This window comes from Megascapheus bottae, chromosome 1 (assembly GCF_031878675.1).
Source record: "Megascapheus bottae isolate mThoBot1 chromosome 1, mThoBot2.hap1, whole genome shotgun sequence".
NCBI classification, from domain to species: Eukaryota; Metazoa; Chordata; class Mammalia; order Rodentia; family Geomyidae; genus Megascapheus; species Megascapheus bottae.
The window spans coordinates 10,488,333-10,560,421 of NC_143509.1; the positions used below are offsets into that span (position 1 = coordinate 10,488,333).

Consider the following 72,089-nt stretch of genomic DNA (forward strand, 5'->3'; position numbering starts at 1 on the left):
CTAATAAAAATTTAAATGGGTCAAAATGTTAGTTATTTTTCTCTGTGTACTTTACCAGAATAAAAATGGTTCATGGAAAGAGATGGGTGCTTTTTTCTTTATTGTGATTAATTATACACACAATCATTTCTACACGTATAAGGATCATCATTTTGATTTCCAAAGCTTGTGTTAACAAAAAGATACAAAGAGATCAAGCTCTACATAGGAAAAAAGTTTAACTCTTGAACATTAATGACAAAATTGTATCTTCTTGATTGGGTGATAGCAAGATAACTAGAAAGCCAAGAGAATGGGAAAAGATTTTACTAGCTATTCATTAGACAAGAATCTCATATCTAAAATATACTTAGAGCTAAAAATTAATCCACCCCCAAAGAAAATCTTGAAAGGGCCAGGAGTTTGGCCTAGTGATAGAGTGCTTGCCTAGCATGCACCAAGCTTGGGTTCAATTCCTTAGTACCACATACACAGAAAAAGCCAAAAAGTGGTGCTGTGGTTCAAGTGGTGGAATGCCAGCCTTGAGCAAAAGAAGCTCAGGGACAGTGGCCAGGTCCTGAGTTCTAGTCCCAGGACTGGCAACAAAATGAAAAGAAATCCTTAAAAGAACAACAACAAGCACCTGGTTAATAAGTGGGCTAAACATTTAAAGAGAGACTTCTCTGATGAACAAATAAGAAGAGGAAATAGATACACAAATAAATGTTCTCCATCTTCGGCCATAAAACATTTGTCAATACAAAGCACATTGAGATTTATCTCACTCCAGTTAGAATGGCCATTATCAAGAAAACAAATTATAACAGATATTGATGGGGATGTGGCCAAAAGGGAAACATTACTACACTGTGGGAATGTAAACTGGTTCAGCCACTTTAGAAAGCAATATGGAGATTCCGCAAAAGACTAAACATAGAACTTCCTTATGAAGTTCCTTATTCAGGAACTTCTCATTCCTGAATATTTTACCCAAATGACTATAACCATGCTGTACTAAAGCCACCAGCACAACCATGTTAAGGTTTACTATAGCCAAGATATAGAATCAATCTAGATGCCCCTCAGTGGATAAATGGATCAAGAAAATATGGTATATGTGTATATACACAATGGAATTTTATGCTTCAGTTAGAAAGGATGACATTGGCCCATTTGTAAGGAAATGGAAAGATAGGGAAAATTATATTAAACTAAGTAAGCCAGACCCAAAGAAGCATAGGCTTCATGGTTTCCTTTTCTGGGGCTTGAACTCAGCCTAGGTGCTGTCCCTGACCTCTTCAACTCAAGGCCATCACTCTATCCCTAAGCCTGGGCGTTTTCACTGAGCTCTTCAGCTCAAGGCTACCACCCTACACTTGAGCCAAGCCCCACTTCCCCTTTACTAGCGGTTAATTGGAGATAACAGTCTCTTTTCCTTTTGTGCTCAGGCTGGCTTTGAACCTTGATCTTCAGATCTCAGTCTCCTGAATAGCTAGGATTACAGGCACGAGCCACCATGCCTGGTGTTTTCCCTCATTTGTGATATCAGAATATGCCTGTAAATTTAGAAGTAAACCCAATGGATAGGAAAAAACAAAAAAATTATACATGCACATGATTAATTAAATAGGACTCTAAACATCCACACAGTGGGAAGAAATGAGGATATTCTTAGGAGAGAATCACAAGGGCTCAATATTTAGGCGCATGTAATCATATCATTTCATGTTTATCAAAATGAACTCCAAGAAACAGAACGAACTTTTTTTGCCAGTCCTGGGTCTCAGACTCAGAACCTGAGCACAGTCCTTGTGCTTTCTCAAGGCTAGCACTCTGACACTTGACCCTTGGCACCATTTTGGGTTTTTTTCTGTGTATCTGGTACTGAAGAATTGAACCTGGTTCTTTGTTCATGTTAGGCAAGCATTCTACCACTAGGCCAAACTCCTAGTCAAAATGAAGTTTTTTTAATTTTTTACTTTTTGTGGGCTTTTTCCCCCCTCCTGTTTTTCCTCTTTTCTCACTGTTTTTGATTTCTATACTTTTATCTTGATTATAAGTTTATCTCATTTGGGGAGGGAAAGAGGAAGCACAGAGATGATGGGACAAAGAGTGAACTAATTCAGTAGTGATACTTGCTAGACACAATGTTGGAAATGAACTATAAAACTTGTGGTCAGAAGGGACAAAAACAGGAGAAAATGAGGGAAGAGATGACACTGTTCAAAAAGAAATGTACTCAATGCATAACTTATATAACTCCCATGTACATTACCTCTACAGTAAAGGCAAAGTAAACCAGACCCAGAGGGAAAAATGCATACCCCAGCAAAAACATGAGACCCTACCTGCTAAAAGCCACAGGACAGAGACATGGCTTTTCATGGCAAATCACTTGCTAAATAAGTACCAGGCTCAGAGTCCAATCTCTAGTACTGCAAGAAAAGCAAACACAAACCTCAGATCACAATCTTATTTACCACTCCTGAGAATACATGCAAAGGAATGTAACTTGGCATATATATGCAGGCACACCCAAGTTTATCAGGGCCCTGTTCGCAATAGTTAAGCTGTGAATCTGTGCAGGTGCCTATCAATGGATATAAAAATTGTGGTACATATACACAATGCAGAACTACTGAGCTATAAGAAGGATACCATTATTTTGTGAATAGAACTAAAGACTATCTTGTTCAGTCAAACAAGAACAGACATCAAGATGCATTGTGTTCACCAATAAGTGTGTAAAAATGAAACAGCCTTGTATATACATGACTCGCTGATGCTAATAAGAAAGTTAACAAAGTCTGGTAGAAAGACACAGATAAAAAGAAGAAAAAAAGTATGAAGATTTGTCTACTATGGCACATGCAGATGCTATATACATGCACATCTGAATAGCATTGAAAAAAATGTAGCTATGAAAATAACACAATTGAAACCATGAATATTCTAGAAGGAAGGATAAGGGAGGAGGGAAAGAAAGAGTAATGCTGGGTGTGAATTTTATTTAAATTGGTTATATAACTGTATGGAAATATAAAACCTGTGTGTAAATACTTAGATAGGATAAAATAAAAATTTAAGAATGATACTGTGATTCATATTTAAAAAAATTGTTATTGTAAAGGTCATGTATGGAGAGGCTACAGTTAGGTAAGTCAGGTAATGAGCACCTTCCTTTTTGGACAACGTAACCCCTTCCCTTGATTTCTACCAGCCTTTTCCTTCCCACCCTCCACAAGTTGTAGAGTTCATTTTCAGCATAGTGTGTAGTGAGTATCACTGCTGAATTAGTTCATCTTTTGTCCTACTATTTTTGTGCTTCCCGCTTACCCTTTGTAAACAGGTAAACTTATAAGCAAGACAAAAGGCACAGAAAACAAAAATAGCAACAGATAGAAAACAAAGACAAAAAAAACCCTTTCGTCTCCATTTCTTGGAGTTCATGTCTATAAATATCATTTTATATGACCGTGTGCACAGAGCTATTGAGCCTTTGAGATTCTCTCCTAAGAATATCCTTCTTTGGTCTCACTGTGTGAATGTCTATAGTCCTGCAAATTTATCATGTTCAAATGTGTCTTTGTCTTTTATCATCCAGTGTTTTTACTTGTAGACTTATAGGCACATTCTAATGATTAAAATGGTGGAAACCATGCAACCCATGTTTCATTGGATCTGGCTTACTTCACTTAATATAATTTGTTACAAGCCTTTCCATTTTATTATGAATGGCACGAAGTCATTCTTTCTGACGGAAGCATAGAATGCCACTGCGTATATATAAACACCATATTTTCTTGATCCATTTCTCCATTGAAGGGCATCTGGGTTGATTGCAAATCTTGGCTATGGCAAACAATGTTGGAACCAATATGGTTGCCCTGGTATCCTTAGGGTGGATTTGTATGTGGTCAGTTAGATAGATGACCAGTAGTAGGACTGGTGGGTCATATTATTTTGAGGAACCTCCATACTGTTGTCTAGAGTGGTTTACATTCCCACCAACTGTGTATCAGAGTTTCCTTTTGGCTACATTCCCACCAGAATCTGTTATTGTTATTTCTTGATAATAACCATCTAACTAGGGTGAGGTAGAATCCCAATGTTGTCTTTATTTGCATTTCTTTTATGGCAAGAGATGTTGAACATTTCTTCATGTGTCTATTGGCCATTCTTACTTCTTCTGAGAAGTCTCTCTTTAATCCTTTATTTTTTGCCAGTCCTGGCCTTTGCCCTCAGGGCCTGAGCACTGTCTTTGGGCTTTCTCAAAGCTAGAGCTCTACCACTTGAGCCACAGCACCACTTCTGGCTTTTTTCCATGTATGTGGCACTGAGGAATCAAATCTGTGTCTTTGCGCATATTAGGCAAGCACTTTACCATTAGGTCAAACTCCTGGCCTCTTTTTAGTTCTTTACCTCCTTATTAAATGGGTACTTGTTTATTTGAACATTTTTTTGAGGGTTTAATTTTTTGAGCAGTAGGTAAATGTTAGCTATGAGACCTTTCTTGTCTGAAGCATAGCTGGTTAAAATCTCCTATTCTGTGGGCTTTCTATATATCCTGTTAGCCATGTTAGCCATGCAGAAACTCTTCAGTCTGATGCAATCTTTGGTTTCTTGTCATACTGGATCTTTTCTTAAGAAGTTTTGACCTGTGCCTAGGAACCCTAGTGCTTTCCCTACCTCTTCCTGTAATATTTTCATGGTATCTTGATTTACACTGAGAGATGCCTAGGCTGGATTCAGATAATGATCTTGAGATCTCAGCCTCCCAAGTAGCTAGAATTACAGGTGTGAGGCACAGGCGCCTAACTGAATTTTAACTCTTAGTTTTTTTTAAGCATCATTTTCTTAATGTTTGTGTGTACCTGTATTCAGCCCCTTGGCAATCTTTTTTTCCAGTCGTGGGGATTGAACTCAGGGCCTAAGCACTGTCCTTGGGCCTCTTCCTCAAGGCTAGAGCTCTACCACGTGAGCCTCAGCACCATTTCTGGCATTTTTCTATGTATGTGGTACCGAGGAATCAAACCAGAGTCTTTGTGCATGGTAGACAAGCATGCTACCACTGGGCAAAATTCCTGATCTCACCTTGGAAGTCTTTCAGATGGTTATTTTGAACTTGCTGTCAGATAAATTAGAGATCTCTATTTCTTTAAGGAAGACTTGATACTTTTTTATGTACATGTGTGAAAACGGGACAATGAAGCTTGTTGAGATTGATTTCAGAAGAGGAACAGATGAGAGAGTTCTTGTGGGGCTTATTTTGATCATGCTACATCATCTTCACATGTGGACATGTTAAATGTAACCTTCTTGTATAACTCATGGATGCTTTTTATTAAAATACGTGGGAGGAACATAAATATTTTCTCAACAATTTAATGTATTTCTTGGCTTGGTTCACATTTGCCCCCACCCTTTCATTTTGCAAGATTGTTCTTTTTTTGGTGGGTAATGTGGCTTGAACTCATCCTGGGCATTGTAACCATGAGCTCTTCAGCTCAAGGCTACCTCTCTACCCTTGAGCCAAGCCCCACTTTCCCTTTTCTAGAGGTTAATTGGAGATAAGAGTCTCTGGTTCTTTTGTGCATGGGCTGGCTTTGAACCATGATCCTCGGATTTCAGCCTCCTGAGTAGCTAGGATTACACGTGTGAGCCACCACACCTAGCTTATTTGGGTAATAATTTGTCCTAGGACTTGAACTCATGGTCTGAATGCTATCCCTGAGTTTCTTTTGTTCAAGATTAGCACTCTACCACTATACTTCCAGCCTTTTGGTGGTTAATTGTTGATCTGAGTCTCTCAGACTTTCCTGCCCAGGCTGGCTTCAAACTATGTTTTTTTTGTTGTTTTTTTCCAGATCTCAGCCTACTGAGAAGCTAGGATTAGAGGCCTGAGTTACTGGCATCCATGTTTATATCTTTTTTTAAATTGTATTTTATCGTTAGGGTGATGTATAGAGGAGTTACAGTTAGCAGGTATATTACTTCTTGAACACTGATACCCCTTTCCATTTTTTCCCAGATTCCCCCCTCCACCCCCTCCCAGTTTTCTTGATTTTCCCCCTTTCCCTTCCTATTTCAAATAAACAAATAAACATATATACAATATACCAGGTACCGAAGTCAGATACAGTAACAACATGAGATAAACCATAAAGATGGAGGGAGGGAGGGAGAGAGAAGGAGAAGAGAAATACATTCACGAGTAGGTTAAGAACAACAAACACAAAGATAAACCACTTGTTTCCATATCCTGGAATTCATTTTGCGTATCCTCATCCTGTATGGCCATATGCACATAGCTTTTGAGCTATTTTGATCCTCTGCTAGGAGAATCCTGGATGTGTACTAGTTCTTGCAAATGAGGGAAACCAGGGAGCTATGATCCTTTAGGGCTAGCTTACTTTATTTAATATTTTTTCCAAGTTTTTCCATTTCCTTATAATTGGGTTGATGCCATTCTTTCTGAGGGCAGCATAGAATTCCATTGTGTATGAATACCACATCTTCTTGATCCAATCATGTAGTAAGGGGCACCTATCTTTGCTATGGTAAATGATGGCATCTGTGTTTCTTATTCTTTTGCATGATTGTGTTCTTTGTTTATATTGGGGTATTTAGTAAAGTCAGACATATATACTTGTTTCTTTGCTTTTGTTTGTTAAGTGTTAGTTCTGTGGCTTAAACTCAGATCCTAGGGCTGAGTTTCTTTTGCTTAAGTCTAGTAATCTACTACTTGAGCTGCAGCTGGACTTCTGGACTTTTTTTTTAATTGGAGATAAAGAGCCGCATGCATTTTTCTACCTGGGCTGACTTTGAATGATGTTCTTTAGACTTCAGGCTCTTGAATCCCTAGGTTACAGTTATAAGCTATCAGTGTCCAGTGAGTAGTTGAAAATTTAGACAAGTGAATATATGCATACATGAGATTTAGAACCACTAGTTAAGCTATTTAAGAACTTTAAAAATCCTTACTACAATGCTCCTGTGGTAGATAATGTTTACCCTCATTTTCCCAATAAGAAGTTGCCCATATGTGCTTTCAAGTAATCATGCATTTTTTCTTTTACCTCTTCTGAGTTAAACCATAGTGAAAGGAAACCAAATAATGAATCTGAGTTACCTTTAAGTAGCAAAAGTAAAGCATTTTTGTATGTATGCATGTATATACCATATCTGGGGAGGATTGAATTCAGGGCCTGGGCACTGTCTCTTTTTGGGGACCTTCTCGATCAAGGCTGATGCTCTACCATTTGAGCCACAGCTCCACTTCTGTGAATCCTATTCTCAGTTGCTTCCATTCACAAATGGAGCAAGAAAGAGAATTTCTTACAAATAAACCCTTCGAGTGTAACCAAAAGCACTTATGTAAGCCCATAAGCGCTGTCCTGAAAGGTAGGAATTTTAATTAGCTTGCTGTATGTTTTTTTATCAGATAACAAGAAATTATCTGTCTTGCAGGGCCCTGGTGGTTCACACCTGTACTCCCAGCTTTTTACACAATATGCTTGTGATGCAATTTAAGAACTTCAAGCAGGTGGAAATTTCAAATTTTTCCTGTGACCCTTCTTGAATTCTTCATCTCAGCTGTGTTGACACTTTTCTTTAGTCACCTTGTCAAGGATTTTCTAGTTGTTCCCTGTGGTTTCTGCCCCATGTCAGGAATCTTCTCCTATTATAGAATTATTTCATCCATCATGACGCTTTTTCTCAGGTGGGAAATACCAAGCCTTGTCCACCTGTTGCTCTCATCTCTCTGTGGTGTGCTTATTTTATGGAAGCGCCATTGGTGTGGGTCAACAGTATCAAAGTCTCCTAATGACTTGGTGCTATATGCTGTGGTCACCCTATTTGAACCCCTTCATCTACAGCCTGAGGAACAGGGACATCAATTGTGCTTTATTTAAGCTGGGGGCAGACTAGTCCAATGACATTCACTACCTATTTTGCACTGTTCAAGGTATTTATTTTTGGCTTCTTATGCTTAGCATCCTATGCCAGACCTGTCCTTCTCCAGGCCTGGGTCCTCAAATCTCAGACTCCTGAGTAGCTAAGATTAGAGGTGTGAACCATCGTGCCTGGCGAGATAGGGGTTTGTTCACTCATCTGAGATTCAAAGCTCTCCTGAAATCACAAACCTCTTGTACCCAACACCACTTCTGGCTTTTGGCTGGCTAGTTGGAAATAAGAGTCTCTTCTTGCCCAGGCTAGCTTTGAAGCTTGATCTTCATATCTCAGCCTTCTGAGTAGCTGAGATTACAGGTGTTAAACACTGGTACTCATTTCTACTTAGTGTTAAATTTGACCTGACCATTGCTTCTTCATCAGAGCTATCTCTATCATCATTCTTCACATCTTAACTATTCCCCCCACAAAAAATTAATTTGAGGTTTCCCACTTCTGTTATCACAGACATACATTGTCTGTTGTTCTTTCTTTGCCAGCCTTGGGGCTTGAACTCAGGGTCTGAGCACTGTCCTTGGGCTTTTTCCTCAAGGGTAGAGCTTTACCACTTGAGCCACAGCACCATTTCTGGCTTTTCTATGTATGTGGTGTTGAGAAATCAAACCTGGGACTTCATGCATGCTAGCACTCTAGCACTAAAACAAACTCCCAGCCCCTTTGTTCTTCTTTGATTCATCAATGTGCCCTCACCCCAACTAGCAACCTTCCCATTAAACTTATTTTTGCTAAAACTGTTTTCCTACTTAGTGTTTAGCTCACCCTTCTTGATAAAGTTCATGGAACTTTATCAATTGTTTATTTGTTCCTTATCATCTATATTTGCCTATAATGTGGTCAAATGTAATTGAAGGATTTTGTATTTTGTGCAGGTCTTGGGGCTTGGACTTAGGGAATGGGCACTATTCCTGAGGGGTTTTTCTCTCAAGGCTAGCACTCTGTCACTTGAACCATAGCCCTACTTTCAGACTTATGGTAGTTAATTGGAGATAAGCATCTCACAGACTTTTCTTCCTGGGCTGACATTAAACCATGATCTTCAGATCTCAGCTTCCTGGATAGCTAGCATTACAGGTGTGAATACTGGTGTCTGACTAAGTCATTTTTGAAGCTATTAAATGCATTCCCACTTGGGTCTGAAGTGGGAAGACAAGCGATCTTGCCTACCCACTCTGTATGGATCTTCTGTCCAAGGCTCAGTGAACAGTTGTGCTTCCTGTTGGCAAGGGCCTCTGTAATAATTTTGAACCAGGTCAAGAAATGTTACTTTGCACCAGTGGCTCATGACTGCAATCTTAGCTACTCAGGAGGCTGAGATTTGAGGATAATGGTTCAAAGCCAGCCCAAGCAGGAAAGTCTGAGAGCCTCTTATGCCCAATTAACAACTAGAAAACTGGAAGTGGTACTGTGGCTCAAATGGAAGAGTGTTATCCTTGAGCAGAAAGAGCGCAGGGACAGAGCCTAGGCTCCCTGACCCACACAAAAACGAAAGAGAGAGAGAGAGAGAGAGAGCGAGAGAGAGAGAGAGAAAGAAAGAGAGAAACTTAAGAACTTGATCCTTACATTCATTATTCATCCATTCAAAAAGAAGCCAAGACTTTAGAGAATGTCTAGCCCTCAAGGATTGATCAATAGCCGAAATATAATAGCCTCAAATTGGAAATAATCCAAAATGTCCATTAACTGATGACTAGATAGGCAAAACAAGAAATATTTATACAGTAGGCTATTATTCAAAGGGTGAATTACTTGATAGATGAATCATACTTTGATAAATTATGTCCATAAACAATAAAAAAGGGGCCCGGAGTTTGGCCTAGTGGTAGAGTGCTTACCTAGCATGCACAAAGACCCAGGTTTGATTCTCTGTACCACATACATAGAAAAAGCCAGAAGTGGTGCTTTGGGTCAAGAGGTAGAGCTTTAACCTTGAGAAAGCTCAAGATAAGCTCTGAGTTCAAGTGCCAGGACTGGAAAAAAACAAAAAACAAAACAAATAAAAAGTATTCCTTTATCTAAGCACCAGTGGTGGTTTATGTCTGTAACTTGCTCCGCAGAAATGCGGAGATCTGAGCTTTACAGATGGAAGCCAGCCCAGGAGAGGAGAGTCCATGAGACTCTCATCTCCAGTTAGCCAGCAAAAGAAAGAGAGATATGTCTCAAGTTGTAGAGGACTAGCCTTGAGCAAAAATGTTCAAGGACAGAACACAGGTCCTGAGTTCAAGCCTCAGGATTGCAAAACACACACTCACACACACACACACACACGCACACAAACACATACACACTGCACCCCCATAATGTGTATAACATGAAACACATACATTGCTGTATGGTTTCTTTGGGGGTATTGCCTCATTTTCGGCGGGGGGGGGACTTGCTTTTACTTTATAATCTACTTTCTGCACGGATTCTTCTCTCCTCAAATTCATTCACATTTTGTCTTCCTACTTCCAGGATGCTAGCACCTGTGTGGGCTCCACTGTCAAAGACATTAAAGACATTTCTAGTCTTCAATATGCTTGATGGCTCAGTAGCAGAGCCACAGGTACTGTGGTTGCTCATTGTAAGATGGTGATGGTGGGTTATTTCTCATACAGTTCATTTTTGGTACAAACGGGATCCTGAAAGTCAAGGCTGTTGAGACTTCCTGTAACACTAATATGTAACTCAGGGAGAAGCTTCTATTTTGAAATTAAAATCTTTCTTTTTTGCCAGTACTGGGCTTGAGCTCAGGGCCTGAGCCTTGGACTGTCTCAAGGCTAGAGCTCTACCACTTGAGCCTCAGTACCACTTCCGGCTTTTTTCTATATGTTGTACTGAGGAATCGAACCTGGGTCTTCTTGCATGCTAGGCAAGCTATTTAACCACTGGGCCAAACTCCCGGCCCTGAAATTAAAATCTTTAAAAAAAATTTTTTTGTGCCAGTCCTGAGGCTTGAACTCAGGGATTAGACACCTTGAGCTATTTTGCTCAAGGCTATTGCTCTGCCAGTTGTGCTAGATCTCCATTTCCAGTTTTTGTTTTGTTTGTTTGTTTGTTTTTTGGTGGCTAAATTGGAGAAAAGAATCTCATGGGATTTCCTTCCTGGGCTGGCTTTGAACTGCCATCCTCAGATATTAGCTTCCTCAGTAGCTAGGATGAGAGGCGTGAGCCACTGGCACTCAGCCTGAAATTAAAATCTTTTGATGGGAGACAGCAATTAGTGAAGTTTGATAAACAGTCATGGGAAACTTCTTGTTTAGAATGAGAAAGGCGATTAAAAATCTCCAGGGCACTGATCATATTAACTAAAAATGATCAAACATAGTAGATAAAGAAAAAAATTAGAGAAAACAAATGTATCTGTCTTTAGAGACAGGTGGCTGGCAAGGCATTTATTCTGTCTCCTCTTTAAAGTAAAGAACAATTAAATGAAGGAGTTGCTCTGAGAACTCTTTTCTCAAGGTCTTGGAAATATCCCCAAAGAAAACATGGGAACTCTTACCGCTTAGGGATTACCTAAGGGGGATATCTCCTTGAGCTTTCTTGTTTTGTTTGTTGGAAAAAGTTACCGGGGGAAAGGAGATATGTCAGACAGGGTTTTATGATGCAGTCTGAAAGTGATGTGTCTTATAATTGCAAGAGCTTATTTAGAAGTAAATGAAAATTAAATGGAAGCAATACGGACCCAATAAAGGTCCAAAGTTTCTAAAGTATCTTCTCCAAATTAGAAAGACCAGCCTCCATGGATGCTTATTAAACACGAGAATCCTTGGCTCCTTTCCCAGATCTTTTAAGTCTGAAACTCCTGGAGTCAGACTCAGATTTTTAATGAGCTCTTAAAGTCATTTCTGCATGGTTGAATTTGGGAACGTGTGGCTCTAAGGGGTTTGTTAGCATGAATAACTTTAATGAACAATGACATACCCACAGAGGACTGCCCTTTTCAGATTTCAGGGCTCTCTGCCTCCTTCCAAATGCTCATGTGTACATCTGAAGAAAGAATGATGTGTTAATTTTGCAATTCATTAAAAATTGTCTGCATGTTTTTCTTTTGGGAACACTGCACATTTTCCATATATTTTTTATTGTAATTAATAGAGGGTTACATTATATTCATCAAATACAAGGTGCATTACTTCACAAATATTGATACCCTTTCTCATGTCCTGTTTCCCATTTCCCTCCCCTCTCCTCCTCACAACTTGATTTCCCCCTTCCCTCTCCTATTTCAAATAACCAATTAAGCATATATAAGATATATCAGATAACAAGGTGAAGTATTGTAACAATATGAGATAACCAAGGGACAGTAATAGAGATGAGAGATAACATAGTACATCAAGGACAACAATCACTCATTATATTGCTTTTGTTTCCTTATCCTGGAGGTCCTTACATTTAGTGTTGTACTATTTGGCCTAATGTCTCTAGATTTTGTTCTATTGTAAATCCTTGCTAGGAGAGCCCTAGGTTCCTACTGATTATGACAAGTGAGGGAGACTTTTGGGCCTATGTTCCTTTGAGTCTGGTTTACTTCACTTAATATGATTTTTTCTAAGTTTTTCCATTTCCTTACAAATGGGGCTATGTCATTCTTTCTGACAGCAGCATAGTATTCAATTAACACTGCATTTTTTTAAACTGCCATTTCCTAATGTTTCTATGTTAAGTGGAATGTTATTCCTCATATGAAAATCAAATTATTTATCTTATCGATTTTTATTAGAGTTTATTAACATTGATTTTTACATCATATTTCAAATGACATATTTAACAAATAAATATTCAAGAAGTGAATCTCTATTAATCACTGGCACTTACATTTTAGAACATAATTAAAATTAGGCTGAGGGTTTGTATGTCATAGATACATATTTGCTAATCCTGGGACTTGAACTCAGGGCCTTGGCACTGTCTTTGGACATTCAAAGCTATTGCTCTGCCACTTGAGCCACAGCGCTATTTCCAACTTTTTCTGTGTATGTGGTACTGAGGAATTGAACCCAGGTGTCCATGTCTACTAGGTGAACACTCTACCATTAGTCGGTGCTCTGGCCCCAATTATTTATCATTTTAATGGGGCATTCTTGATCTTTTCCATTTGAGTGTCTGCATGCATGCTTCTCCCTTCTCACGCACAATGGCAATTGCAGGTGGCATTAAAAATTACAGACAATAGCTAGGAGTTTGGCCTAGTGGTAGAGTACTTGCCTAGCATGTACAAAGACCTAGGTTTGATTCCTCGGTACCACATCCATAGAAAAAAGTCAGAGGTGGTGCTGAGTCTCAGGTGGTAGAGCTCTAGCATTGAGAAAGTCCAAGGACAGGGTTCAGGCTCTGAGTTCAAGCTGAGGACTGGCAAAAAAAATAGATGTAAATTTTGATTTCTATTGGACTGAAGTAGATATATTTACCTGAACACTTAAAGCATATTTATTTATTTTTTATTTGTTAATGCATATTTATCTTAAGAGTGATGCACATTTAAATTCCTGGAGAAATATTATTGATGTCTTATTTTTTAGTCATGTGTGAGGCTTGAACTCACAGCCTGGGTACTGTTCCTGAGCTTTTGTGTGCAAGGCATTGAGAAACTCCAAGGACAGGGTTCAGGCCCTGAGTTCAAGCTGAGGACTGGCAAAAAAAAATTGGATGTAAATTTTGATTTCTATTGTACTGAAGTAGATATATTTACCTGAACACTTAATGCATATTTATTTATTTATTGTTTGTTAAGGCATATTTATATCTTAAGAGTGATGCACATTTAAATTCCTGGGAAAAATTGGTCAGGTGTGGGGCTTGAACTCATAGCCTGGGTACTGTTCCTCAGCTTTTGTGTGCAAGGCTAGCACTCTACCACTTTGAGTCACAGCACTGCTTCCAGTTTTCTGGTGGTTAATTGGAGATAAGCGTCATGGACTTTTCTTCCTGGGCTCCTGATTTTTTTTCTTATATTTTCTTTAACAAAAAAAGATGGGGCCAGGAGTATGGGCAAATGGTAGAGTGCTTGCCTAGCATGCACAAATCCCTAGGTTCGATTCCTTGGTTCACATACACAGAAAAAACTGGAAGCCTTTAAAGCACTATGTTATGTAGGGAATATATAGTGCATGTTATAATTAGATCATATACTTTATTATATTTATATTATGTCAGAGACCAAGGAGTTAAACGGAACAAAGCAAAGACCCTCTAGCCTTGGGCAAACCGCACCTGGTTGAGTCATCTGCACAAAATACTTCTCGGAATAACCGCAGGTTGTGTTGCTTGGGTTAGCACAATGGCCAAAAGAATAACCTGACCCACCCCTAACCTTGAGATTTCCCGTTCTTGTTATCACAAAAACTCTCCATTTCCCCCCCCCCTATACTCCCTTCCTTACACTCAGGGTATATAAACCCTGCTTTACTTTTAATAAATGAGACCTTGACGCGACTCAGATTGTCTCTGTCTTTCTTTATGCGCCTGGTCTCCTTCCTCTCTTTCCCCCATTGGTTTTCTTCTCTTAGGAGGTGCCTCCTCGAGCCTCATGAATAACTGAACCCGCGGGACGGGAGAAGTGGCGCCCAACGTGGGGCTCGAGGCACGGTGACCTACCGGATGGCGTGGAGAGCAGGGGACCCCGATTATATTAAGGTAGAGACGCCCACACCGCATCGCTCGTGCACCGTGGGAGAGTCTTGAGGTAAGTTCTGCCGTCCCATCAACCATGGGCAAAGCATTATCAAAAGAGGTTTTATTTATAAAAGAAATGAAAAAGAGGTTTTATTTATAAAAGAAATGAAAGGATCACTTAGGGAGAGAGGAATAAGAGTTAAAAAGAAAGATTTGGTAAAATTCTTTTGTTTTGTTGGAGAAAAGTGTCCGTGGTTGGTCTTGCACGGACCAGACATCCATCCCCTTACCTGGAATAAGGTAGGGAAAAATATCAATGATTTACTCCGTCAGGGAGAGCAAATCCCCGAGGCCTTCTTTAGCTTCTATGGGGTTATTAGAGATATTTTAAAGGAAGCAGTGGAGGGAGGTGACAGTGCTCGCTTACTAGCTTTAACAGAGGACTACCTAACGGAGTCACGTTGCCCGTCTCGCAAAAGCGAAAGTGACAATGAAAAACCTATGGTCACTGGCCTTCGGCCTGGCTCACGCACTCCCTCTGTGATTGATGAGCCTGTGCCCTCAGGACGCCGCTTGGCGTCACCTTTAATCCCCGAAAAAGAGAAACAAGTCCAACCCCCTTTAGAAGACAGCATCAGGAATTATACTAAAAAGAAAAATATGTCACTAAAACCTTATAAAAATATTTATCCTATTATTCCTAAGACTTCTCCTGATAATGGCAGGCTCAACCCCCCCTCTGAGGTGGAGCTAGAGGAGGAGGCAGCGCATTATGAGGAAGAAAGATATGGCCCTTTTTCTCTTCCCCAAGTTTCTGCAGCTACACAGACTCCAGAGATAAGGGCCCTTCACTGGCCCACCCCTCCCCCCTATCCAGACACCTCTCTCCTGTCAGCCCCACCACAGGAAATGGTGAGATCATTTTCTGTTCCTCCAGAGGTGCAAGGTCTCCTTAAATCCAAAGACTCTCTCTTGAAACAAGTGACAGAATTAAAAAACGTACTTCGTTTAAAAAGAGAGTTAAGGGACCTTACTTTGCAAATTCATGATTTACAAATGGATCTTGTTGGGGAAGCCATGACTACCCCCCATGCCTCGGGTAACAAGCCCACTAAAACACCCTCGGCCTCAAAGAGCCGCAATAGTAGACTCAGATCGGGGGCGCAAACTGTTTCCTTCTCCTTCCCCGTAATTACTCGCTCTAACACTCAACCTCGGGAACAAGAGAGGGAGGGAGGAGAAGCGGGAGAGGAGGAGGCAGACACCACCAGAAGGCAGGAGGAGGGGCAAAACCTAGATTCCTCTGCCTCCGAGGAGGAAGGGGGTGATCAGGAGGAGGCAAGGAGAGATTCTCAAATTACATATAGGAGACTGACGTTTAAACAAATTAAAGAATTGCATTCGGCTGTTAAGAATTATGGAATTAACGCCCCTTTTACTTTAACAGTACTGGAGGGCCTCGGGGGTGAGGGACATTTATTGCCTCTTGAGTGGCACAAGATTGTACAGTCTGTTTTAACCAGGAGTCAATATCTAACCTGGAAAGCTGAATTTATAGATAAGGCAGAAAATCAAGCTATTACCAATAAAAAAACATACACAAATGGCTTCATGGTCTTCTGATAAAATTTCAGGGAGGGGCAAATTTGCCTCGGAGGAAAAACAACAAAAACTCCCTGCAGGAATATTAACCCAGACTGCTCAGGCTGCCCTGGCCGCCTGGAGAGCCGTGCCTGCTGCAGGAGCAGTTACTACCTCTCTTTCCAGGGTAGTACAAGGCAATAATGAGCCATATTCTCAATTTGTTGCCAGACTGTTGGAAGCAGCCGAAAGAATATTAGGTGAGGTAGATACAGATGACATTATAGTTAGACAGTTGGCCATAGAAAATGCTAATGCAGCCTGTAAAGCTGCTTTAAGAGGCAAAACAAAGACCCTAGATTTAAATGGTATGATTAAAATTTGCAATGATGTGGATTCCTTTGAACATAAAATGTCTAAATCTATTAATTTGGCCATTGGAGCCATACTCCAAAACCAGACTCCACCTTCAGGAAAACTAGGACAAATATCTAGCCCTAAAAACTGTTTTAAATGTGGACAAATTGGACATTTTGCTAGAGAATGCCCTGGAACTATTAAACAACCCAATGTTCCTGGGACGATTCCCTTCCCCCTTCCCCCTGGCCTTTGTCCTAAATGCAGAAGAGGCCGTCACTGGGCTAAAGAGTGCCGGTCCAAGACCGATATAAATGGCCAGCCTTTATCTGTGGTCTCGGGAAACGGGCTACGGGCCCCAGTAGGGGGCCCTACCTACCCACCACGACAACCAATGACCCCTCCCGCCCAAAATCTGCCTCTGATGCAAACATCGCTGACTCAGACTTGTTCCGAGCCACTGCAGGCAGCGCAGGACTGGACCTCTGTTCCTCCACCACCAGAATTATAACTCCAGAGGAAGGAACAGTTGTTATAAACTCTGGAAGGTTCGGGCCTCCCCCGCCAGGAATGTTTTTTCTTATTATAGGCCGAGCTTCAAGCTCACTGCAAGGACTCTCTTAAATGTTTGCTCAAAAGGGAAAATAATCATGGAATATTCATGTAAGTCGTAAAAGGTTTGAGTATGTCGCCAATGGTATGAGTATGTCTTGAGTAAAGTTGGTATGCAGTTAAACTGCAGTAATGTAAATAGAGTCAGAATTAATACACTGATGTGAGGGGTTGCTATACTTGGATGTATATTTTCTAATTGTGTGGGTTTTCCTGGGTGCAGAACTGGGAGGGAATGCTGTATGCCCCTCCAAACCAAAGAATACTGTCTGCCCAGCATTCTGCCCAGGTCTGATAGCAATTGTTAGCCCCCCCCCACCAGGCCATATGTTATCTCTGGTATCAGAGGCAGCCCCAGGAGTCATTTAAAGGAAAACTTGGGAAAGCTAAACTAGCTAATAGTGCTAACCATGATTCAGTCCAGTCCTTCCAGGCCTTACAGGTTGATCTAGGGACATGTTCATCGTCTGGTTTCTAACATCCTGGCTCTCCCACAGCTATCCCTAAAGAATATTTTAAAATTGTAATAGATATAAAAGACTGTTTTTTCTCCATTCCCCTCGATCCTGGAGATTGTAAAAGATTTGCCTTTTCCATACCCATGATAAACCATAAAGGCCCTAATCCCCGCTTTCAATGGCGAGTGTTGCCACAGGGTATGGCTAATTCTCCCACTCTTTGTCAAAAATTTGTGGCTCAATCCATAGACCCAATTCGTGTTCAATACCCTCATATATATATTATACATTATATGGATGATCTATTAATTGCCGCCAAACAAGAAACGGAGGCGCATCAAGTGACTCAAAAAATAGTTATTGCTTTACAAGATAGAGGATTTTTTATATCCCCAGAAAAAATTCAAACCTGCTATCCCTTTTTATTTTTAGGATTCAATTAGAACCCAACTTAATTTATTCGCAAAAAATTAAAATCAAAAGGGATAAATTAGTTTGCCTAAATGATTTTCAAAAACTTCTAGGGGACATTAATTGGCTACGCCCTTATCTTAAATTAACAACAGGAGAATTAAAACCCTTGTTTAATATTTTGCAGGGAAATTCTGATCCCACATCCCCAAGAAAAATTACTCCAGAGGCTGAAAAGGCCTTAATAAAATTAGAAGCAGCTATTACCCAACAAAATATAGGCTATTTTGACCCCAGTTTGCCTCTTTATTTAATTATATTTGCCACCGAATTCACCCCCACTGGTTTACTGTGGCAGAGAGCAGTACCCCTATTTTGGGTACATGCTTCTGCCTCTCAATCTAAAGTTTTACCCCCCTACCCCCTTTTAATATCTCAACTTATCTTTATAGGATTAAAAATTTCAGTCAGGTATTTTGGAAAAGATCCCGATATCATAATCACCCCTTACTCTAAGGAACAAATTAATTGATTACAACAAAGACAAGATGATTGGGCTGTTTTATGCACTGGGTTCCAGGGTAGCTTTGATACTCACATGCCCAGCGACAGACTTATTCAATTCCTTAATATCACTCCTTTCGTTTTTCTAAAAAATACTTTGATAAAGCCCATCCCCAATACTTTGAGCATCTTCATTGATGGATCAAAAAATGGAAAAGCTTCATATGTTATTAATAATGTTTCCCACTTTGTAAATACTTCCTTTAAATCTGCTCAGTTAGTAGAATTATTTGCTGCACTTTGTGTTTTTCGGTTATTAAAGACCCACCCTTTTAATCTGTTTTCGGATAGCCATTATGTTGTCAGAGCTTTACAAGTTTTAGAAATGGTTCCGGTTATTCAGCCTACTACACCTACTTTTCAATTATTTTTTGAATTGCAAAAACTTATTAGACAACGTTCGTACCCTTTCTTTGTAGGACATATTTGTGCTCATTCTGGCCTACCTGGGCCACTAACCCGGGGCAATGAATTAGCTGATTTGGCAACCCAAATAGTTACCTTATCTCAAACAGTTAATCCGGTGACCCTTGCACAAGAGGCCCATGCTGTTCACCACATTAATGCTCATACCCTGCGCTTAAAATTTAAAATTACTAGAGAACAGGCAAGACAAATTGTTAAAAACTGCAAAAATTGCCTAACCCTGCTCCCTGAACCCCATGTAGGTGTAAACCCTAGAGGGCTCATACCTGGACAACTTTGGCAGATGGATGTTACTCATGTCCCCTCCTTTGGAAGGTTAAAATATGTACATGTTACCATTGATACCTTTAGTGGATTTATTTGTGCCTCTGCTCATTTAGGGGAGGCCACAAAAGATGTTATAAACCATCTCCTATATGTTTTTTCTGTCATGGAACAACCCCAAACTATAAAGACGGACAATGGGCCCGGATATACCAGTCAAAAGTTCAAACAATTTTGCTCCCAAATGAGCATAAAACATATTACTGGAATCCCCTACAACCCCCAAGGACAAGGAATGGTGGAAAGGGCTCATCAGACTTTAAAAAACACCCTCATTAAACTTGCCTCACAAGAAACATTATATTCCCTTAAAGGAAACTATAAGACTTTGCTATTACATGCTCTCTTTGTTTTAAACTTTTTAACCCTTGACGCTAATGGCAAATCTGCCGCAGAAGGCCTCTGGCATCCCACCCCTCAAACAGACTACGCCCAGGCCCTATGGAAAGACCCACTGACGGGAATATGGAACGGCCCTGACCCAGTCATTATCTGGGGAAAAGGATCAGCTTGCATTTATAATTCTAAAGAAGGGGGAGCTAGATGGTTGCCTGAAAGATTAATAAAAACCATATAATAAACAATAAAGCCATATAACTAATTCCAGGGTGGCGCCTGAGAACAAAAATATTTTTCTTTTACAGGTCAACAACCATGATGATGAGGCCTTCTCTGTCGTCACTCCGCATGATGCTATTGACGGTGATGCTCTCTGGCAGAAGTTGTCCTCCAAAATCGACGAGGATTAGACTTACTTTTTCTACAGCAAGGAGGCTTATGCGCGGCTTTAAAGGAAAAATGCTGCGTATATGTAGATAGAACAGGACTTGTTAAGGATAGCTTAGAAAAAATTACAGCTAGCCTAGAAAAGCGAAAAAGAGAAAGGGAAAAACAAGAATCTTGGTATCAAAATTGGTTCTCCACATCTCCCTGGCTATCAACTCTTTTACCCTCCCTCTTGGGCCCCCTTGTGGGACTTCTCCTCCTAATTTCTTTTGGCCCTTGGGCTTTTCAGCGCCTTACGCGATTTATAAAAAATCAAATTGATTCTGCCTTTTCCAAAAACTCAATCTCGGTGCATTATCATCGCTTAGAGGCTCAGGATGACCCTGTAGGGTCTGAAACAAGCACTCCCGAAAGAGGGCTCCAGTTTCATACACTTCTTGGCTGATAAACCCCAAGCGGCTAGAGAGCATCCAATGATTATTATGGAGCTTACCCTGGGTGGCACAACATACAGAGGCCGTCGAGGCCGGCTCAACAAGGCATGTTGCCAGGAGTAAGGGTCCCTCCATATAGCCTAAGACAGGGTGTTCTCTCCACCTATAGAGACCTTGTTCTTTAAAGGAAAGGGGGAATTGTCAGAAACCAAGGAGTTAAACGGAACAAAGCAAAGACCCTCTAGCCTTGGGCAAACCGCACCTGGTTGAGTCATCTGCACAAAATACTTCTCGGAATAACCGCAGGTTGTGTCGCTTGGGTTAGCACAATGGCCAAAAGAATAACCTGACCCACCCCTAACCTTGAGATTTCCCGTTCTTGTTATCACAAAAACTCTCCATCCCCCCCCCCTCTATACTCCCTTCCTTACACTCAGGGTATATAAACCCTGCTTTATTTTTAATAAATGAGACCTTGACGCGACTCAGATTGTCTCTGTCTTTCTTTATGCGCCTGGTCTCCTTCCTCTCTTTCCCCCATTGGTTTTCTTCTCTTAGGAGGTGCCTCCTCGAGCCTCATGAATAACTGAACCCGCGGGACGGGAGAATATTATAAAACATAAATTATATAACAGAATCATTTGTATGTGATAAATGCAATTTCATTAACATTTTATATTACAATAATTCCATTACTTTTAATACAGATATGCTATAGAACATTATACATTATATCTATGGACTATAAATTCCTATGTGATGCATACCATAGATCATATAATATACACTATGTGTTATACTGCATATATTATATACATTATACATTATATTCTATAAATCATGCATGATGTATTATGTTATTTACCAGGTATGAATATAAATGTGAGCCATTGGTGCTTGGCATGTTGTCTTTTCAAGGAAGAGTCAGGACAAAATGGCAGATTAGAAGCACCAACACTTTTGTCTCTATGAAGAAGAAGAATCAGTAAACACAGGAAAGAAAATGGAGCTCCTTTTCACCAAGATAGCACTGAACATGAAGAAGGGAGCTCCTGCCCCTTCTAAAGCTGAAGCCACGGAAAAGGCATTGAAGGCAAGAAGGCAGGGCTCAAAGTCGTCCAAGCCACAAAAAAAAGAAGATACACACTTCATCCACTTTCAGGATGCTGGGGAGACAGAGCAAATATCCCTGGAAGAGTGCACTGAGGAAAATATTTGTATGCAACTATCAGGTGACCTTAACCATCCGTGAAGACGATAGAAAACAATAACACATTTGTGTTCACTGAGGATGTCAAGGCCAACAAGCATCAAATCAAGCAGGCTGCGAGAAGCTCTGTGACATTGATGTGGCTAAGGTCAATACCCTGATCAGATCTGACAGAGAGAAGAAGGCATATGTGTGACTCGTTCCTGATTATGATGCTTTAGATGTTGCCAACAAAATTGAAATCATCTAAACTGCATTCAGCTGGCTAATTATAAATGTACAACTTTTTCCCACTGAAAAAAAAAGAAAGAAAGAAAAGAAAATGGAGCTGTGGTTCAAGTGGTAAACACTAGCCTTGAGCAGAAACGCTCAGGGACAGAGCTCTGGCTCTGAGTTTAAGCCCAGGGCCAGCTCAAAAAGAAAAATAAATAAACAAACAAACCAAAAAGGAAAACAGGAAAGACTATTCTGTGGGGAAAGAAAGAGAGGAAAACCAGTGGGAATCACAAAAGTGGAAGACAGCAGAAAAGCATATATAGAGAGAATTAAAAAATTTACAGACACCCTGCTTTCATCAAAAGAAATGGAATCAATTAGATATAGATATAGGACATAGATTAATCAATAACAAATGTATACAATCCTCTCTTAATATGTAGCATTGCATATCATGCATTGTATATTATTATTAGTAGTAGTATTTTTAGCCTGAAGAGGATGTCCAAAGGTTTTGACTTAAACAAGTCAGTGTATGAGAACAAAGCATCTCTTCCCATGCCACCCCTTCCAGTTTTTTCTTCCATCTCTGCCAACTCTATGGAATCCCCTCAGGTTACCTGGTTCCATTTTCACATTTGTACCTTGGCAATTATGACTGCTTCCATTTATCCTCCCTCTTTCCATTTATTTACCTAACCTTCACCTCCCCCACAGTGACAAAACATGTTTCAGCTTCCTGCTATTCCTTTTGTCAGGACGCTACTCAGGAAATCTGTGGATCATGTTTTGAAGGCAGCTGGGGCAAAAAAGTTTGTATGAGTCTTATAGCCAATGAACTACCAAAAGCATGAAGTGGAGATATGGCTCAATTGGTAGCCTTGAGTGAAAAAGCTCAGGGATAGCACCCAGACCCCAAGTTCAAGCTCCAGGACTGGCATAAGAAAAATGAAGCTTGTTTTAGTTTTACACCTGCATTCAGATATCTAAATGAGTGCTATCTGGGGCTAATTACCAACAATTTCAGTGTGTATTAACTAAAGTTTTGCTTCTTTTTACTTCACTGTTTTCCACTTAATATATAAGGAAACGTCATGTTAAATAGGAACATGGTATTGTTCCCATCTTAACAATAAGTTGAGTGAACACTGTACTTATGATAGGTTATAGAGGTGAAAGAATGAATGTAAGATTCATGAACAGAATTTTACTCATATATATCTTTTTTGCTTTTTTGCTGGACCTGGGGTTTGCTTTCAGGAACTGGATGCTCTCCTTGTGTTATTTTACTCAAGCCTACAGACCTACCACTCGAGTCACAGCTCTATTTTCAGAGCTTTGGTGGTTAATTGGAGAAAAGAGTCTCATAGATTTTCTTGTTTTGGCTAGATTTGTATTTCAGTCCTTAGATCTCAGCCTCTGGAGAAGCTAGGATATACAGCATGAACTCCTGGCACTCAGCTTAGATTGATTCTAAAGTTTGAGAATTTGAGCCACTCAGTTCCTCTATGAGCTTCAGATATCTCAAGGCCAAACTGACTGCAACATATTTATAACTCCAATGTCATTCAATGATTATATAAAGTTGTATCATGAACAATTCCCCTGATAGTTCACTCTCACTGGTCCATCCTATTGCTGTAGGCAACTAGCTTCTTTTTTTATTTGTGGCAGCACTCAGGGGCTGGGCTCTGTACAAGTGGGCATTCTACCACTTGTGCCACATCTCCACTTCCAGCCATGATGAAGAAATCTACTAACAACAGATTCTGTCAGGGATGTGGCCAGGAGGGGTCACTACTACACTCTTGGTGGGAGTGCAAACCCGTTTAACCACTATGGAAAGCAGTATGGCAGTTCCTCAAAAGACTAAACATAGGTCTCCCTTATGGCCCAGCAATCTAACTCCTGGGCATTGACACAAATGTCCATAAGCAAGGGCATACCAAAGCTACCAGCACTAAATATTCATTGCAGCACTATTTACCATAGAAAAGATATGGAACCAACCGAGATGTCCCTCAGTAGATGAATGATATTTATACACAATGGAATTTTTTGCTGCCATCAGGAAGAATGACAGCACCCCATTTGTTAGGAAATAGAAAGACTTGGGAAAAAATCATAGTAAGTGAAGTAAGCCAGACCCACAGAAACAGACTCCATGGCTTCCTTCATTTGTAATAATTAGTATATATGTAGGGGATTTTCCTACCAGAGGATCACAGTAGCCCAAAATCTGTGTGCATATGGCCATATGGGATGAGATTAAGTGAACTCTAGGATAGGGAAACATGTGGTTTATCTTTGTCGTTGTTTTTAATGTACTATATGAAGTTATTTATTTTCGTTCTTTTTACCCCGTCTTTATGGTTTCTCCCCTGCTGTTTCTGTATCTGACTTTGTTACCTGGTATATTGTATATACGTTTATTTGTTTGTTTGAATCAGGGAAAGGAAGGGGAAAAACAAGATGATGAGACAAAGGATTTTGTGAACTAGTGTAATGGCAATATTCATAGACAATATCCTGGAAATGAACTTTACAACTTGGGAGGGGGTGGGGGGAGTGAAAGTGGGAGAAAAACACGGGAAGAGGTAACAACGTTTGAGAAGTAATGTACCCACTACCTTGTGCATGTAGCTGCAACCCCTCTATACATCATCCTGACAATAAAATAGAATTAAACAAAACAAAGCTAAATCTTGCCCTATTGGAAGTTGTGGCTGCTGAGTTCTGAGATATGGTAGACCAGGACAAGGCAGTCTCCTTCTCTCTTATCTCTCTCCCCCTCCTGTGCCCCTGGTCCCTTGATCTCCAAGCTGGAGGCCCTCTGCCATTTGTACAACTCGATCCACCATTCCGAAGCCTTCAGGAAAAGGTAACCAGCTGTAGTTTGTGGTGGAGGCATACTGACAAGGACCGGGGACTCCAGGACTCCCTCCCTACCTGTCTGTGGGGTCCCGAGAGACTTCAGAGGTCTCTCATGAATCTTCTGATATTTTTTCTTTTTTATAATAATATAAATGAAATATACATCATTAACTCTTTGGCAATAATGATACGGTTCACAGACATTTATGTAATTGTTCCCTGTTTCTCAATCAAAGGATTTACAGCCATCAACCATTACAAATCAACTACAACCAGGATAGGATATTTTATCTCCATTTGGAGCTAGAGGAACTGTCACTTAGATGTGGGCCAAGGGAGGTTTGGGAATCTTTGGTTAGACAAGATAGAACTAGAGCTATATTGCATGCCAATCTCAGTGTGAAATAGAGAATCCACTAAAATATTGGTGATAGAACATTCAGTCACCAGGATGCTCTAAATCTTGCATTCAAATTTTGTTATGTAGTAAAAATAGGATTGTTAGTCAGGTGCTGGCGGCTGTAATCCTAGCTACTCAGGAGGCTGAGACCTCAGGATCACGGTTCAAAGCCAGCCCAGGCAAGAAGGTCCATGAGACTCTTACCTCCAACAAACTATTCAGAAAAAGCCAGAAATGTTGCTGTGGCTCACTTGGTAGAGTGCTAGCCTTTAGCAAAATCAGCTCAGAGACTGTGCCCATGCCCTGAGTTCAAGTCTTAGGACTGGCAAAAAGTGTAGTTGCTATACACTAGAAAGAAATGTTTTCAGAGATTGCAGACAAGCATGGTGGAAATGAACAGTTCTACACAAAAAAATCCAGAAACTGTGAAAACCAGACACTAGGATCTTTTCCATCATAAATTTAATTGGAGATGACATATATGACATGACATAAGACAGCAGTTTACGAGAATTATAATTTGACACCTATGAAATGGTTTAGAAAATGAAAAAAACATCATGCTTTCTGACAGTAGATATGTCAGAAATATCAGTGTCAAGTCAGACAGATTTTTTTGGCTCCTCTGCTGTTGCCATCCCTTGATACCAAATCGACTGGAGGCAACCATTTGCTATCAAGTCAAACGATTAGTAAACTATCTAGGGGTCCTGCTAATGCCTGAAAAAAAAGCTAATTCCTGAAAAAGCTACAAATGATTCTTTATAGATGTATTGATACTGCGATATTTTAGATATACAAGGTCATATCTCTTAATAGCTGGGAAACTAGCTTAGAAATAGTTTATGGAATAGTCAGAGTATTGCTTAAGAATGATGGATTTGTCATGATTATTGTCTCATTCAGTGACAAATTTGCATTTATACATCAGAAGTTAGAATTTTAGAGATTAATTCTGAGGAATTACTTGGAAAAATATTAATTTCCAACTGTATACATGGAAATAAGTATATTTGTATATACATATATATACATATGAAAACAAGTATGTGTAAATAACTATACACACACATACATACACACAAATATGGAATACCGCTTGATTTTACCATAGAATCTCCCTTTTCCAATTATATAGTTACTAAAGCTGCATAGTAAGAATAGCATAGAAATGGCTGGGAGTTCCGCCTAGTGTTAGAGTGCTTGCCTAGCATGCACGAAGACCCAGGTTTGATTCCTCGGTACCATATACATAGAAAAATTTTGGAAGCGGTGCTGTGGCTCAAGTGGTAGAGCTCTAGCCTTGAGAAAAGTCCGAGGATAGTGCTTAGGCCCTGAACTCAAGCCCCATGACTCACAAAAAAACCCAACATTGAAACAAGTAGAAAAAATATGCCACACATCTTGGATAATTATCTATATGCAGTGAAATTTACAGATATAGAAGAAAATAGACCATATTCCTCTATAGTGAACATTATTTTTTTAGGTACAATGTATTCCTAGCTTGTAGTTGTGGTCATCAGCCTGAGTTGTTTTCAGAAGAGAGAACAAGAGTTAGTCAGTTTGATACAGCTTCTTGACAAAGCCATTTTTTTGCCAATCCCAGGCTTGAACTCAGGGCTTGAGCACTGTCCTTGGACTTTCTCAAGTCTAGAGCTCTACCACTTGAACCAGAGCACCACTTCCGGGCTTTTCTATGTATGTGGTACGGTGGAATCGAATCTAGGTCTTCATGCATGCTGGGCAAGCACTCTACCACTAGGCCAAACTCCTGACCCATTATGGCCTTCTTGAATGTTGCAATATTATTAATATACAGATTCTGTTTATTCTTATCACAGAGATCTTTCAGTAAAGCCTCCAGTTCATTTTCATCTGTGTATCCATTGTGATCCTGCTTAGAGAATTGATTATAGAAGTCAAAAGCCTTGTTGAGCTGTCTCACACATATTTTGACTCCCTGAAATTTAAGAAAATCCTCTTATAATGGTAGAAACCTGGCCATGTCAGTCAGTTCTAACTTCCCATCATCATTTGAACCAGTTCTAGCATTAGCTCTGTGTACTCAGCTAGTTCTGTGTCAGCAACTGTTTGCTTTTTGTAGCAGGTTCTTCGGAAAGCTCTTCATCTCCTCAGTTTATATGAAGAATCCAAGTCTTCAATAATTTCTCATAGGACTTCAGCTGCTGGCACTGTAAGAGCAACAGGAAATTCTCTTCTGTGGGTAACACATGAGCCCACTCCACAATTCCTGTTTTATCATATTGATCCACACAAGTTTTCACCTCCATAGGCATTCAGAAAAGTTTTCTCCTCAGGTGATAATTCCAATCCAGCCTTCTTCAGTGCCTGCAAGAGCTCCTGGATCAAGTTGTTTTCTGTCCATGCAAACACTTCTGTCAGCATCAAAGTGGAGTGTCAGATGTTGAAAAACTGTGAGGTTGTGATGAGGGCTTATGGCAAGGGAGGTTTTGCCATTGCACAACAGTAGTGTGTTTGTGTGTGTGTGTGTGTGTGTGTGTGTGTGTGTGTGTGTGTATAATTGTTTCCATGTGAGAATGTCATGGTGAAGGTCTCAACTTAACACATCTGTGTAGATGTGCAATGAATTTTAATCCAAGTTACTCCTTCCACTGATCTCACCTACTCATTTTTTCTATATATTTTTATTGTAATTAATAGAAGCTTTACATTATATTCACCAGATATTCACAAACATTGATACCGTTTCTCATGTCTTGGTCCCTATTTCTCTCCCTCTACCCCTGCCCCTCATCTTTTTCCCCCCTCCCTATCCTATTTCAAATAGCCAAATAAGCATATATACAATATATCAGATAACAAGGTGAAATACTGTAACAATATGAAATAACCAAGGGACATAGTACATCAAGGAAAACAATCCCTTCTTATATACCACCTACTCATTTTTATAATAAACATCTTAATATCCACACCGCATGTTTTCCTGCATAAATATTGAGTGTTATTACTATCCTCACTCGCTGCTCCCTTTTTTTCTTTTGTTCCATTCCTTCTTGCTAGCTCCCCATTCAAGGTACCGATATTCAAGACATTTCTTTGTCTAAATTATCCCGGAAGTGTTCAGAGGGTTTACAACATGGAATTGCATTGCTGCATGTTCTACCATTGGCCTTTCATGTGGTCCTGTCACGAATGCACAGAATGGAAAAGCTTTGCTCAGGAAGAGCCTAAAACTAGTCTTTTGGACACTTCTCCCCTTCATTGATGTTGCTGAGTCCACTGAGATTTGGATGCTTTGGATCAATTTGTGTAATTGTGTGAGCTCTGTGAATTGAGAGTCCAAGACCATAGGAGAGACCATTATCAGACATCTCCATAAATATGTCCAAGCCCGTGTCCTGCCTCTGGAATTTCTCCTGTGTCTCCATATTCATAATGGATTATGAGGAGTAGGCAGATTGCATTAGACTGCAGGCTTGGGGGAGACCTTTTGATCTGCACTTGATACTCATGACCCAAGAGATAAGCAGCTCTACCCAGTAAGTAGAGAGCAACACTTCACTGACCATGCCAGCATGCTTTCTCTAACTTTCCTGGTGACTGAGAGGTGGCCTTTCTTTAGGGGAAATACAGCCTTGTATCCTTAACTAGAGAGTGGGACAATTTTAAGTATTTCACCATTTTGCTGATAAGGAATGGGAAATGTGAAGGTTATGTCTTCTTTGGGGGAAGGTTACAGAATTAAGAGTTAAAGTCTGAGTTAAGATCTATTTCGGTGTTTTGATTGTGGTGTAGTCTGCAAAGTTATGCTATAGAATAGGGCTGAACACACCATTCTTAGGTAGGTTGTGTAAAAATGGCGAAAAAAAACACAAAAAGGGACTCCTGAATCTCTCTTCCTGTCATTTCTTTGACACAGAATGTCCAATTTTGGAAAGGATGCCTTTGTAAAGATCTTAGAAAGCAGCCAATGGAAGCCTGAATGTTTCTAATATCTAGGAAGAAGATATTGATTTGTTTTCTTAGAAAAAAGGACCATCACTTTGAATTTACTGTAGAGAAGGCAATAGACCAGATAGATGGCAGAACAGAAGGAATACTGTGGAATAGAGATTGAGAGGATTGAAGTCTAGCCAATCAGTTCCCAACCAATGAACTAATGTAGTGGCAGCATTTGCTCAAATCCCATTTTACAAGGCTCAAGTTAGTTCAGGCTGGTGGCTTATGCCTGTACTCCTAGCTACTTACGAGGGTGGGATCTGAAGGTCAAGATTCAATACCAGCATGGGAAGGAAAGCCCCTGAGCCTCTTACCTGAAATTAGCCAGCAGAACACTGTAAGTGGTGCTGTGGCTCAAACTGGTAGATGGCTAGTCCTGAGCAAGACTGCTAAGAGTCATTGCCCAGGCCTCAAGTTCAAGCCCCATGAACAATTAAAAAAAGAAGCATGGGTGTGTGAATCTGACTGTGAATCTCCAGGTAAAATATGAAGACCCTATTTAAAGCAACAAGGAAAACTGTAGTTGAAGGAGGAATGTGCTAACTTTGAGTGAAAAAGTTAAGGGACCATGCACAGACCCTGAGTTCAAGCCCTACTACTGGTTCAAATTTTAGACAGACTTCTATATTGGCCTGGGACCATTTTAGTTTCACATTGCTCTGTGCACTAGCATCATGTGCAATAACTTCACCATTTCTATGATGATAGAATGCTTTTTTAAAAAAAGAAATGTAAACTCCAGCAGTAACTACATACTTCATTTTTCTATTTTTATCATGCAGTTTGAGAGCTGATGTAGAAATATAGGCATATTGTGTATGTACTGCAAGTTTAACATTACAGGCTAAAAGTCATTTCCACAAAGCCCACCACTGAGCATTTTGGTATATATGGAGATAAATATTAATTTTCCTACATATACATGGTAAAATAGATTGATCCGCAAACTTAAAATGATTGTCCTAAGAGATGTTTTTGACATAATAGACATAATTGATAGGGACAGCTTATTTTTACATTCTTATTCAAAAAAGTATCTTTATTCTTAAAATATTTTTTATTGTAATTAATAAAAGTGTTACATGATATTTGCCAGATAGAAGGTGCATTAATTCACATGCATTGATACCCTTTCACATGTCTTCGTACACTCCCCTCGCCCCCCCATCTTGGTTTTCCCCCCTTCCCTATGAAATTTCAAATAACCAAATACAAATAAATTCAATATATCAGGTAACAAAGTGAGGTACAGTAACAATATGAGATACATAAGTGACAGCAAATGATATGAGAGATAACACAGTAAATTAAGGACAACAATCACTCATTATATGGCTTTTGTTTCTATATCCTGGATGTCCTTTCAATTAGCATCATACTATATGACCTTATGTATCTAGGTTTTGTTCTATTGTAAATCTCTGCTAGTAGAGCCCAAGGTTTCTACTGATTATGACAAATGAGGGAAACCATTGAGACTATGTTACTTTGCATCTGGCTTACTACACTTAATATGATTTTTTCTAAGTCTCTCCATTTCCTTACAAATGAGTCGATGTCATTTTTTCTGGCAACAGCATAGAAAAAGTTAGTATCTTTAAGGAGCAATGCAAAGGGTTTTCATCATCATCATCAACATCATCACCATGATCATGATATGGTTGTACAAACAGGTTTCAATTTGGCAATCCCAGGTTATAAGTACGATGAATTGTAACCAATAACAACTTCTATCCTAATTGCCCACCTATCTATTCATTCTTCTCTACCTAATGATCTGTAGTTAATTTCACAAGATCATTTACTTTATTTGAACACTAGATGATTTATTGATTTTTAAGTTTAATAATTCATATTCAATAATTGGCATGTTTATTCATTCTAATGTTAATTTTTGACAAGTAATGACAACAACAGAAATAATGCTACAAGTAACTTTAAACATATACTCTGGAAACATCGTATGTAGCTCATATGACAGAAATTACATGCAATACATAACTCATATCTTGCATTGCAGAACTCCTCCTTGCTCATCCAGGATATTGTGGTGACTTTCTTCCCCATATGCATCCTTACGAACCCCACCCTCTTCCCACTGGAGTTTATAGAAAGCAAATGTATGTAATAGCAAAAACCTCCATCATCAGCATCCATTGAGCTCTTCCAATCCAGAGCAAGATTAAGGATAAAATATATTTTGTCCAATCCCTCCTTTTCTTGACATTTAATCAGCTTTTGCTTTCCATTCATTGTGGCAAAAAAAAAACAAAGTAGACCGGAGAAAATATTTCTCATGTACAAACATAGTTTGGTGTCATTAATCATATTGATTCTTTTTTTCCCTTTGGTAATGGTCATTTCTATCTGCTTGAACAAGTTGTCCGCCACTCTCAGACTAAAATTTTATACCTATCAGAAAATTGTTCAAATCTCCCTCTCCAACATTGCCAACCAAGATCCTTCTGTAAATAAGGATGAGGAAAGAGCCAAAGCTGAAAGGTGAAAATTCATGGATGCAAAGTGAGCATCATTAGAAAAATAGGTGTTGGTTTTCTAACTTTTCCAATTAATTTCCTACCTGGAAGCTGCAGGAGCAAACACGGAGAATGACCAGGTGTGGAATCTCTCCAGGGCTCTGCTAATGTCCCTGTTCCTCAGGCTGTAGATGAAGGGGTTCAGCAGGGGAGTGACCACAGCATACATCACTGAGACCACCACATGGTTTCTGGGGGATGTTGACAGAGCTGAACCAAAGTACTCCTCCAGTACTGTGCCATAAAACAAGCTCATGACGGACAGGTGAGAGCCACAGGTGGAGAAGGCTTGTACTTCCCTGCTGCGGATGGGATTTTCAAATTAGAGGACAGAATTTGACAGTAGGAGAAGAGAATGCCTGAGGCAGGGAGAACTCCAAGCAGGATGCCAATAACACACATGACTATCTCATTGCTGAAGCTGTCGGTACAGGCCAGGTGAAGAAGCTGGGAAGGATGGCAGAAGAAATTAGCAATGGCCACAGTCCTGAAGAAGGTAGGCTGTAAGACATTCACATTGTGTAGCAGGGATTCCAAAAGACAAAGTGTGAAAGAAACCCAAAGTAAGGAGACACAGAGACGAGGGTTCATGATGCATGAATAATTCAGGGGGTGACAGATGGCCACAAAGCGGTCATAGGCCATAGCAATCAGAAGCATAGAATCCGTACATGCAAACGTGATGAAAAGAGACATCTGGGTGAGGCAGCCCCCATAGGAGATGGCTCTGCTGTGACTCTGGAGGTTCATCAGCAACTTAGGGATGGTGGTGGAGGTGAAGATGATGTCAATCAAGGACAGGTTGGAGAGGAAGAAGTACATGGGGATGTGGAGGTGGGGGTCAGAGGTGATGGCCAGGATGATGAGCAGATTTCCAAGCACGGTTAACAGGTACATGAACAGGAAGAGACCACAGAGGACAGGCTGGAGTTCAGGATCCTCTAAGAGCCCCAGGAGGAAGAATTCTGTGGCAGTGGTTACATTTTTTGTGTGAGTAGGTCTCCAAACACTGAAAAAGAAAAACCAATAAAATACACTGAAATACAAAAAGAAATAAAATACCCGTGGCTCTTCATGCTTTGAATGGGAACAGTGACATGCGAATAATTTACACTTAGTACTCCTATCTTTTTCTTAATTGGGGCAAAACCAGTTTACATGAAAGTAATTAATGATTTTCCTGCTCTAATTCTTGTAATCATACATCAGATATATAAAGCCAATTTAAGTATAAAACAAATCTTAAGTCACCTTAAAAAGGGAATGCAATATCCTTTCAATATTACAATAGTTGAACTGGACCGGCATTATCTAATACTGAGATTAAATGGACAGTTTAGAATGAAAACAGTGTTCTGTGCCTCTTACCTCGTGTGTGTGTGTGTGTGTGTGTGTGTGTGTGTGTGTGTGTGTGTGTGCACACCCTGGTAATGGGACCATTTCCTGGTTTTCCTGTAACGCCTACCTACAAAAGTAGATGCATTCACTGGGAATGATGTGAAGTACCTACAGTTTATCATCCCAGCACTTTGGAGCAGAAGCACGAGGAACACAAGTGTAAGGCCAGCCTGGACTACATGGTAAGGTCTTGTCAAAAGAAACACGCACACACACACACACTCACACACTTCTTGGGTTTGGAAATGTAGCTCATTAGAAGTATGTGCTCGTCATGGACAAGGCACAGTGAGAACAACTAAAAGGGCATTTCCATGATATAAATGCGATAGACATGGCGAAGGGTTTTCTATAAACGTCTCCACTGTGAAGAGCAGAACTGAGGCTCTAATGGAAGAAGCCGTTTCCTCTGCTCCAACGTGGCCTATGCAATGTCAGTCAAGACATTTGAAGTGAAGATCTCTGAACTGGAGCTGGGCACCAGTGAGTCACGGCGATAATCCTAGCTACTCAGGAGGTTGAGATCTGAGGATTGCAATGGGAAGCCAATCATGAGACTCATCTCTAATGAACCTGCACAAAACCAATTTTGGTGGTGTAGCTCAAGTGGTATAGCACCAGCCTGAGAGAAAACATGACAGGACAGCACCCAGGTCCGAAGCATACACAAAAGAAATATGCATGCATATCTATGTGCATATACACACATATAGTCATGTATGTATCTATACCTCTGTATATTATGTATTCATAATGGTCTTCCTGAGATATTGCAATCCTACCACCTGAATGATGATAAAGAAAATTTTAAGATTTTCTTTCCACTTTCCTTCCTAACTCCCCTATTCCTCAGAACTTACAGAGTTTCAAAGCTGCTTTGTAGGGTCTGGGCCAATACATCTAGCTCTGAATGATCTCCCATGCCTGCTGTACCTAATACAATTAAAAACAAATTCACTAAGAAACTTCTGAATGCAGAGATCCAGTCAAGGAGGAGAAGAACAAATATAGACTGGACTACAAAAATCACAGACTAAAAAGACAGGCTAATTAGTAACTGTTTTTTTTTCTCCTCAGTGGATCAATGCAAAATGCACATAATTATACAAATCAGTCTGTGCTATCTCAGTCTCTGTGGATTTTCCAATATTAGAAGGCGAGTAATAGAAAAATGGATGTCCAGGGCAGGGAGTTTGGCCTAGTGATAAGAGTACTGCCTAAGATGCATGAACACCCAGGTTTGATTCCTCGGTAGCACCCACACAGAAAAAATCCTCAAGGTGCTGCTGTGGCTCAAGTGGTAGAGTTCTAACCTTGAGAAAAGTCCAAAGATAGGGCTCAGGCCCTGAGTGCAAGCCCTACAACTGGCAAAAAAAGAAAGAAAATGAACAAATGGGTGTCCAAAGTCCAGCATACCTTTCTCCACTAGTCACCCATAAAATGTCTGCCTGCGCGCGCACGCGCGCACGCGCACACACACACACACACACACACACACACACACACACACACACACGCATACACAATGTGAAAGGCAAAAAGTTAATCAGACAATAAAGTTATCAGCCAGATGTTGTAGCTCACACCTGTAATCTTAGCTAATACTTCTGAGAATTGAGATTTGACATCAGCCTGTTGGCAAAGTCAGTAAGACTCTTATCCCCAATGAGCATCTGAAAAGCTAGGAGTGCAGTTGCCTTTGAGCAAACAGTAAGGGATTGTACAGCCAGGAGTCAATAAGTCTGAGGGAAAATACATCCAATTAAGGAGCCAAAGAGATGAGGTTTCCAGGTGACTTGGTAATGTGGAGTGTGACAAATGGCCATAACCTTGAGAAAAGCCATGGCAGTCAGAAGCATATTACCACCACACATAAAAAGGATGAACAGAGACCTTGGTGTGAGGCAGCCCCCACAGGAGATGGTTCTGCTGTGACTCTGGAGGTCTGCCAGCAACTTGGTAGTGGAGAAAAAGCAGATGTCATGCAAGGAGAGGATGGAGAGGAAGAAATACATGGGAGTGTGGAGGTGGGGATCAGAGATGTCGGCCAGGATGATGAGCAGATTTTCTGAGCACAATGGTCAGGTATATGGACAGGAAGAGCCTAACCATGAAGGGCTGTAGTTGAGGTTCATCTTAGAATCTCAGGAGATGGAACTGTGTGACAGTTTTGAGTAGGCCAGCTTCTCTGCTGCTTGGACAACTGTTGAAAAAAAACTCTTGAGAAAAAAATTAAACAGACAACAAAGGCTATGTGCCTACTGAGTTTGAGTAGTTGTAAGCTGTATTTACCACGTGAGGCCAAAGCATCTGAAATCATTCTCCATGGGATATTTCCTGAACCTCTAGAATTTTCTTTTCATTGCTCAGCTCTTGAAGCCCTTCTATTTGCTTCTACTTTAAAGATACACAAGACTAGAAAGAAACAGGCATAGAAATTACCATGTCCATGGCAACACTGCCATGCAATTTACTCTTTGAAAATAGAGACTAAAAAGCTGGTTGTTGGTGGCTCACACCTGTACTACTCTCTACTCAGGAGACTATGATATGGAGATCAGAGTTTGGAGCCAGCCAGACCGAACATTCTGTGAGACTGTTTATTCCTAGTAAAGGTACAAAAAGCATAAGAGGGGCTGGTACTCAATTAGCAGAACACAAAACCTGAGCAAACAAAGCTCAGAGCCTAACTTCAAGTCCCAGAACTTGCACACACACACACACACACACACACACACACACTCAGACCCGTGCGCAAGCACACACACATGCACACACACATACACATGTACACACACATGCACGCACACACAAATTCATGGCCATAGTTCTTTTCTTTTTTATTGTAAAGGTGATGTACAGAGAGGGGAAGGTTATGTAACTCAGGATTTGAGTGCATTTCTTCTTGAGAAATATCATCTCCCTCATTTTCTCCCAGTCTTTTCCCTCCTGGAACCCAGTCCCCTCAAACTATATAGTTTATTTTCAACATTTTCCCTAGTGAATTTCACTGCTGAATTGGTTCATGTTTTCTTCATGGACACAGTTCTGTCCTATAAAATATTTCATGGGGAATCTACAGAAATATTTTATACAACACATTCAATATCTTCAGAATTGATGCCTGTTCTTTGTTAACTAGTGCCCCTTCTGTCTGGCAAATATGATGTAACCCTTCTATTAATTACAATAAAAATATTAAAAAAGAATTGATGCCTGTTCTATTACTGTTTTCTATTTTTTATAAGTTGGAATTTTCATTATTTATTGAAACTGGAATAAACAAAATAAAATGTGCTCAGAATGGTTAATTCATCAGGAAATTCTAAAGCTGAATAAAGCTGTGTGCTGGTGGCTTATGCCTGTCATCCTAGCTACTTAGGAGGCTGAGATCTGAGGATTATGATTCAAAGCCAGCTTATCAGGAAGGATTGAGGGACTCTTGTTTTCAGTGAACTCCCAGAAAACCTGAAGTTGCCTCATGTCTCAAAGTGGGAGAGATTTAGCCTTGAGCAATAAATCCCAGGGACAGCACCCAGACCCTGAGTTCAAGTCCCATGATGATCAAAATAAAAAGTTAGTAAAATATTAAGTTAAAAACAAAAAACCCACAAACTGTTGAAGAGGAGACAAAGAGAATATCCACAATAGTTTCAGACATTGCATATATTCAGGCAAAGATTTCTGTTTTATTTATGCTCCTCTGATTTCTGCTTCTTTCTCTCCCCCCCACCCTCTCTCTCTCTCTCTCTCTCTCTCTCTCTCTCTCTCTCTCTCTCTCTCTCTCTCTCTCTCTCTCTCTCTGTATCTGTCTCTCTCTCTCTCTCTCTCTGTCTCTCTCTCTCTCTCTCTCTCTCTCTCTCTCTCTCTCTCTCTCTCTCTCTCTCTCTCTCTCTCTCTGTTTCTGTCTTTCTTGGCTTATGCTTATTTGCCTTACCACTTAAGTCACAGGACCATTTCTAGCTTTTCTATGTATGTGGTTGCAAGGAATCAAAACGGTGTTTGTGCATTGTAGGCAAGTACTCTAACAGTAGGGCCCCTGAGTGGAGCTAAGTTCTGTGGAGATAACAGGCCCCTGTACTTTTTGCCCAGTTTGATTGGATCCTTGGTTTTCAGATCCTTATAGAATGTGTCCTGGCTGTCCTTCCCCTTCTGACAGCTACATCTGTAAGCTCCTTCCTCTCTCATGGCAGCCACCCCCTGGTGTCCCAGGTAGGAATCTCCCAACATGCACCTCTCCTGGCCTTCCAGCCAGGCCTTCCCAATAACCCCCCAGGCACCACTTTCTCCTCCTCTTGGCCCCCTGTGTCAAAGACATGCACCAAGATTCCCTTGCCCCATGATGTGCTGTCCTGGGGCCTGGTTGCTTCTGGTGGGGTAGAAAGCCAGCTGAATAGGTGGGAGGGAGCTATCTGGCTTGGTTTCCTTGGTCCAGTTGGATGTTCTGCAGAATGAAGTAGGGGGAGCTGGAAATGTCTCACACAACCACCCAACCACTATCCAGGACTCTAGGACACAGCAAAGAGAAGCTGCTGAACTGATCATTATTAGCATAGAATGGTTAGTTTGACACCTCATGCAGAGCGCAATCGTCTTGGATTTGAAGTTTTCTTGTTCTCATTGCTGTATGGGACAATTGGTCATAGCCTTCAGAACCTTTGAGGCAGGTATTTGATGTGGTAGTGTAATACTCGTTAGTTTTTATTTCTTTTGTTGTTTTGGCTCAAGTTAAAGCTTTATTATAGGCAAAACCCATCAATGTTCCTGTCTTGTAAAAATACTGTCCTACCATAAGACTCAGTAACATAGCACCTGTAAAGAATAGTAAGCAGTCTCTGCGGTTTATGAATATATTTCGATCAATGTCACCCCTCCAATATTGTCACTGTCCCCTACTCACCCCTTCACTCACTCTTCATAATTTTATAGGATATACATTGGATGCTTGTTTGCATTCTCCCCATCTTCGCCTCTTCATCTACCCCTTGATGCCACGCCAATCCTGTCCAGTCCCCACATCCTGGTGTTTATTTCCCTAAACATTGATTTTGCATTTCTATGGAATTACACCATTTGAGATCTTCTGGAATCTACCATATATCAATGAATACATTTGTATGCAAGATCATATAGCCCAATGTATTTACTAAGGAGTTTGTGAGCTAAATGAACCTTGCACATACAAGGGAAAACATAGATCCTGTATCTCTCTGAGCCTAACTTACTCTCTTTAACAGATTTTTTCCCAGATCAATCCAAATGATACAATGCTGTCCTCACTAATGGATGACTATGTATGCATACCACATTTCCTGGCTCCATTGGCCCACTGAGGGGGCTCTGGGATGATTCCATCCATGTCTGATATTGTACCAACAGGAGAATCCTCACATCCTTCATATTGTTTTCTCTTTTTTTTTCCAGGCCACTCTCCTCCCATATGGCTGCCTGGTTCCTCATCATAATGGGGAATCTGTGCCACTAATAATCCTTCTCACATCAGTAGAGTCTCTGTGCACTTATTGCTTTATGTTTCTGATCCTCTGGATCATTCCAAGGGGTTCAAATTCAATTCATTCCCCATACTTGTGCTACAGTGAATCCTGGGACTCTGCTACATCATATGGGAACATCAAAGAAATGTTGCATGGGGACTCAGCTGGGTGTTTGCAGGTATTTCATCCTGGGAAGTTAAGGATATGTTTGTATAAATAATGATCATATAAATAAAATAATTATAAAATAAATAAAACTTGCAGGGTAGAACAATGATATTCTTGGTCATGTTTTGTGTGCATCAATTGTAGAACAACACAAATATTATAAATGTTACTCTAGTTTGTCCATAATATGTAAGGCTTTGGTAAAGCATATTTTAATGCCAATGAAAATGAAAACGGAATGGTTCTGCCTTTCATCAAATAAGTATAAATGACCAAAGTTTAAATCTAAAAATCTTCTTGCTAGACAAAGCAATTTTTAACCTGGCATGAATTTTTTTTATGATTCTGTCAGCCCTGTGTGTCAAATGTCCAAAACTTGGCCTGTTAATACACACAGGTTGGTTAATTGTGACCTGTGGGTATTAATCCTCCAAGGCCCTCTAGAAGTCAAGGATGAGCCTTCCCTCCCCTGGTTCCAGAACACTAGTCCTTTATCTGTCTCCTCATCACCACCATCTCTGCTCCTTCTGTGTCTTCATCTCTCTCCTCAGGACAGAGGATGCACTTGTGCTGAGCACCGGGTCTGGCGTCCTCAGATCTGTTCACCTGAGTCTTAGCTGAGCAGCTTAAGCAATTGAGTGGGGCAGGATGGGCGGTAAAGGACTTTCAGGAATGTATTCTCTGCAGCATGAGGACAGGTAGGATGGTTTGGTCATCACAGGGGGTGAGGATGCCCATGTACAACCCAGCGGAGAAGGGGATTGGAGAGTGTATGTCCTCAGTGAACTTGCAGGTAGGGTCTGAAAGTTAGGGGTACCAGTATATGTAATGGAGAATTATTTACCTACTGTGCTTTTCATTCGCATTTGTGGCTCACCAAATGCAGCAGGATATAAATGGTTCAAACCAGTTTTCTAAGTTTTCACAGAGGCTGACTGAAAAGAGTAGGAGGAGTAGGAGGAAGAGGAGCAGGAGTAGAAATAGTAGGGAGAGGAGGAGGAGGAGGAGGAGGAAGATTGCTGCCAAGAAATCAGAAAGCCCTGAGTTCAAACACCAGCGCTACCAAAACAAAAATGATCTGTTTGTGTCCACTTTTTAAAAATTTATCTTTTTATTTTTTGTTGTAATGTATAGTGGTGCTACAGGTATATTTGACACATAGTTGGGATTTTCATTATTTATTGAAATTGGAATAAACAAAATAAAATATGCTCAGAATGGTTAAAACATCAGGAAACACTAAAGGGAAATAAAGCTGTGTGATGCTGGCTTATGGTTGATATCTTAGCTACTCAGGAGGCTGAGATCTGAGGGTCATGGTTCAAAACCAGCACCAAGGACAGCACACAGACCCTGAGTTCAAAAGAATATCATGACTGCATTTAGTCAAAGTGAGGGGATGGGTAGGGCATGAGAGAGTCTAGAAGATCTGTGGAATGAATGTCTTTGATCATAGAGTTCATAAATATACATGACAAGTTGAATCCTCTGGTACAACTTTTAACCACAGTAAAATTTTGAAAAAAGGGAAAAGAAAGAAGTCACCGAGATTATGAGATCTCTAGCAGTGTGATTTCAAAACTAAAGCTGTTAAGATTTCTGAAATTTAGCACTGTAATCCTTTTTTCTGGGTCTTGAACTTTGGACCTTACCCTGTTCCTGATTTTTTTTTCTTTTTGTCAAGGCTGGCCCTCCTTTCATTGAGACATAACAACACTTTCAACTTTTTGGTGTTTAATTGAAGGTCAGAGTCTTGTTGTCTTTCTCCAACACATAAGGATGTCCATTTCTAGAGCCCTTTGTAGATTTGTTCTGTATCAGAAAACAACTACTTTCCTTCCTCATGTGAGAACCATAAAGCTTTAGCCTCTACCTCATTTCCCTGCCATCTGCTTAGGTTCTGCCACAACATCTCTTACGTCCAAGGGAATTCCTGCACTAGTCACCACAGCAGAGGTATGGTAAGGGTGAAGATGCTATTCAATGGACAAATGTTAATCTGATATTAGAGTGCTTAGCTAGCATGCATAGAGCCCTGGGTTCAACTGCTCAGTGCTACATGCACGGAAAGAGTAGGAAGTGGGGCTGTGAGCATAGCCTAATGGTAGAGTGCTCACCTCCCCTGCACAAAGCCCTGGATTCAATTCCTTGGCACCATACACACAGAAAAAGCTGGAAGTGGCACTGTCCCTCAAATGGCAGAGTACTAAAAGGTGTCTAAGGACAGTGCCCGGGCCCCGAATTCAAGCCCTAGGACTGACAAAAAAATGCAAATCAAAAAACTCTGAGATTCCACCATACCTCAGTTAGATGACCATTATGAAGAAAACTGATAATCACAGATGCTGGTGGGGATGTGGTCAGAAGGGGACATTTGTATGTTGTTGGTAAAATTTCTGGAAAGCTATGGAGATTCCTTAAAAACTGAACAGAGATTCTCTATGACCCAGCATTCCCACTCTGGGTCATTTGATAAAAATCCACTACAAACATTTCCGCACTGCAACTGCCAGAGCCACCATTTTCATTGAAGCATTGTTTACTTATCCAAGATATGCAATCAACTGAGATACCCCTCGGTGGATGAATGAATCAAGAAAATGTGGTCCATATACACAATGAAATTATATACTCCCATCAGAAAAAATATATTGTACTGTTTATAAGGGAATAGACAGACCTGGAAAATTAATACCCAACTTCTCAACTCATTGTCTTTATTGTATTTGTAATTTCAGGTTTTATCCTGCTTCAGGGTTTATATATCCTTAAATCATGGAATGTTTTCTGTAGGCATTTGGGAGTTGGAAGAAAAGAATATGTTTGATTAAATGTTTATATGAATAATAAAACAAAATAAAATTAGAAAAGATATAAACTTTGAAGTTGGAATCATAATTCTGAAGATATATGGTATGGATAGAGAACAATGAAAATTCATTAAAAGTCACCACAGTTTGGAGATCAGTTATAATTATTGTGAAAAGTCCATGCCATCTCTCCATCAGATAAGCATAAGTGATAGAAGTTTTAGTGTATTCTACTACACTGTTGGTGGGAGTGCAAACTCGTCCAACCACTATGGAAAGCAGTGTGGCAGTGCCTCAAAAGGCTAAACATAGAACTCCCCTATGACCCAGCAATTCCACTACTTGGCATTTACCCAACCATCCAGAAACAAGGACATACTAAACCCACTAGCACAACAATGTTCATTGCAGCACTATTCACCATAGCAAAGATATGGAACCAACCCAGATGTCCCTCAGTTGATGAGTGGATCAACAAGTTGTGGTATTTGTACACAATGGAATTCTATGCTGCTGTCAGAAAAAATGACATCGCCCCATTTGTTAGGAAATGGAAAGACTTAGAAAAAAATTATATTAAGTGAAGTAAGCCAGACTCAAAGGAACTTAGGCTCAATGGTTTCCCTCATTCGTCATAATCAGTAGAAACCTTGGGCTCTACTAGCAGAGATTTGCAATAAAGCAAAATCTTGATACATAAGCACATATAATGTGAAGCTAATTGAAAGGACCTCCAGGATAGTGAAACAAAAGCCATATAATGAATGATTGTTGTCCTTAATGTACTATGTTGTCTCTCATCTCCTTTGCTGTCCGTTGGTTATCTCATATCGGTATAGTATCTCAATTTGTTATCTGATATATTGAATTTATTTGTATTTGAATATTTGAAATTTGATAGGGAAGGGGGGAAAACCAAGACGGGTGGAGGGTGTGGGGGGGAGGGAAACGGGAACCAAGACATGTGAAAGGGTGTCAATGTATGTGAATTAATGCACCTTCTATCTGTCAAATATCATGTAACCCTTTTACTAATTACAATAAAAAAAGAAAAAAAAAGAAGTTTTAGTGTATTAATCATCTGCATAGACAGAGAGTCTTGAACCTGCATGGATTTCCTTTAGGTCCTCTCAGTTCTTTGTTTTTAATGTCCACAGAGACTTGGTCATTGATGTGTACAACTTGGGTAATTAGGAGCTGTGAGCCTCAGTCCTGCAGGGCCACCTAGAATTGGAGGGGGGGCCTGTGCTGCCTGCCCTTCACTCTCCTGCCTGCAGGACCTGCCTCCTCTTTGTCAGCGTCCCTCAGCTGTGCTTCCATGCTGTCTTCACATCCACTCTGAGGACAGAGGCTGAACTGGTGCTACACGGCAGGTCTGGGCTCCTCAGACCTGTCCACCTGGATCATGGCTGAAGAGAGAGGCAGCTTCAGCGAGTGATTGCTGAGGGTGGATGGAGAAGGGATTTAGAGGTGTGTTTTGTGGACCATGAGGACAGCTTTACTGAGAGGATGTTGATGATAATGATGATGAGGATGTTGTTGATGATGATGATGATGATAGTGATGAAGATGATGATGATGATGATGATGATGACGATGATGATGACGAGATGGAGGAGGTGGTGGAGGCTGCCGCTGCTGTCTATGACAGGAACACCACACAACAATGAGCCATGGTTGACAGAATGCCATGTGATTATCTCTGAGATCAGTTTGGATTTTTCTTTTTGAACTCAGATTCTGAGGGCTGTTCCTGAGCCTTCAGCTCAAGGCTACTGCACTACTTCTTGAACCACAGTGCCACTTCTGGTTTTCTGATGTTTAATTGAAGATAAGCATCTCACAGACTTCATGCCAACGGTGGCTTTGAACCATGATCTTCAGATCTCAGCCTCCTGAGTAGCTAGGATTACCGCAGTGGGTCACCAGAGGCTGTCTCCAGGGGTCAGTTTTATAAGCCATTCATTCTCATTTCATATGCCTCACTTTTGCCCCATACTTTTGTGAGTGTGTGTGTGTGTGTGTCTGAGAGAGAGAGAGAGACAGAGACAGAGACAGAGACAGAAAGACAGAGAGCGAGCGAGAGAGAGAGAGCGAGAGAGAGAGAGAGAGAGAGAGAGAGAGAGAGAGAGAGAGAGAGAGAGAGAGAGAGAGAGAGAGAGAGAGAGGGATAGGAGGGAGAGGGAGGGAAAGGGAGAATATAGTAGTGTCAGGTCTTGAATTCAGGGCCTGTAACCAATCCCTGAGATGTTTGCTCAAGGTTGGCACTTTACCACTCGAGCCACAGCTCAACTTCCTGCTCTTTTGGTGGTTCCCTGGAGTTAAGAGTTTCAAGGACATTCTTGCTCAGGCTGACTGAGAGCTGCTATCCTCAGATCTCAGGATTACAATCATGAGTCACTGAAAACTAGAATGTTGTATAATTTTTTTAAACTAGGAGCTGAATGAGGTGGTTCCTGCCTGTAATCCTAGCTACTAAAGAGGCTGAGGTCTGAGAATACTGGGCACAAAAGGACCTGAGACTGTTATCTCCAATTAACCTCAAGTAAATGGGAAGTGGGGCTTGGCTCAAGGGTAGGGAGGTAGCCTAGAGCTGAAGTGCTCAGGGACAGTGCCCAGGATGGGTTCAAGCCCCAAGACGCCCCCAAAATTAATAAATAAATATAAACAATTAAAGTAGGTTGAGCTTTCTGATATTCATTTCATTTTTTTAACTCATATACAAACAAGCGTATTACAAACGTGGAAGATTGGATTTACTGTTTCCTCCAAACTAGCTGAAAGAAATAGCAAAGTCTTAAAAATATTTTTGCCAGTCCAGGGCTTGATCGCAGGGCCTGAGCACTGTCCTTGTGCTTTCTCAAGGATACAGCTCTACCACTTGAGCCATAGCACCACCAAGAAATCATTTGTATGAACTTTTACAGACCTGTTAGCCACATCAGAGACCACAAAATGAGCATGGGGGAACTCCCCCCCTCTTTAAAAAGAGTTTATTCACATTGATTTTTATATCATGTTTGAAATGTCATGTTTAACAAACAAGTATTCAAGAAAGGATTTTCATTTCATTAAAGTGCAGCTTAGGCGATCAAGGAGTTAATACCCTCAGAATCCTCTTCTACTCATCACACATTACTTTGTGTATAGATGCACATGAACCTGTATATGGATTTTTTATGGATATAAATGACATCTAACAGCCGTGTCTGAGAGAATACAAGTGTCCTTTGTCTCTGCGCCTGACTTATTGAATTCAATAGCACATTTCTAAGTCTACTCATTTCCCTGCAAATGCCATAGTACCAGAATAGGAAAATCAACGGGGACCAGAAGCAGATTGGTCTGCCTGGATTGCAGTGGGACAATAAGTGACTGTTGGTGGGTCTGATTTCTTCTCAGTATAGTCAAATTCAACTAGGCTAATATCTGTCTTACTGTGAATCTATTGCAAATGATGGAACTGTATCCTTTCTATGATTCTTATACGAATGATCTCCCAAAAAAGCTGTTCTAAAAAGAAGATAATTGTGAGATTATTGTTGTACTGACATGCTCTAGCTATTTTTATGAACTTGGATTTCTAATATGTTGTTCTCCCAGTGGGTCAGATGTATAGGCACAGGGCTGGGAAAAAAAGGCCTACATGAGTTAGAAGAGGCTACAAGTGTGGGATTGCCAGAGCAGAGAAATATTTCTAAGTACATTGCACCACATGTATATTACACATTTAAACGTATATATATTTGAATATCAGGTATATACAGTTGAACATTCCTAGACAAACATTATGCTTTTCTAATGAGATTTCTTCCTTTAGCAGTTGTCCAAGTCTTGTCAGAGCAGAAAATCTAACCCCAGTCTCTGGGTTCCATCTCCTGGAACTCTCAGATGACCCTGAAATACAGCCAGTCCTCTTTGGGCTTTTCCTTTTCATGTATCTAACCACCATACTGGGAAATCTGCTCATCGTCCTGGCCATAAGCTCTGACCACAACCCCATGTACTTCTTCCTCTGCAATCCTTCCTTGGCTGACATTGGCTTCACATCTACCATGGTCCCCATGATGCTGGTGAACATCCAGAGTCACAGCAGAGCCATCTCCTATGGAGGCTGCCTCACCCAGATGTCTCTCTTCCTCTTTTTTGGCTGCATGGCTGACATGCTTCTGACTGTCATGGCCTATGACCGCTTTGTGGCCATCTGTCTCCCCCTGCACTACTCGGTCCTCTTGAACCCTCGCTGCTGTTGGATCTTAGTATTGGTGTCTGCTTTCTTTAGTGTTTTGAATTCCCAGTCACACAATATATTGATCTTACAATTTACTTGCTTTAAAAGTGTGGAAATACCAAATTACTTCTGTGATGCTTCTCAAATATTTAAACTGTCCTGTTCTGGTTCCCTTACAAATAACTTGTTCATATATTTAATTACTGTAGTCTTGGGGTTATTTCCTCATTCAGGAATCCTTTACTCTTACTACAAAATTACCTCTTCCATCCTCAGGATCCCCACAGAAAGTGGGAGGCACAAAGACTTCTCCACGTGTGGGGCTCACCTCTCGGTGGTTTGCTTTTTCTATGGCACCTTCCTTGGTGCGTACTGTGATTCCACTGTGTTCCATGGCTCCGAGAAGCTTGTGGTGGCCTCGGTGATGTACACGGTGGTCTCCCCCATGCTGAATCCCTTCATCTACAGCCTGAGGAACAGGGACATTAGCAGGACTCTGAGGAGGCTGGGCAGCAGGATTCTCGGAACCCAGGACTTGGGTAGGACACTTAACTAAATGGAAGAATTAGGCAGCTCTCTGCTTCTTCTTCCATGTGGAAAATGTGAAGAGTAATTGGCTAATTAATTCCCCAGCTTGTTCCTTCATTGCACAGTAGTTAAGAGCCTTAGGATTCTTGAGACTGAGTATTTATACACAGATGCAAAGACTCCGTTCAGGAGAATAAATGGTTTTTCTGCAGATGTGCCTGTGAGGCTCTCAATGCAATTGGTGTAAATAGAATATGCACAGACCAAAATTACAATAGTATTTTAGACTCTTAAGAATTTCCTGGAAGAAATGGAAAGACTTAGAAAAAAATTATATTAAGTGAAGTAAGCCAGACTCAAAAGCACCTAGGCTCAATGGTTTCCCTCATTTATCATAATCAGTAGAATACTTGGGCTCTCCCAGCAGAGCTCTACAATAGAACAAAACCTAGATACATAAGGCTATATAGAATGACACTAAATGAAAGACCTCCAGGATATAGAGACAAAATCCATATAATGAGTGATTGTTCTCCTTCATTTACTATGTTATCTTCCATCATTTTTGCTGTCCTTGGTTATCTCATATTCTTACAGGATTTCACCTGGTTTTCTGATATATTTTATATATGCATATTTGGTTATTTGGGGTCGGATAGGGAAGGGAGGAAAACAAGATGAGGGGTAGGGTGGTGGGAGGGAAATGAGAACCAAGACATGAGAAAGGGTATCAATGTTTGTGAAGTAATGTACCTTCTTTCTGGTGCATGCAATGCAACCCTTCTATTAATTACAATAAAAATATATGAAAAAAATAATTTTCCTGGAAGGAGCAATGACAGAGAAGAGAAGAGTTGAATAAAATTCATTTGACCTTTGAGTTTCTTCTGGGATACAGGAAGAGTCTAAAACATTCTTCTGTGGAACATTTCTAATTTGTTCTTCTTCAAGCGCAAGCATATATTCTGAGAGACTGGGTACTTTGGGGGTTTGTGTTATAACTTCAAGACTCCTTACAGTAGCTAATAGGCCTAGTCTACATCCACATTCATTTTGAACGACAGCAGCTCTGATGGGCTCAAAGCTGTGTATCATGTTCCTGTGGTGTATGACCCTGGAAGCTGGACACTGGCTACCTTCACAGGAACCCTAGAGTTGAGCCTGGAGCTTTCATCCACCCTTAGTCGTTGGGGAGGTTTGGAGTCAATATTCCCTTGTCATGATCTGGATGAGTAGATGTAGTCATGTGCACTCAAGGTCATTATTCATCAAGAACAAAACCATTGGAAGAGAATATGAATAACTTTAACTCTGAAGATCGGGAATATTTTTTGTCTGTTATGGAGGTTGAACTCTGCCAGTGTGTATGGTCCTTGTCTAGGCCTGTGGGTGAGCTGGACATGGCTGTAAATCTGAACTGAGTTTTTGGTGAGACGTTGCCCCACTGCTGGACCTACTGAAACTAGTTGGCCCTGGTTGAAAGAGATTGGTGAAGTGTCCCTCGTGTTAACTGAAACAGGTTGGCACCACTAGTATTTTATGTTCTGTGTACAAAATGAACCCACATTGAACCTGAATCCACTGGAAACTGGACCAGAACTGAATCAGGATAAGTTAGTGCTGCCTTTGTTTGAGTTGAGCCTACCTGCAGAAGGTTGCTTCTGGTCAGGTAGAAAGTGGGCTGAATAGGGGGAGTAATTTCCTTCTGAGCTGGTTTACGCAGCCTCTCTGGATCTTTTTCTGGGTCTGTGTTGGATGTTCTGCAGAATGAAGTAAGGGAGCTGGGAACGGCTCACACAACCACCCACCCACTGTCCAGCAAGAGGGGACAGGAAGGAGAAGCTAGGTTCAGCGGGGTCTGTGCTGCTGGCTCCAGAGCTGGTGGTATGATGAGCTGAGTGGGATGAGGGGCTGTGTCTAGAGAACACCCCCTGCTAGGTTGAACCCTCTTGGTGAAAATGGTGTGGTGAGGACAGAGGTGGTCACTTTACATGGCTGTGGAAGGGCTCCTCTGTGTGTTCCTCCTTTTCCCTCTGTCCTCCTCCCAGTGCTTTCATGGACAGGAAGTGTTGTTTTCTCCAGCAGCCTGGTGGTGAACTGCCTGGCTCCAGTGTGTCTCTGCCAACTCACAGGCGGAAGCTCACACTGAGGGCCACAGCCTGTGTCCCCTGCCTTTCCACCAATCATCTGTCCCAGGGATATACTTTAAATGATTTAAACTCTTTTATTCACCAAATATTTTTAATGTTTTTATATTGGTGTCACTATTTATGTGTGAATTTATTTTTTGGACTCTGGTCCTGGTGCTAAACAAAGTGTATAAGGCTGTCCAAATCTAAAAAATAGTTTTTATCTACCAATGCAGAATTGAATTCTTACAATATATTCTGGGCAATTCATATCACAGGGAATATCTGGTTAGGCCATAATACACACACACACACACACACACACACACACACACACACACAATCACTTTGTCTTTCTCTTTCTCTCTGTCTGTTTGTCCCAAACAGGTTAAATGAGAACTTATCAAGTCCCAAACAGGTTAAATGAGAAGCTATTGACACAGCCCAAAATCATAAGAGGTACTTCCTTATGTTCACATTTGTGTGGGTCCAAGGTCACTGACCCCACAGTCATGGTCACTGACCCCATAGTCGGTCACTGACCCCACAGTTGGTCCCCAACAGTTAGCAATCCTAGCTCCTCAAGAAATGGCAATTTGAAGTTCATGGTTACAATAAGGCTGCTGGAGAAGTGCAGGGTCCTGTTTTCCCTAATGAAGTAAGCTCCTCAAAATGCATACCCCCTCCAAAAAGTGAGGAAATGAGAGTATTGACTCAGTGGTACAGCACCTTCCTTAAGCAAGGAAATCTCAGCAACAACTAATTTTCTACTGTAAAGATTTAGTTACTCAGTTCGTTGGTACTGAAGACCCAACACTCATTCATGTAGTTTTTCTGGTTGGTCTGCAGTGTAAAACTGACCTAAGTGCCAGTGAAATACTAGAAAACTTGAAATACCGTTAAGTAGTATTTGTTTCCAAACCGGAGTTGTACGTAGTGATGTTTTACCCTCAGTTAATGCTATGTGTAGCTATAATTTACTGGAAGAGAAAAGCCAGTATTATAAATTTTTAATAGTTGGTCTATGAAGGTGAAATGTACATGGTTGGAGTGAAATAATTTTTCTCATGAACGTAGGGAATAGATAGAAAGATGCTTTCTGTCAACAACAGTAAAACTATCAACTAAGGATATACTGGAGAAGCACTCAAACAAAGTTCACACTCTTATGCTAGCTACCAGGTAGGCTGAGATCTGAGGAACAAGTTAAAAAGCGAGCTGGGGCACAAAAGGTCCTAAGACTCTTATCTCAAATTAACTAGAAAATGGAAGGGGGCTTGCATCAAGGGTAGGGTGTTAGACTTGAGCTACAGAGCTCAGGGAAAGAACCCAGGCTAAGTTCAAACTCCATGACCCTAAAAACACTAAATAAGTAAAGTTCAGACTTCTTTACATTTATATTCTTACAAAATCTACCTTCCCACGATATGTCATCCTCCTGTGGTATGGAAATAAGCCTGTCAGGAAAAGCCCAGTAGTTTGCCTTTAGAGATCAGCCTACATAACCTCCTGTGGCCTAATGTAACGTATCAGCCCAATGCATACAAAGCAGTGGTTTGGATCTGATAAAATCATAATTCGCTTCCTTATGCATGGCTTATCACAAGTCCAGGATTTGGGGAAGCTTAATATCAGAGCCAAGCTAAACCATTTCTTTTGAATATTTGTCAATGATATAGGTGTACTTTTACTAGCTTCTTGTGTCACTTGCATTTTCCTCTTCTAGCTTCAAGATTTTCTATCTGTCCTGTGAATGTCATTAAGTCAGTCTGGCTAGGAAAACAATGTTTGAAAACCCATTTTAACTATTCAGCAAAAAGGCAGGCTGGAGATATAGTTCAAATGAGCAAGCAGAATATAAACAGGAGATCCTGAATTGAAACCCTGGTATTGGACAGGAAACCACACTGGAGTTATCATTCCTTTTTATGTCAATCCATGGAATTGTAATTGTGCCTATATGTAAACTTAGAATAGCACACATATAAGTATTAGAAAAGTACTACCTCTCTATATTCATAACTAGTAACCTATACAAATAGTTTCTGTGCATGTATGTGAATTGTGAGCATGCAACTATCAATAATACAGGGGTTTCTTCAATCTCCAGGTGCGGGGCTGCTGATACTTGGACCAAGTCGATGTCCCTTACTCTTGTTTTTTTTCAAGTGAATTTGAGATGAAAACTCAACTGTCCAAGGAACCACTCACGTCCCTGTAGATTAGGTATTGGATTGCTCTTTCACTGCTTCCTTCAAATCACTCAAGCATTACAAGACCTCCATATCACAGAGTTCACGTACCCAGACCATCAAGCAGCCTAGAACCAAATGTAGGTGCCAGTGGATTAGGTTTGTCTATCCTCATGTAATTTCACCAGGAAACAAGATTTTCAATTTTCTTTGAAAGATATTATGGAATGAATGTCCAGAATTAAATGCGCTCTTTACTTGAATTAGATAATGGTAGCCCATCTATATATCACCTTTAAAATAACAAAATGCATCATAGGAAACAATTAGGGGACTAAGTTATAAGTCTAAAATAGTGCAAAACAAAAGGGCAGGAGGCAGGGTATCTGGCTACCAATTAGAAAGTTATGATTTCAAAGACTGGTTAAAAAACATAAAGCTCTGTTTCTGTCCAATTTTTTGAGGTAAATTATATGTATTAAAAACTTGCCACTCAATCCTTGCTAAATTCTTTGCTGGGCCCACCATCTGCAGACATTCATCATTTTTTACAAAGTAACAATTTAAACATTGAAAACATACATTCCCCCTTTAGGAATCTATCCTGATATAGCCAGGACCTTTCTAGAATGGATTGTAGTAATGAAACTAGAATAATCAGGTATACAAACAGGTAGAATTTATCAGATTATATACTCAAGTTTGTTGCTTCTGCAAAAACTACATAACCAATAAACTTCCTACCTGCTGTTGTCAGCTCGTGGTTTGTACAACCTGCTCAGGTAACTTTTGAGGTCATTGTTCCTCAGGCTATAAATGAAAGGGTTCAGGAGAGGAGTGACCACTGTGTACATTGCTGAGGACACAGCACTGTCCCTGGGAGAATGTGACAGAGCTGACTCAAAGTAGATCCCCACTGTGGTCCCAAAGAATGAGCAGACCACGGACATGTGAGAGTCACATGTGGCGAAGGTTTTGTATTTCCCACTTGAAGAGGACATTCTCAGCACTGAAGAAATAATCTTGTAGTAAGAGAAAAGGATCCCTAAGATAGGAAGGAAACCAAAAATGGTAGCAATAATGTATTTAAGTAAACTATTAATGAGTGTGTGCTTACAGGAAAGTTCCAGGACTTGAGAAGGGTCACAGAAGAAACTCGGAATTTCTACTTCCTTGAAATTGGTCATCTGTAATGCCATCCACACTTGCAGCTATCCATCCAAGAAGCTGGTCACAAATGATAGCAGAATCAAGAAGACACAGAGACGAGGGTTCATGATGAGAGGGTAATTCAGGGGATGACAGATGGCCACAAAGCGGTCATAGTCCATCACACTAAGAAGCAAAACATCCATACAACCAAAAGTGAGAAAAACAGACACCTGGATATGGCAGCCCACATAGGAGATGGCTGTGCTGTGAGTCTGGATGTCCACCAGCATCTTGGGGACTGTGATGGAAGTGAATCCAATGTCAGCTAAGGAGAGGATGGAGAGGAAGAAGTGCATAGGTGTGTGGAGGTGGGAGTCAGAGGTGACAGCCAGGATGATGAGCAGATTTCCAAGCACAGTGATCAGGTACATGGACAGAAAGAGCCCACAGAGCTAAGGTTGTATCTCAGGGTCATCTGAGAGTCCCAGGAGGTTAAATTCTGAGATGTGTGTTAGATGGCACTGCTCTGCATTAATTGTAGTCCTTTGATATAAAGAGAGAACAATACAAAATGAAGAAGTCAGAATTCCACAATGATTTTGAACTCAAATATGCATAGTTGATATCGACATTCTGTTCCACACTTTTCAGTTGTGACAAACTCAATAATCCTAGATTGTTTTATGTCTCATATATTCCAATTTATGTATTCATTGTAGATACTCAACAATGCTAGAACATTATAGGCAGTGTTTTCTGATCAGAGAAAATACAGATTATTCTTCAGTACAGCATAATTCACAGCAGGTTTTTTTAATCTCTGAAATTCATTTTCTTCCAATGTGTTTGCAAGCTCCTAGATTTCTGCATCCTTGCTTTGTTTCCTAATATCTCTCTCTCTCTCTCTCTCTCTCTCTCTCTCTCTCTCTCTCTCTCTCTCTCTCTCTGTATGTATGTATGTATGTATGTATGTATGTATGTATGTATGTATGTATGTATGTATGTATGGATCCTAGGATTTTGACCTGGGCGTGGGTACAGGCCTTGAGGTTTTCCTGCCCAAAGGAAAGCTCAACCACTTGAGTAAGAAACTCCACTTTTAGTTTCCTGGTCATTAATTAGAGATGAGAACTCACAGGTTTTCCTGCCTGTGTTGGCTTTGAACCTCTACCCATAGAGCTCAGCCTGTTAAGCAGCTAGGATTGCAAATATGAGACACCAGGACTGGGACTGAAGTACACTTAAAAAAAACATGAACTCCTCAGTTCCCTACATATAAATAAATCAAGATCTCCGATATGATATCTGCTTCTTCTTGAAGTAATTGCAGGAACTGAGGAATTTGCTGACAGTGTAGCACGGGATTCCTGAGATTTATGCAATGTTGGTTGATATTTAGTGATTGGATTTCTTCCTTTTCAATCATCTTCTTATTATTGCACTTCCTATACTGGTTTCTAGCTTTAACCCTGGCAGCTTTGTTTTATGATCAGTCAATAATCCCCTAAAAAGAATCTGCTATTCTCTTCATCGAAGTCAGAGAAACAAGTTCTCACTTGGGGCCTAACAAGGTCTTTCACAAATCACTTTCCAATATTAAATATTCGGTGACAATAGACAAATAGAAAGTTATTCTGGATCTTGGTAATTTCCGTCGTGATATTACCATTTTCATCTGTGATTTTGTTTATTTCGATATGCTCTCTTCTTTTTTTGGTAACATTTGCTAAGGGCTTGTCAATTTTGTTAATTCTTTCAAAGAACCAACTCCTTGTTTTGTTGATTCTTTCTATAGTTTTTTTGGATTCCAAATCATTTAATTCTGCTTTGATTTTAATTATTTGCTTTCTTCTACTGGGATTAGGGTTGGTTTGTTGCTCTTTTTCCAGGAGCTTAAGGTGAGACATTAACTTGTTGGATTGCAATTTTTCCAACTTGTTGTTGTAGGCACTCAGCGCTATAAATTTTCCTCTGAGTACTGCCTTTGCTGTGTCCCAAAGGAGTTGGTAGTTTGTGTGCTCCTTACTGTTAAATTTCATAAACTGTTGGATTTCTGTTCTGATCTCTTCGATGACCCATTGGTGATTCAACAATGTGTTGTTCAGTCTCCATGTGTTACAGGGTTTTCGTTGGTGGAGATGTGTGTTCAGTTCCAGTTTGATGCCTTTGTGGTCTGAGAGTGTGCATGGAATAATTTCTGTGTTTCTGAATCTGTCCAGGTTTGTTTTATGGCCTAACATGTGATCTATTTTGGAAAATGTTCCATGTGCTGCTGACAAAAACGTATATTGTGTTGTTGCTGGGTGGAATATTCTGTAGATGTCGGTTAGATCTAGTTGTTCTATATACTTGTTCAGTTCTAAGGGTTCTCTGTTGAGTTTTTGCCTTGTTGATCTGTCCATAGGTGAAAGTGGTGTGTTAAATTCACCGACAATCACTGTATTTCGATCTATGTATGGTTTCAGTGTGAGTAAAGTTTGCTTGATGAAGTTTGGAGCCCCAGGATTGGGTGTGTAAATATTTAGGATCGTTATGTCTTCCTGGAGGAAAGATCCTTTAGTAGTATGTAGTAACCTTCTTTGTCTTTTCTTACTAATTTTGGTTTGAAGTCTATTTTATCTGATATGGGGATGGCAACTCCAGCCTGTTTATGGGGGCCGTTAGCTTGATAGAGTTTATTCCAACCTCTCACTTTCAAAAGATGATTGTTTTTTGGGTACGATGTGTCTCTTGAAGACAGCAGAACGATGGCTCTTGATTTTTGTTCCAACTAGACAGCCTATGCCCTTTAATTGGAGAGTTAAGTCCATTGATATTGAGAGTTAGGATTGAGAGATATTTATTAGTTCCTACCATTTTTAAAAGCTTTTATTTGGGCCTGTGTCTTGACAGTTCTTGTGGTCCTTAGGTGATATGCTGCTTAGGTGCCATTTCTTTCCCTATATTGCATTTATTTTGGTTTTCTATGTATAGAACATCTTTCAGAATTCTCTGTAGTGTTGGTTTTGTTGCGACATATTGTTGCAGCTTTTCCCTGGAATGGAATGTTTTTATTGTTCCCTCAGTTATGAATGAGAGCTTAGCTGGGTACAGTATTCTTGGTTGGTAGTTATTTGACTTAAGGGCATGACACATATGCTTCCAGTCACTTCTTGCTTGCATGGTCTCTGCTGAATAATCTGGGGTTATTCTGATTGGTTTTCCTTTATAAGTTATTTATCCCTTTTCCCTGGCTGCCTTTAGGATCCTTTTTTTGGTTTCTACTGATCCAGTTCGGATTACAGTGTGGCGGTGAGATGTTCTTTTCTGGTCAGGTCTGTTTGGGGTTCTAAAAGCTTCTTGTATCTGGATGGGTCTGCCCTTCTGGATATTTGGGAAATTCTCTGAGATGATTCCCTGAAGTATATTTCCAATACCAGTGACCTCTTTCTCCAGACCCTCCTCAATACCAATTAGCCTTAAATTAGGCTTCCTATTTGTATCTTGGACCTCCTGAAGAGCTCTCTCATTTTTCCTAGATTTGGATTGACTCATTTTCTGTTCTTTCTCTATAATAACTAAATTATCTTCAGCCTCGGAAATTCTCTCCTCTGCATTGTCTAACCTGCTATCAAAGCTATCTACTTTATTTTTCATCTCCCTTGCTACTAATTGCTCATTTTTGATGCCTTGTATCTCTTCTTGTAGATCATGTATGGATTTCTTTAGCTCCTTGATTTCCATTTGAGTGGTTAGCTGAGTAGCTTTATTTTCTGTGAACATTTGCTGGAGTTTGGTCACCTTTTTATTTGTGGATTGTATGAATTCTTCCATCTTTCTTTGAACAGCCTTTATTATGGCCTCCTTTATGGCTTCTTCTTTTTTACTTATCACCTTGTTTATGGTTTCCTCTTGTTCAGCTATGGCTTCCTCCCTTATCTCTTTCTTTATATTTTCACATTTTTCATTAATGATGTTTATCAATTGCATTTGTACAGCACTTGGAAGACTCTCCTCTAGGTTTGCCAGTGACTGTTCCATTGGCTGTTTACATTGGGTGGGGGAGGTGGGAGGTGTTGTTTCTTGATTTGACATTTTTCTTGAGTTTCTTGTTCTGCCCATTTGAAAATGGGAGCAAGATTAATACTAAACACGATTATAGTTTTTCAGATATAACCAACCTAGACCTCTGTAGCTGGCAGACTCTAGATGTTCACAAGTTTTGATTAGTGTTATCACTCTTTCTTTTTGTGCAGTTACTGACTAGTCTAATTATTCACTGATAAGCGATTTATATCCAAAACAATAAGCCTCTCAATCCAATCTCTATTGTCTTTAAGTCCCTCTGAGCCTAGAGAATGATTAAACACCTAGATATACAGTGTTGCTCAACAGCCATCAAGTGTAGATCCTTGCAGTATAAGGTTTGAAAGAGGAGCAGAGGTCCAGAGATAGAAAAATAGAATGAGAGAGGTCAGGGGGTAAGTAGGTAGCGTATTTGAGTACAAAGTTTGGAAAGTATTAGAATAAAACTTATGAGTTGCTGCGCGACTAGCTCTTAGCCCAACCAGTGGCCTCACAGTGGAACATGGGATGGATCTGCGATCTACTGTCTGAGCGTGGTTGGCGGACGTTTTCCTGTGCTGCTTCCAGGGGGGACCCCAAGCCAAGGGTCTGGGGATTGAGAGTTTCAGGAGCTCTCAGCAGGACCAGCAGGAGGCCCCTCTGTTCCCAGGGGCGGGACCCAGCTGGGGACATGGGCTCCAAGGGCGGGGCCGCGCTTTTTGGTTCTCAGAAGGGGACCTTGGCTGCTGGTCGGCCCTTCAGATCCCTGCTGTGTTTCCACTGCTTTGTCAGAGTCTGTGACTGTGGGGGGAGCCCTCGGTGGTGTCTTGCTCAGGATTCCCAGCTGGCGGATGCCCCACTCGAGAATTGAGGGGGGGCAGATGCTGACTCCCATTTACCCGCACCGCCTACCCACTGTTGTAAGGCGGGGTCCCAAAGCCCTCTACTCTCTAGATCCAGTGGCCTGGGTGAGGAGCCTGGTGGGCGGGTGGGAGCTGGGACAGCTCCGCCTCCCCTGGTGGGGAGCTGAGTCGTAGGGTCCGCCTGCTTGTCAGTCTCCAGTCAGAGAGCTGGGGGTTGAGCCCGTTGGGCGGGTGGGAGTTGGGGCAGCCCCGCCTCCCTTGGTGGGGTGCTGGGTCTTATGGGTAGCCCGCCTGTCAATCTCCAGTCAATGGTGTGAGTGAGGGGCTGTTGAGGGGAGGGACAGGATTCTAAATTCCTTTCCCCCCTGCTCCCGCCAATCTTTCTCGGGCGGGGTGTTGGGGTCTGAGTTAAGTTCTATTGCTTGGCACCCGCTCCGCTTTCCCGATGTATTTGGGGATGCGCTGTATTACTCACGCCTCTGCGTCCATCTGCGGGTGCTCCACGGTGGTGGGGAGTCTTTCACTCCCCTCGGGTCTCCGCCTCCGCCTGTGTTTTGCGTCTGGGTTTCGCTGCTTGCTGTTCTGGTTCCGCGTCTGGGTTCCGCTGCTTCCACCGTTCGCTGGCCAGGTTCTGTGCTGGTTTCTGCAGATGTTGGGCTCCCAGCCTGGTGCCCTCCACTGCCGCCGCTTTTCATGGATTAGAGCCGGTGCCCGCCCCCGCTTTCCCCGCGTGGAGCCGCTGCCTGCTCAAGTCGCTCTTCGCGGCTTGGTCCAGCGCAGCTTTCAATGGCTTTGGGCGAGAGGTGGGGGAGGGGTCCTCGCGTTCCGAATCCTTTGAGAAAGTTGGATGTGAGCTTTATCTGGATTTCGTTTCCGGTTTGAGTCCTTCTCCATTGCTTTTTGAGTTTGTTGTTGTGGATTTCTTTAGATAGTTGGCTCGTGGGACTCCCTGGTTCTCTCTTTTTGTCAGAGAAAGCTAGGCAGAGTCCCTATTGTCTCGGTGCCATCTTCCTTCTGTGAATTAATGCACCTTCTATCTGGCAAATATCATGTAACCCTTTTACTAATTACAATAAAAAAAAATTTGCTAAGGGCTTGTCAATTTTGTTAATTCTTTCAAAGAACCAACTCCTTGTTTTGTTGATTCTTTCTATAGTTTTTTTGGATTCCAAATCATTTAATTCTGCTTTGATTTTAATTATTTGCTTTCTTCTACTGGGATTAGGGTTGGTTTGTTGCTCTTTTTCCAGGAGCTTAATGTGGGACATTAACTTGTTGGTTTGCGATTTTTCCAACTTGTTGTTGTAGGCACTCAGCGCTATAAATTTTCCTCTGAGTACTGCCTTTGCTGTGTCCCAAAGGAGTTGGTAGTTTGTGTGCTCCTTACTGTTAAATTTCATAAACTGTTGGATTTCTGTTCTGATCTCTTCGATGACCCACTGGTGATTCAACAATGTGTTGTTCAGTCTCCATGAGTTACAGGGTTTTCGTTGGTGGAGATGTGTGTTCAGTTCCAATTTGATGCCTTTGTGGTCTGAGAGCCCAGGACTGGCAAAAAATTATGATAGTCTCTCAACCCTTGAGGTTAAGCACTACTAGGGTACAGGCCATATAATGTGAAGCTAATTGAAAGGACCTCCAGGATATTGAAACAAAAGCCATATAATGAATAATTTTTGTCCTTAATGTACTATGTTGTCTCTCATCTCCTTTGCTATCCCTTGGTTATCTCATATTGGTATAGTATCTCACTTTGTTATCTGATATATTGAATTCATTTGTATCTGGATATTTGAAATTTGATAGTGAAGGGGGGAAAACTAAGACGGAGGGGGGTGTGCGGGGGAGGGAAATGGGTACCAAGACATGTGAAAGGGTATCAATGTATGTGAACTAATGCACCTTCTATCTGGCAAATATCATGTAACCCTTTTATTAATTACAATAAAAAAATTAAAAAAAATAAACACAGAAAAAAGCTGAGAATAAAATTAAAAAAATAAAATAAAAAGTATTTTCCACATAAAAAAAGAAAGTTATATCCACGCTGTTTTTTTTTTAATGAAACCGTCTACCACCACTTCCATACGAATCGTTTTTTCAGTCATATTCTATTAGATAACAAGGAAGCCTATAAGAAAACAATAAGAAATTTTATGTAAGATTCCTCTGAGCTGCAGCGGAACAATGTAATAAGTTGCATTCTTCACTACTGCTATTCCTTCATCTCCTCTAACAGAATTCCAAGTTTCTGGCTTGTCTACATTATGCAGAAGCACTACTTGCAGTTGTTTGCCCTTTAGTTAAGACATTTCACTGTATATTGAGAGAAGAAGGAAAAACTCTAAATCATGAGGAAGCTTGCAGAAAACACACTTGTATGAATAGTGTGGTACATTCAGTACATACTTGGTTGCATTGCCTCTCTGTTGAGTCATGTCCATGAATTACAGATGAAAAGATTGTCCCATGCCTGAAGTGTATGAAAACCTCAGGCTCAGTCCTCACAGTGGACCATGAATAGGGCAACACAGGAGAATTTCCAACTGTGGCGAATATTGCATTGGAGATATTTAGGGAGATGTCAGGGGACTTGCTGGTGATAGGCTCTTCTATGATTGTGGATGCACAATTCACAGAGCTCACAAATTGCCAAACTTGTTCCGAGCAAATCATCTCTAAAGACCCACTAATATGGATGGTGGGTGAGGAACAAAGGCCTAAAAGAATAGTTTTGAAGCATGTCCTTTGATAAACAAAACTGTTCTAGTCTATGCATAGATGACATGATGCAAAGTATGACTAATTATAGGCTATATAGGAAGGCCATTCTGCATTGCAATCCCTTTGGACAGTTCCCTGACAATTCATAAAGGAAATATCTAGAATATCAGTGTCTTGAATATGGGACTAACAGGAAGGAATGGATCACATGGAATCAGTGAACAGACACTGGAGAATTATTTTACAATACTCAATGTTCAAGTATAAGAGGAAGTGTGAATATTAATGTTTCCGTTGGGGAGGGGGGAGAGGGAGAATTTTGGAAGGTGTGTTTTGGTTTAAGATGCATTGTACATGTACATGAATGTCTTAAATGGAAAGGTCTGTCTAAAAACAAGTGAAGAATTAATATCTCTGAACCGAGGCTGCGCTGTTGGCTCCCATCTGTGATCCTAGCTACTCAGGATGCTGTGAGTGAAGATCAGGTTTTTAAGCCAGCATGGGCAGGAAAGTCTGTGAGACTCTAATCTCCAATAGACTACTCAGCAAGGGCTGGAAGTGGCACTGTGGCTCAAGGAGTGGAGCACTGGACTTGAGCCACAAAACTCATGGGCAGTGTCTAATCCCTGAGTTCAACCACAAGGACCGGCACAAAAAATGTTAAAAAAAGAACGTAATATATATTTAACTCTCATCAATGACTCATGTGAAATGCAAATTTTTTTTTAGAAATGCCAGTTAAATGCACATGGTGGTGTGCTATAGCAGATTCCAGAAGTGACATCAGGACACACAGAGCCTCCCCATACTGAAAAACTATAAACAATGAGACACACTTTTCATATGATTTATTTTAGGCAGTTTCATTTGTTTGAACCATATTCTACATACCAGTGAACCTTCTGTCATGTGGGAAAGAGTATTTAATATTTTTCTATGTTAAATAGCAAGGAAAGTAATTTATTATTTTTTCCTGACCCAAAACACTAACACATGAAGAAAAGGTCAACATCTCTGGTTGTGGGGCACGTCACATCAAGGGTAAAAGGCCTACCTCGTGGCTCAGGGCTCACTTCCTGATTTTGGAAATCCAACCTGCCTGTCTCCTGGTTGGGAGGTTTGGCTATGGTTTGTGTTGTAAAATAAGGCTACCTCAAACCCATGGATTGGCCCCGCCGCCCTCTCTCACCACACCTACCTCCCCCTGTCCTGCCTACTTCTATGTTAATAGATTCCTGCATCTTACTTTAGCCCCTGGTATCTTCCCATTAAAGAGTCTGCTGTGACATTCTCCCTGGCGCGTCTGTGTCTTCCCTCTGGTGAAGGGAGGGCTGGGTGAAGGCGGCCAGCAGGCCATATCCTTTCTCAGTCTCGTCTTAGTCGGGGCGTGTTCTCTTTGCCCTTCCTGCTGGTCAGGAGGCAAAGAGTGCTAAAAACCCCGACATCTGGTCATAAAAGAAATGCAAATCAGAGCAATTCTAAGATTCCACCTCACTCTAGTTTGAATGGCCGGGATCAAGAAAACTAATAACCAGAGATGCTGGAGGGGATGTGCCCAGGAGGGATCACTACTACACTGTTGGTGGGAGTGCAAACTTGTTCAACCACTGTGGAAAGCAGTATGGCATTTCCTCAAAAGACTAAACATAGAGCTCCCCTATGACCCAGCAATTCCACTACTTGGCATTTACCCAACCATCCAGAAACAAGGGCATACTAAATCCACCACCACAACAATGTTCAATGCAGAACTATTTACCATAGCAAAGATATGGAACCAACCTAGATGTCCCTCAGTTGATGAGTGGATCAACAAGTTGTGGTATTTGTGCACAATGGAATTCTATGCTGCTCTCAGAAAGAATAACATTGCCCCATTTGTTAGGAAATTGAAAGACTTAGAAAAAATAATATTAAGTGAAGCCAGACTCAAAGGAAGATAGACTTAATGGTTTCCCTCATTTTCATAATCAGTAGAAACCTTGGGCTCTCCTAGCAGAGATTTGCAATAGAGCAAAACCTTGATACAGAAGGCGATATAGTATGACACTAAATCAAAGGACCTCTAGAATATAGAAACAAAAGCCATATAATGAGTGATTGTTTTCCTTTATGTACTATGTTATCTCTCATCTCTTTTGTTGTCCCTTGGTTATCTCATATTGTTAGAGTATCTCACTTTGTTATCTGATATATTGGACACATTGGTATTTGATTATTTGAAAGTGGATAGGGAAGGCGGGAAAACAAGATGAGGGGTGGGGGTAGTGGGGAGAGAAATGGGGACCAAGGCATAAGAAAGGTATTAATGTATGTGAAGTAATGCACCTTCTTTCTGGTGAATATACTTTAACCCTTCTATTAATTACAATAAAAATATATGAAGAAAACCACACCCTCAAAATACTCCCCCTCTCCATCCACCAACAGAAACATTAATAGACATGCTTTGTCTTGTACATGCATATTGAGTATTGTGAGAGTATTCTCCACTGTTTGTTCACTGATTCCATGTGATTCAATCCTTCCTGATAATCCCTCATTCAATACACTGATATTCTAGGTATTTCCTTTATGAATTGTCTGGGAGTTGTCCAAAGGTTTTGTAACATGGAATTGCCTTCCTGTATAGCCTGTAATTAGTCATACTTTTCATCTTGTCATCTATGCATAGTCTAAACCAGCTTTGTTTACAAAAGACATGTTTCAAAACTATTATTCATTTATTCCCTTCACCACCTCATCCATGTTAGTGGGTCCTTAGACCCCTTCCCTTTCCTATTTCAAATACTCCAACGTATATACAATACGACAGGGAACACAGTCAAGTATAGTAACAATATGAGATTAACCAAAGGGCAACAAAGGAGTAGAGAAATAACATAGTACATTAAGAATAACTATCACAAAAGATAAAGCTCTTGTTTCCTTAACCTAGAGATCTTTTCATTTAGTCTCATCCTACATGACCTTATGAATCTATGTTTTGTGCTATTGTAATCCTCTGCTAGAAGAGTCTTAGATGTGTACTAATTATTGCCAATGAGAGAAACCACTGAGCCTATGTTCCTTTGGGGCTGGCTTACTTAGGTTACTTAATATGTTTTTAATTTTTATTTCGTCTTTCATTTGGTTTATTCACAGTTGTCACTGTTTTTGATTTCTGTACTCTTTGTTTTCAATGTAAATTTATCTGATTTGGGGAAGGAAAAGGGATCACAGAAACAGTATAACCAAGAGTGAACCAATTCAAGAGATCCTCACTAGACAATATGCTGAAAATGAACTTTATAACTAGGGAGGGCACTGAGAGAGGGAAAATGGTGAGAAAATGAAGGAGTAGGTAACACTATTTTCAAAGCAATGTTCTCATTATCTTAATTATGTAACTGTAACCCACCTGCACATAACCTTTACAATAAAATTTAAATGAAAAGCAAGTTGACTGCAATTTTTAGAAATTCCATTTTACTTCCACACATGAAGTCTTTTTTCCCCTACTATTATGTGTATGGTTTTCTGAGGTGAATATTGAAAATGAACTTTATAACTAGGGAGGGCACTGAGAGAGGGAAAATGGTGACAAAATTAAGGAGTAGGTAACACTATTTTCAAAGCAATGTTCTCATTATCTTAACTATGTAACTGTAACCCACCTGTACATAACCTTTACAATAAAATTTAAATGAAAAGCAAGTTGACTGCAATTTTTAGAAATACCATTTTAGTTCCACACATGAAGTCTTTTTTTCCCCTACTATTATGTGTATGGTTTTCTGAGGTGAATATTGAAAATTTGGCAACTATATTTTTGTTTTCATTTTTATACTCAATACTTATGAAAAATATTTTACCTACCTCATTCAGTTGAGTCCAATGTACATAATGATATACACTTGCCATGTAGTAATAGTCATTTATATAAAAAGATGGGAAGTTTTGATTTATATTTTTCATACATGTTGTAAATTAAATTATTTTAAAACGTAGAAAAAGAATAGTTCTGTCTAACTGGTGTCTTTTATTCTTCCATATGCAATTTTAGTGTATGTGCTTTAACTTCTTTGAGGTCTTTGATCCAGTATAATGGAGCCTAAATGATTGTGTTGAGCTTCCAGATTTTTGTGTTGACAATCCTCCTGTAGTGTTCTATCTGCTAATTATTGTTCTGCCTAAACGGGGTGTATTTTCTAAGAATTGTTCTATCAGCTAAGAATAGTTCTGTCTTTTATTCTTCCATATGCAACTTCAGTGAATCTCCCTCTACTTTTTCGAGTTCTTTGACCTGTATGTTGGAGAATGAATGTTGGAGGTTTACTTCCACCTGCATTGTTCTGTCACTAAGAGTTGTTCTGTCTAAACGGCGTCTATTATTCTTCCACATGTAACTTCAGTGTATCTGCTTTTATTTCTTCCAACCTTTGACCAAGTCTCCATTAGGAGACTAGAATTTTTTTCCTTTTATTTTTTTTATATTTTTTTGTAATTAATAAAAGGGTTACATGATATTTGCCAGATAGAAGATGCATTAATTCCTTTGCCATACAAAGTTCCACACTTCAATGCAGACCCACTTATCCAGCCTTTCTCTGATTTGTTGTAATTGTTGGTCCTTATTAAGAAAGTTTTGACCTGTGCCAAGGAGGCCTAATGTATCTCCTATTCCTTCTTGTAAAGTTTTCAGTGTGTCAGCTTTTACCTCCAGGTCTTTGATGCATTTGGAGGTAATTCTACTGCAGGGTGACAAAGGATCCAACTTTAGTTTTCTGCAGGTGCTTAACCAGTTCTGCCAGCACAACTTGTTGAAGTGGCTATCTTTCTTCCATTCTGTTTTTTTGGTTCCCTTGTCAAAGATTAGGTGGCCATAGGTCTGTGGTTTAATATTTGGGTCCTCAGTTCTATTCCATTGGTCTTCAGGCCTGTTCTTGTGCCAGTACCAAGCTGTTTTGATAATTATAGCCCTGTAATGTAGTCTAAAGTTTGGAATTGAAATTCCTCCAGGGCTGTTCTTTCTGTTAAGAAGTTTTTTTTTTCCTTTACGGGGTCTTTTATTATTCCATATGAAATTGTGAATTGCCTCTTCTATTTCTTTAAAATATGACATTGAGATATTGATGGGTATTGCGTTGAATTTGTAGATAGCCCTTGGCAAGATTGTCATTTTCACAATGTTGATTCTTCCAATCCAGGAGCATGGGAGGTTTTTCCATTTCCTTAGTTCTGCTTTAATTTCCTTTTTTAGGGTTTAATGTTTTCATCAAAAAGGTCCTTTACATTCTTAGTTAAGATAATTCCTAAGTACTTTATTTTCTTTGAGGCTATTGTGAAAGGAGTTTCTTTCCTGATTATTGCCTCGTTCCTCTCACTGTTGGCGTAGAGGAAGGCATTTGATTTTTGAGGATTAATTTTATAGCCTATTACACTTCCAAAGTTTTGAATCAGCCCAAGGAGCTTGGGAGTAGAGTCTGTAGGATTCTTTAAATACAGAATCATGTCATCTGCAAAGAGGGATAGTTTTATTTCCTCTTTCCCTAGTTGGATCCCCTTTATGCTTGCTTCTTGCCTTATTGCACTGGCTAGGAATTCTAGTGCTATGTTAAAGAGTAGTGGAGAGAGTGGGCATCCTTGTCTCGTTCCTGATTTTAGAGGGAATGGCTTCAGATTTTCACCATTAAGTGTAATGCTAGCAGTGGGTTTTTCATACACAGCCTTTATTATATTGGGGAATGTTCCTTGGATTCCTAGTTTCTAAAGAGCTTTTAAAATAAAGGGGTGTTGAATCTTGCCAAATGCCTTTTCGGCATCTATTGAGACAATCATGTGATTTTTGTCCTTGCTGGTGTTGATGCGTTGAATTATATTAATTGATTTGCGTATGTTGAATCATCTTTGCCTCCCTGTAATGAATCCAGTTTTATCATAGTGTATAATTTTTTGATGAGTTGTTGTTGACGGTTGGCCAGTATTTTGTTGAGAAGTTTTGCATCGATGTTCATCAAAAAAATAGGTCTATAATTCTCTTTCTTTGATGAATCTCTCTCTGGTTTGGGGATGAGGGTTATACTGGCTTCATAGAATGAGTTTGGTAAAGAACCTTCATTTTCACTTTCATTGAAGAGCTTGAGGAGTATTGGTATGAGCTCTGCTTTGAAGACCGTATAGAATTCAGCTGTGAATCCATCTGGCCCTGGGCTTTTCTTAGGTGGAAGTTCTCTGATTGCCATTTCTATTTCGGAGCTTGAAATAGGCCTGTTGAGTTGTGTTAGTTCTTCTTGATTCTGTGTGGTTATGTTCATACTGTCTAGGCATTCATCCATTTCTTCTAGATTCTCAAATTTGTTGGTGTAAAGGTTTGAGAAGTATTCCCTCATGATATTCTGGATCTTGGTAATTTCTGTTGTGATATTACATTTTCATCTGCGATTTTGTTTTTTTCGTTATGCTCTCTTCTTTTTTTGGTAAGATTTGCTAAGGGCTTGTCAATTTTGTTATTTTTTTCAAAGAACTAACTCCTTGTTTTGTTGATTATTTCTATAGTTTTTTGGGATTCCAAATCATTTAATTTTGCTTTGATTTTAATAATTTGCTTTCTTCTACTGAGATTAGGTTTGGTTTGTTGCTCTTTTTCCAGGAGCTTAAGGTGAGACATTAACTTGTTGGTTTGCGATTTTTCCAACTTGTTGTTGTAGGCACTCAGCGCTATAAATTTTCCTCTGAGGACTGCCTTTGCTGTGTCCCAAGGTAGTTGGTATTTTGTGTGTTCCTTATTGTTAAATTTCATAAACTGTTGGATTTCTGTTCTGATCTCTTCGATGACCCATTGGTGATTCAACAATGTGTTTTTCAGTCTCTAGGAGTTACAGGGTTTTCGTTGGTGGAGATGTGTGTTCAGTTCTAATTTGATGTGTTTGTGGTCTGAGACCATGCAGGGAATAATTTCAGTGTTTCTGAATCTAACCAGGTTTGTTTTATAGACTAAGATGTGATCTATTTTGGAAAATGTTCCATGTGCTGCTGAGAAAAACGTATATTGTGTTGTTGCTGGGTGGAATATTCTGCAGATGTCTGTTAGATTTAGTTGGTCTATATAGTTGTTCAGTTCTAAGGTTTCTCTGTTGAGTTTTTGCCTTCTTGATTTGTTCATAGGTGAGAGTGGTGTGTTAAAGTCAACAACAATCACTGTGTTTCGATCTATGTATGGTTTCAGTTTAAGTAAAGTTTGCTTGATCACGTTCGGAGCTCAGGGATTGGGTGTGTAAATATTTAGGATCGTTATGTCTTCCTCGAGAAAAGATCCCTTTAGTAGTATGTTGTTACCTTCTTTGTCTATTCTTACTGATTTTAGTTTGAAGTCCATTTTATCTGATATGAGGATGGCAACTCCAGCCTGTTTATGGGGGCTGTTAGCTTGGTAGAGTTTATTCCAACGTCTCACTTTCAAAAGATGATTGTTTTGTTGGGTAAGATGTGTCTCTTGAAGACAGCAGAACGATGGCTCTTGCTTATTAATCCAACTAGACAGTCTATGCCGTTTAATTGGAGAGTTAAGTCCATTGATATTGAGAGTTAAGATTGAGAGACATTTATTAGTTCCTACCATTTTTAAAAGCTTTTATTAGGGCCTATGTCTTGACAGTTCTTGTGGTCCTTAGATGGTATGCTGTTTAGATGCCATTTCTTTCCCTATATTGCATTTATTTTGGTTTTCTATGTATAGAACAACTTTGAGAATTCTCAGTAGTGTTGGTTTTGTTGGTACATATTGTTGCAACTTTTCCCTGGAATGGAATGTTTTTATTGTTCCCTCAGTTATGAATGAGAGCTTAGCTCTTGGTTAATAAAAGTGGGGTGGATGCTTTTTTGGTTATTGTTATTTATTTGCATCATTCCTAGAACTGGAACTAAGGGTCAAGAAAATGTCCTTGTGCTTTTTGCTCAAGACTAGCACTCTACTACTTGTACCACAGTTCCACTTTTTTTTGTGTGTGTGTGTGTATATAACTCTTGTTTGGAAGATGTATACATAAGCTGTATAACAGGGCAGAAAATTTATTGATGCACATAACCAGCAAAGCGAATAAGAATAACTTGGTTGTTTGAAAAAATCCTCAGGTTAAGCTAAGATTTGACTTCTAAAATAGTAAAGCTTGGTCTCAGGATCTCTGATTCATCTAGACAACATTTGTCGTCATGTGAAGATGCATTTCTTTCAGATTTCTATCTTGCCCTGAACCTCTGCAGCACATTCCTATCAGGTCTTATTAAGATGATGTAGCACTTGGGGATAAAGATGCAGCTGAGGATCCTTACACTGGAATCTAAGATGGAGAAGACCTCCACAACCACCATCACCTTCCCTTGGCACTGTGGTAGACAGGCAGGAAGGTGAGCCACACACTTCAGAACACCAGCATGCTGAAGGTCAGAAATTTGCCTCATGGAAAGTGTCAGGCAGGTTCCTGGCCAGAGAATCCACCAGGAAGCTGGCCAGGTCTAGGGAGCCCAGGTATCCCAGGATACAGTAGAAGGCAGTGAGGGAGCCCTTGTTGCACAGGATGATGATGTGGCCATGTTCAGAGTGTGCATCTATGTCCATAAAGGGAGGAGAGCTTCCCAGTCAAAGGCCACACAGACTCACCTGGATGAGGGTGCAGATGTGAATGATGAGGAGACCCAGACACCAGCAGCCACCTCATCCTTCTCCCTGGACAAGTGGCCTTGAAGGCCAGGACCATATTGATGGTCTAGGCCAGGACAGTGCAGATAGCCTTGGAGAAGAGCAATGCCAATATGGACTGCTGGAGGATGCAGGTGGCTGTGTGGGGGTGGCTGAGGAAGAGCAAGGAGCAGAGGAAGCAGTAGATGTGGGACATCAGCTGGATGTAGCTGATCCTGGTTACTGCCTTGGTGCTTGACAAGTATCCCAAGACCAGCAGAGGTGACTACAGAACAGTGGAAAACCAGGCAGAGCAGAGCTATTTCCATGCAGTCTTAATAAACAAGAAGCTCTTTGCTTTCAACACAGAGCTCTTTCTCTCATTGTTAGTAAACTGATTTTATGGACAGCTCACATACTGGTCCATGTCTGGTGAGGAGTGAGAATCACTATTAGTGTGTGTTTTGTATTTCTCTTTCTTCTCATCCCCATCTGCTCAAGGAGCTCATTTTTGCCTGATTATCCAAATTGGCCCATGTTGTTTCATTATTCAATTGAATAATTCTCTATGCAATAGTAGTGCAGGGGTTTTTCCCTTCCCTCCCTCCCTCCCTTCCTCCCTCCCTCCCTCCCTCCCTCCCTCCCTCCATCTGGTTTCCCTCCCTCCTTTCCTCCCTCGCTGCCTCCCTCGCTCCCTCCCTCCCTTCCTTCCTTCTTCGCTTCCTCTTTTTCTTGTGCTTGTGGTTTCCACTCTGAGCCTGGGCATTGTTCCTTAGTGTTTTGTGGGGAAATTAGCACTTACTACTACTCCCTCCAGGGCAGCTGGGAGATCTCCAGATCTGATGGCCCATCAGGGCCATGCTCCAGGCCTGCACTATGGTGTCAGTACCTTCCTGCAGTTCTTTACAATGGACTCTATGACTGTGTGGAGAAGATACCCAAGGGCAGGACCTCCAGAGAGGAGAAGTCCCAGGCCTAGTCTTCTAGCAGGCTCTGTCTGCATTGCCAATGGCTGCAACGCATACAGGGACATGCTATATCTGTAGGGGAATGATTCTGGGAAGCAGCCAGAAAATGATGTATTTTGGGGCCCAAGTGAGAAGGACATTTTTCAGAGAGAAAACCCCAAATCAACATCACTACTCCAGCCAAGGGAAGAGACTTCAGTGGAAGCCATTTCCACTTAGCCTTGATACCCACATTAGCACCACTCTGGGACACTAGGCAGTAGGATCCTCCAACCTGTGTGTGTGTGTGTGTGTGTGTGTGTGTGTGTGTGTGTGTGTGTGTGTGTGCATGTGCACACACTTGGCCTTGAACCAGAACCTGGGTACTTTTCTTGAACTTTAGTGCTCATGGCTGGATAGACATTACAACTTGAGTCACAGCTCCATTTCTGGCCGTTTCATGATTCTTTGGAATTGAAAGTATCACAGATTCTCCTACGTGAGCTGTCTTTGAAGCCTAATCCTCAGATCTCACCCTCCTGAGTGGCTAGGATTACAGGAGTGAGCCACAGGCACCTGGTGCTCCTAGCTTGTCATCTTAAGGTCTGGACATCATTCAAAGTCCTAAAACAATTAGCATGAATTACAAACAAGTGCCACTAGCATCTAGCTTTAAACTAAATATATTTCTTCTCAAAACTCAGTCCCAGGGGCTGGGAGTTTGGCCTAGTGGTAGAGTGCTTGCCTAGCCTGCACAAAGACCTGGGCTCAATTCTTCAGTATCATACACACAGAAAATATCCAGAAGTGGTTCTGTGGCTCAGGTGGTAGAAACCTGGCCTTGAGAAAGCCCAAGAACCATGCTCAGGCCCTGAGTTCAAGGCCCAGGACACACACACACACACACACACACACACACACACACACACACACACACAAATTACCTCAGTCTTGGCCTCGTGGTTCCCACATATAATCTTTGTTACTGTGGAATAGAGATTGAGAGGACTGAAGTCTAGCCAATCAGTTCCCAACCAATGAACTAATGTAGTGGCAGCATTTACTCAAATCCCATCTTACAAGGCTCAGGTTAGTTCACGCTGGTGGCTTACGCCTGTATTCCTAGCTACTTAAGAGGGTGGGATCTGAGGATAAGATTCAATACCAGCATTTGCAGGAAAGCCCCTGAGCCTCTTACCAAATTAATCAGCAGAACACTGGAAGTGGTGCTGTGGCTCAAATTGGTAGATGGCTAGTCCTGAGAAAAATGCTGAGAGTTATTGCCCAGGCCTCAAGTTCAAACCCCATGAACAATTAAAAAAAGAAGCATGGGTGTGTGAATCTGAATGTGAATCTCCAGGTAAAATATGGCGACCCTATTTAAAACTACAAGGAAATCTGTAGTTGAAAGGGGAAAGAGCTAACTTTGAGTGAAACCATTAGGGGACCATACCCGGACCCTGAGTTCAAGCCCTAGTACTGGTTCAAATTTTAGACAGACTTCTATATTGGCCTGGGACCATTTTAGTTTCACATTTCTCTGTGCGCTAGCACCATCTGCAATAACTTCACCATTTCTATGATGATAGAATGCTTTTTTTAAAATGTAAACTCTAACAGTAACTACATACTTCATTTCTCCCATTTTTATCAAGCAGTTTGAGAGCTGATGTAGAAATATAGGCATATTGTGTATGTACTGCAAGTTTAACGTTACAGGCTACAAGCCATTTCCACAAAGCCCACCACTGAGCATTTTGGTATATATGGGAGATAAATATTTATTTTCCTCCATATACATGTTAAAATAGTTTGGTCCACAATCATAAAATGATTGCCCTAAGAGATGTGTTTGACATAATAGGCATAATTGTTAGGGACTGCTTATTTTTACATTCCCATTCAAAACTATTTAATGAGCAATGCAAAGGGGTTTCATCATCATCATTAACATCATCACCATGATCATGATATGGTTGTACAATGAGGTTTCAATTCGGCATCCTGGGTTATGAGTATGATGAATTGTGACCAATAACAACTTCTATCCTAATTGCCCACCTATCTCTTCAATCTTCTCTACCTAATGATCTGTAGTTAATTTCACAAGATCATTTAGTTTATTTTAATACTAGATGTTTTATTGATTTTTAAGTTTAATAATTCATATTGAATAATTGGCATGTTTATTCATTCTAATGTTAATTTCTGACAAGTAATGACAGCAACAGCAATAATGCTACAAGTAACTTCAAACATATACTCCGGAAACATCGTATGTAGATCATATGACAGAAATTACATGCAATACATAACTCATATCCTTGCATTGCAGAACTCCTCCTGGCTCATCCAGGATATTGTGGTGACTTTCTTCCCCATATGCATCCTTACGAACCCCACCCTCTTCCCACTGGAGTTTATAGAAAGCAATGTATGTAACCATTTTAGGCCGCGATAGATGCTATTGTCTATGATTTCACAAAGGAGTACGAAAGACAATGAGAGTACAGAATGACACTCTGTGGTGACCATGGACAACAAATCATGGTTTTTGTTGTTGTACCAGTAGTGGAGCTTGAGTTTAGGGCCTGGCAGTGTGCATGAGATATTGCTCAAGGCTGGCACTCTACCAGTTGAGTCTCCAGCTTCATTTCTGACTTTGTTGGGTTGGTCGGAGATTAGACTCTGGACTGTCCTGCCGAGGCTGCAGCGACCTGTGTCCAGTGTAATCACGATTATCACAGCTAAAGTGTTGCATGCTGGTATTCTTCCAGCTTACAACAGAAACTATTAAACTGGTTTTCCTCATGAAGAACCACTTTTGCCAATAACCAGTCCTCCCCACTGTTCTTCAGGATTATGCTTTGTCTCTACTGGATCACAATCAGTGCATTCAGTTCCTATTCCTTTCTCCATTCAACATAAATCAATAGCCTTTGGCTCCAGGGAGGCGTAATATGGATACTGGCAATGGAGAAAGCAATGTCATATAGGAGCTTCCTAATTCACACACCCCTGACAGAAAGAGAACACAGTATGGTTCATACAGACTGGAAGAATCAGACTATACTGGAAGAAT

General features: G+C 40.6%; 1 protein-coding gene and 3 pseudogenes across 1 annotated transcript; 1 reads left to right on the plus strand and 3 right to left on the minus strand.

Moving 5' to 3' along the window:
• Positions 1-24,649: 24,649 nt before the first annotated feature.
• Positions 24,650-27,627, minus strand: LOC150068367 (calbindin pseudogene; annotated as a pseudogene).
• Positions 27,628-28,367: 740 nt separating this feature from the next.
• On the minus strand, positions 28,368-38,427 carry LOC150068368 (olfactory receptor 7E178-like; annotated as a pseudogene).
• Positions 38,428-39,379: 952 nt separating this feature from the next.
• Positions 39,380-46,328, plus strand: LOC150068369 (olfactory receptor 7E24-like). The gene is made up of 2 exons (XM_090325734.1): positions 39,380-39,429; positions 45,365-46,328. The coding sequence occupies exons 1-2, from the start codon at positions 39,380-39,382 to the stop codon at positions 46,326-46,328; spliced, it is 1,014 nt and encodes a 337-aa protein (XP_090181860.1).
• Positions 46,329-46,337: 9 nt separating this feature from the next.
• On the minus strand, positions 46,338-59,118 carry LOC150068370 (olfactory receptor 7E178-like; annotated as a pseudogene).
• Between the last annotated feature and the right edge of the window lie 12,971 nt (positions 59,119-72,089).

Excerpts from the sequence above, each read along its gene's own strand:
- LOC150068369 (XM_090325734.1), top strand. The coding sequence starts at position 39,380 with ATGGGCGGTAAAGGACTTTCAGGAATGTATTCTCTGCAGCATGAGGAC. Across the intron at positions 39,430-45,364 it reads TCTCTGCAGCATGAGGACAG|TTGTCCAAGTCTTGTCAGAG; the intron begins GTAGGATGGTTT and ends TTCCTTTAGCAG.